Raw genomic sequence first — 72,089 nt, 5'->3', positions numbered from 1 at the left:
TTTGTGATCTGCTATGGAGTACACACTCACCACTTCTCAAACATGCCAAAGATAACCCCGGCTCACCCCCTTGGTACTTTGGCACAAGCAGTCAGGCTTATCCCAGAGGCAATGTGTAAAGCGTTTTTGCAACACACAGACACACAGCAACAACACTCTAGGCACACCACAAAAGGAACTCCACACAAGGTTATATATATAAATATCCTTTGTATTATAATAAACACATTAAATCATAATCACATAATGTACACTGTGCCAACGGGCACCAGGCAGTATTTACAGTGGACTATTTACACATGACAGGGTCAATGGGGCCACTGTCAAAACATCACAAAGCACCAATTGTAAATGTAGCACAAGTAGTAAATGTCGAGCACAACCAGTAACTACTGGTGAAATATTGAACTGAGACCTAGATCCTGTAACATAAAATATAGGATACCTAAATCATGTCAGGCGTGAATCACATTAGCATAGACCACATTAGGCAACAAATTGCAAGATGCAATGGGCATCGCAAGCCTAACCACCTTACGCAATAATTAGCATGAACACAGGGTGCCCCAATCGGGGGCACAACACACGGAAACTGGCCCCAGGCCAACTGGCCTCTCTCAGGGGCTCAAAGGCCCTATGTCCCGCAAAAGTCAGGGCTGGCTGTTCATGCAGCGAAGTAAGAGTGTGCAATTTCACAACTTAAACGTGGCATCTGCCCACGAATTGCTGGGCAACTGTGAAAATGAGCACAGGCACCGAGGTGCCCCTTGAGCCCCTCCCTTGGACTCATAACTTGAAACGGAAACTGTCCTCCAAGGTTACAGCTTCCTGCGCTGTCGCAGGGCAGCTGGCAAAATGTGCAAATAAAGTCTGGCACTCCTGGTGCCTCTTGGGCCCCCACCGGGGCTTCTGAGCAAAATCTGCCCCCACGTTGCAGTGGCCTACAACTGCGGCGCCGCTGTGAAACCAAAGGAAGAACGGGCACAACTGTGCCTGGGAGCCCCACTCGGGGGACTCTTGGAAACAAATTACTCCAACGTTGGAGTCCCGCTCTTGGACTCGGAAACACATTACTGCCAGACGTTGCAGCGGCCTGGCACGGCAGTGCCGCTGTGAAGATTCACACAACACTGGCACTACTAGTGCTGCTTGGGTTTCACTCCGGAACTCGAAACCCACTGAACAAGCCCAACCACCAACCACGTGGAGCCCCACTCACTGCGCCGACTCCGACTCTGCAGGGACTCCTGTGGTGTTCTGGGCTGCGGCAGTGATTCCACGGCAGAGATGCAAGGTGGGCACCCGCGGAATACCCAGCTATGCAGGGTGGCACCCACTCGTAAATAGGCGATGAAAACGGCAAAGATACAGGGTGGGCATCCGCGGTACATACCAGCAAAGGCGGGGTAGGCTCCTGCGCAGGTTCACTCAAAACAGCAGGGTGGGCTCCCACTTACTTAAATAATGAGGATTGCAGGAATGCGGGGGAATCTCCATGCCGGGGATTCACTTCTAAAATGATCGCAGCTCGTGCTGCAGTTAAAAATAGAAGCGCTGCTCCTCAGCTGCAGCGATCAAAGCGCTTTTTAAAAAGTGAAAGCCCAGTGCTTCCAAAGCACTAACATCAAAGTCCAGGGGGAGCCCTCCAGGAAAAAAAGGGGCAAAGGCTGGGCCCAGGGAGGACAGCTCACAGGACACTCCAACAGGGAGGCACTTCCTAGTGGCAGTTCCTCCTGGAGCCCAGCAGCAGCAAGGCCCCCCTCAAGTCAGGAACAGCACAACATTCATCATGGGGTAACAGCCCCTTCTTTTATACACCCTTTTCCTTTGTGCCACAGCACAGGGCTTGGGAAACCAGACGCAACTGTTTACCAGGCTCCTCTTCCATATTGTTAGGTGGGGGCTCAGTGATCAGACGCACCACAGGGGGCGGAGCCAGCATTATGGAGGGAAGGCACAGCCCTATTCAGGTCCCAGGTGCAACTCCTCCCTTCCATCTAGATACAGATCTCTCTATTCACCACTGGCTGACTCACCCTGTCTCCTGGAGCCACCCATACCATCCAGACCCTGTCACTCACAAGCCAGACATGCAATTCACATCAGGCAGGCAGACACTTAGCACACAGAAGTGCCAACTTCTAAATTTGGCATTTCTCCGCCAGTCACCATAAATCTGCGCACACCATTGCACAGAATTTATTCTCACGAGTTCATACATATTAAACTCGCCCCTGCACTCCTCTCATACCAGGAATTACCATGGACACACATATCCCCCATGCATTCCTATGGGAGGGCAGGTCAATCTCACCACACGCACTCAGTGCTAAAGTGCACAGAGGCCAAAAACTTCCAACATCAGGTCACAGAAAAGGCAAAAAGTTTAGGGGTGAACCTGCCAAAAGGGCCAAGTCCAACACAATTCAAATTCCTCAACAGGATCTATTAAACACCTGTGCGGTTACTCAGAGATGGGCTACGTGAGACTACTGACTGTGAGAGATGCGGGATGAGTGAGGCTGACTTTATACATCTTGCCTGGTTGTGTCCCACTATTGCGACCTTTTGGCTACCGGTCTTTGCCGAAATAAGTGCAGTCATGCAAGAAACGCTCAGTCCTGACCCGTTGCTAGCCCTGCTCGGCTATTCCAAGAAACTGCAGACGTCTAGTCGATATGGCCTTATTAATCACTAAGCACGTCCTTGCAATACATTGGTCACGTGGTCCCCCTCTCACCTTGGTGCAGTGGTCCAGAGACATGCTGTATTGTAACACTCAAACAGAAGTGTATAGTGAATTGTTGCCTCCCAGGAATCGCCCCAAAAACGTTTGGAGTCTGTACACCACCTATATGGCGTCTCGACCTCTAGCGTCTCCTCCTCCACGAGCCACCACGGGGAGGCTGGTTAGTCAGAATGGTCTCCACTGGAGTCGAAGCACCTGGGTTGGGTTTGAGTTCTGGACTTGAGATGATGTGACCTCAATATTAAAATGTTTGTATTATTTTCCCCTTTTTAATTTTTATATGTCAAAGCCACTTGAGATTGCTCATGTTTAATCTTAGATTTTATTTTCATTGCTTGTTATTAATTTTTCAGAACTGTTTAGTGTTGTAACATGGTATAATTTCACTTCTCATGTCTTGTGGAATATTGTTTGCATATATGATTTCTTTTTGTGTTGTATTCACGAAAAAGGAAAGGAAAAAAAAGGATGCATTTATTTTTGGCGTGGAGTAATTAAGTGATTTGCCTAGAATCACAGGATGCTGAGCCTGCTGAGACTCATACCCGGTTCCTCCGCTTAAAAGTCAGCCACTCTAGCTGTTACACCACATGTTCTCCCATTCCACAGTTGCAGTGGAACACTTGTGGGGTGTATAAAAGGGGAGCATTCACACTTCATGAAGAGCTAAAGCTTGTCAATACTAGACATCCAAAATATGAAAGAATGGGGTGAGTTTAAATAAAGAAATCTTGAGCTTTCCCTTTCTACACAGCAAGGGGCCCATTAGGATGACGGGCGGACTTTGCCCGCCCGTCATCCCATCGTAAATCGGGACCGCCCACCATAAGGGCGGGGGTCCCGGGGGTGCCATTAGGATGTTCCCCCGACACAGTGGCGGGCACATCCTGTATTTTGAGCATTGTGGTGGGCGGTGCTCTCAGCACCGCCCGCCACAATGCTGAAAATTGAATAGAACATTGTCATTTGCAAAGCGGCAGGCACCGCGCGGTGCCTGCCGCTTTGCAAATGACAATGAAGGGGGGTACCACAGGTACCCCCCACGTGCACCCCCCACCTGTACTTCACTCTGGGGGCCCACAGGGAGGCCCCAGAGGGAAGACCGCATGCCTTTCCATGGCGGCATCGCCGCCGCGGAAAGGCACTGAACACCACGCATCATAATATGTCTGGCGGTGTCTATTAGACACCGCCAGCATATTATTCCTTTTCCGCCCCGGCCGCAAGGCGACCGGGCGGAAAAGGGGCGGGCAGTGTTTCCCTCCGCAGCGGTCCCCCCGCCATTGTAATGTGGCAGGGGGGAAAAGGGTGGCGGGCGGGCATTTCTGTTGGGCGGATCGCCACCGCCACCATGGTGGTGGCGATCCGCCCGACATCCTAATGGGGCCCCAAGTGCGTAGAGAGGATCGTACTGGCAGAAGTGAGCCAGGCATTATTTGTCACATACTACTTTTTAAATGAGTGACATAGTTTGTTGTTTTCAGCTGGTGAGTAAATGATACGAAATGAGAGCCTGGTAGTGGCACATTGCAAGGTCTGTCTTTCTTTTCTTTTTTAATTGTCAGTTTTTAGCATCAGAATAACCCAGCCCATTAAAAATCTGCTCTAGACCCCCTTTCTCCATACCCCAGAGTGACCACACTTGCCTAATAAACTAAATGGCAACCATCCTTCAATCCCCTCTGCTGCTTGCTTCATCGATGGGGCACATGTGCCGGAGATCACGTCATGAACTGCCTGCCTCGTGTGCAACTCAAGCCTTTCCCAACTTCTCCCAGAATGGGGGGGGGGGGGCGGCATGGAGGCTTGTTCCCACCCCACCCTGGGGCAAGTTATAATAAGGGTGGGGTGCTGTGAAACAGAGTGCACCCATGCTGATTGACAACAGCCTTGGAAACCCGGGGCAGTGCTTTACAGAGTTATAGGCCACCGGAGTCCAGGGTTAAAATCAGGTAAGCCTTATAAAACCTGCAATGTACAGCACAGGCGCTCTAGCACATGGGCCTATTGAAAGTGGCTGGTTTTGTCTGACTCTTGCGCAAAGAGAGGGTCCCACAGCCTAAAAGTTCAGTGAATTAAACATTCTGAAAAAAAAATATGAGGTAACAATTCAAGCAGAAATTGAAGTGGTGGCAGAGCTCTGTTGCTCTAGTTACGTAACTGCCCCATCTTGTGGAAAGGTTCAACAGGACCCTAAAAAACATGATTATGGGCCTGCCAGAGCCCATGAGGTAAAGTGAAATGTCCTCCTGCCAAATCTTTTGTTCGGCTACAAGCAGATACTACAGAAAGGGGTTGGCTTTAGCACCTTTGAGCTTCTGTATGGGCACCCTGTGAGAGGGCCTCTCAATTTCGTGAAGGAGGGCTAGCAGCAAGCTCCTGGGAGAGCTCCTTTAGGACATGGTCAGCTACATGATTGCCCTCCAAAACTAAACAGTGTGTTTCCGGAAACTCACAAAGAAGAATCTGGAGGCCAGCCAGGATGACATGAAATGCTGGTTTGACCATAATGCCACTCTGGGTGAGTTTTAGCCTGGCAAACAGCGTGGGTAATGGGCCCCATGGAGCCCTGGGCTCTGCAGGACTGCAGGTCTGGGTGTTATGAGGTTAAGGGGTAACAGTGATGTCACCTACTCAAGACCTCAAGATTTTAGGGAATCCTTTAAGGGTCTGTCATGTCAATCGCCTCAAGCCCCACTCTGAGAGGTCTTGCTCCTGGTTCCTGATGATGATATGGAATTGGAGAGTAAACCTCTCCCTAACCTCCTTTCTTCCAAGGAGCAGGATGGGTCAGTGGAGGGTGTCAGCACTCCAGTTCACTAACCCTAGATCAACAGTGAGAGACTGCTGCCAATTGCTGGGGCAGTTTGCATGCTTGCTATGACTTACCCCTGGACTCACTACAAGGTGTATCCATGATATTGATCCCAGGGAACAGAGGTGGAACACAATAGAAAGGGAAGCCTATGCTGTAGTCTGGGCACAGAATAATCTGTTTGGTACTCATATCCGGGTTTCAGACAGACCACAGACCCCTCAGATGGTTAATGCAGATGACAGGCGAGAATCCCAAACTGTTGAGGTGATCCACCTCCCTACAGGGAATTTATGGTGGAACACCATCCTGGAACAGGCAACGGCAATGCTAATGGTCTCTCCAGGTTCTTCCACCTTAGTGAAGAGAATTACCAAGGGTTTCAGTAGCTCTCCCCACTTTCAGCTGGGGGGAACAGTTTTTGACCTGGCATCCTTGGCATGGTTTTCCCTGACTTTTTGCCTTCAGACCTCCTGTTTTTGCTGACTTCATTTTTGCTGGCTTTTGGACTCTGGGTATTTTATCTCTGCTAACCAGTGCTAAAGTGCTTGTTCTCTCTGCTTAAGACATTGTAACTTTGGTGTTAGACCTGGCATCCTTAGTGTGGTTGTGTCACGATCAAACAGGGCTTAAGGGTCAAATAGGTATGAAAGTCGGAATGAAAGGAGTGCACTACAGCTCCAATAACTCTTAGAAAAATGTTAGTCCTGTCTCTATGTCTGTCATTTCCTTTACATAATATTTCCTGCCCGAAAGCCGGTACTTGTCACCTGAGTTGCTGAGGCAGTTGTGTTGCCAGACCCGCAAGCCGCTCCTTAATCTGCTTATTTTCCTTCTTGGATATTTCGGAGCCTCTCGGTATCCCAGAAGAGCCGTCTTGCTCTATTCTTGAAAATATCGCCTTGCATTGTGAGCGCGAGCCTTCAGAGTATTTTCTTTTTTGAAGGTCCAAGTTTAATTGTTGCCGTGCAGAAAGATTCCTCAGAAAGAAAGCTATTCCAGGACACACAAGGATTTATGGTTTTGTTCACACTGGTTACAAAACATTTCATTAGCACAGGAGTGGAAATTACCGTGCAGGAAAAGATGGAGTGACCTTGCCTGAGAGAGATCATTTATTTTTCCTAAAGCCCTAGAGCTGTTGAGTGGCTCGGATTAGGCATATGACTTTTGATTCTTATGGCTTCAGGATAACACCAGTGGTCTGACTGGTAATAGATACGTTTTTACATTATCTGGTTGCTGACTATGTTTCTTTATTTTTGAGGAGATACATCTCTATTTCTTTATTGGCTGTAGTGGTGTATTTTTCTAGCCTTCAATTGTTGTTCTTTCTTTCTTTTTTCCTTTTGAGAATTTTTATGCAAGGTGAATGCAGCAGTTATTAAAAGTAAGTGACATACAAACACATATCACATTGATAGAAAACTGCTGGCATTGGGTGTATACTTATGTGTGATATGTTTTATCGTTATTCAGGAGACACTGAGTTAACGCAGGAGACAGAGGCCAACCCCACTCCTCATCCGTGTACGTCTGCAACAATTGACTGCTGCAATTTATTGTTTCCTTTGTCCCTTTTTCCCCTTCCCCAAGTGTGGTTTATCTGATGAGTGTTCTAGTACTCACAGGTGATTCCATATAGGAGAAAAGGAAAACTAGCCTCACATCGCCACGGCTGTATCCGGCATATCAGGTTAGTGTTAACCTGCATTGTGACAGGTTGTCCCTCAGGCTTTTTCCCTTTCACCTCCTGTTTTTGCTGACTGTTTTTGTTGGCCTTAGGTTTCTGAGCCTTTTACCGCTAATAACCAGTCCTATAGTGCATGTGTTTCTCCCCTAAACATGAATACTTTGGTGTATACCTGTGGCATAGTTGTTGAACTGGTAACTCCCTTGTAAAGTGGTATGCCATATATCGAGATCCTGTACTTCAATGCTACAAGTGGGCTGGAGCACTGATTGTGCCACCCACAGAAGTAGCCTTTCAAACCTGCCTCAGTCCTGCAATTGCAGTGCCTGTGGGTTCATTAGAATGCCAAATCAACTTAGCATTAAAAACTACTTGCCAAGCTTTACACACCACTTTTATTACACGTCACCCCTTAAGTAGGCCCCTAGTAATGCTTAGGGCAGGGTGCTCTGTAAGTAAAAGTTAGAATATCTACCGTTATGTTTTGCAAGTCCTGGTAGTGACCAACAGCCTATTTTGTTTTTCCCTACTGTGAGGACTACTTCCCACATAGGCTAACAATGGGAATTCCTTAATACACTTTTAAGCTGTAATTCATGATCCATACAAGGAGTAGCATTTTCATAATTCATATGTTTGGAATGATAATGATAAATCCTTCCTACTGGTAAATGTAAATGTAAATGTGTGTGTCTTGTAAAGTGCACTGCTACCCGGAGGCGTCCTGGCACTATAGACCGCTGGGGAACCCGTTCTGGCTTTCCCTGTGAGATGTTCCTGGGTATCTCCAAGGTGAAACCAGGCATCCCCAGCGTTTGTGGGGGGCCGTTGTGGAGATGAGGCAAGCTAATGCCCAGAGTTGCCGAGTGTAATCCCTGGTTAGAGTAGGCACCGAGGGGAGAATTATCGAGTCCGCTGACCCTGGTTCACGACCCTGCCGCGTCGGGAGCTGACCCTGGTTCACGACCCTGCCGCGTCGGGAATTGAACCGTGGTCCCGGGCCGTCCTCTGCTTCCGGGTCTGCCGCCTCTAACCAGTGAGCCACACCACTCCACTGGTGAAGTTTGCGTGAACATTACTCTTCTAGAAATGCCACTTTTAGAAAGTGGACATTTCTCTGCACATACTGCTCTGTGTACCTAGCAACCTGTCTCCAAGGAATGTCTGGGATGAGTGACAGCTACACTTTGTGCGTTCCCTATAGATAGCCAAAACACAAGCAGGATAGGTGTGTTGGAGTACCCATCTACATACATTTTCATTCTGATGACCTCTCCTGGGTAGAATGGAAGGGAGGGGTTACCACGTCACTTGAATAGTCAGTGTCCTGACACCACAGAAGGACTGAATACCCCCCACAGATAGCCTGTGGACAGGACTGGGTTGAAAGGGATACTTGTACACTTCAGAAAGCGGCTTTGGAATCGCCCCTACATCAAAGACATTTTTGGGTATTAGTACTGTGTCTCTGACCCCATAAAAAAGACACTACTGGACTTGTAAATTGAAGCCCTGCAGAAACTGCTGTGCTGTTTAACTAGACTACTGATCTGGAAAGCCTGCAATCCTATTTGTTGCCTGCTGCTCTCAGACTCTTCTGAAGGAGAGTTGGACTCTGTCTTCACTCCAAGTGATCTACAAGGGCTCGTTGGCTTGCTTCCTGTTGCTTCAGAGTCAGGGATAGCAAAGTCTCTACCCATGCTCCTATGCCTGACTGTTGGAAAATGAGGCAGTATCTGTGAGGCCTGCACAAATAACATGACTACATTTGTCCTTTGCTGGGAACCAAACACCCAATTGTAGCGCCTGACTCTCAGAGGGTAGCGTTGCAGAGTAGTCTAAGGCTTACTCAAGAGAGGTGGTGTGGTCTAGGGTGCAGAGTCAAAATATTGATTCCAAAATATCGACCAACATTAATATTGAGTTAAAAATATCGAAGGTGAAGACTATCGAGGTCAAGAATATCGTTGGACAGAATATCGACCTTAAGGTAAGTATTATCGATTTTTTTATGTCGATGTAAGTAATATCAAAGTTAGTAATATCAATATCAATTATATCCATGTTAATAATTTCGATGTTACTAATATCGATATTTGTTTGTTGTTATGTATTTTATTATGTATTTTATATGTATGTATTATATGTTTTTGGTTAAGTTTTTTATTTGTTTAAAATTATACGTGTACTATTTTTTATATATTAAAATTTTTATATTTAATTTAACTTTATGTTTATGTACTAGAGCGGGTTGTGGGTTTATAGGGGAATAGGGTGGGAAGCAATTTAATTATAGTAAATTAATTATTAATTTTTAGTGATTGTAAATTAATTTTTATTCATTTTTGCGTTTAAGTTCTGTAGCGGGTTGTGGGCTTATAGGGGAATTGGATTGGAAGTAATTTATTTGTAATTAAGTAATTATTTATGTTTAATTGATATTGATAATTATTTTATGTATAATTAAATATTAATTGGTAATTAATTATTTTAATTGCTAATACATTTTTGTAATTGGTAATTAAGGTTTGTTATTGGTAATTACATTGTTTAATTGGCAATTAATTTTTCTAATTGGTAATTAAGGTTTGTTGTTGGTAATTACATTTTTTAAATGGCAACTCATTTTTTTAATTGGTAATTAAGGTTTGTAATTGGTAATTATATTTTTTAATTGGTAATTACATTTTTTAATTGGTAATGAATTTTTTTAAATTGGTAATTGTTATGTTTATTTGTTAATTACTTTTTAATAATTGGAAATTCATTGTATTAATTGGTAAAAAAATGTTCATTACAAATATTTTTTATTTAAAAAAAATAATTGTTTACCATTTTTTATTTGTTAATCCATTTTTAATTATTAATATGTTTTTTGATTCGAAAAATATTTTAGTGTTCAATATTTATTATTTGCTAATTTATATTTCTTAAATAATATTTTGAAATTTATTTTTAATTTATTGTTAATTAAATATTCAATTGTAATTATGTTTTTAGTAATTATTAACAGGTATTTGCAAATGATGTAGTTATTTAAAACTTAAATGTTTTATTATTTTATTTCTAACAAATATTTATAGGTATGTCCAAAGCTTTCCCTACTGTTGCACTCTCTGGAGTTGGAATAGTGATTTTTACCCCTACGCTATCCAACGCTTTCCCTACTGTTGCACTCTCTGGAGTTGGAATAGTAATTTATACCCCTACGGTATCCAACGCTTTCCCTACTGTTGCACTCTCTGGAGTTGGAATAGTAATTTTTACCCCTACGCTATCCAACGCTTTCCCTACTGTTACACTCTCGGATTTGGAATAGTAATTTTTACCCCTACGCTATCCAACGTTTTCCCTACTGTGGCACTCTCTGGAGTGGGAATAGTAATTTTTACCCCTACGCTATCCAACATTTTCCCTACTGTTGCACTCTCTGGAGTGGGGATAGTAATTTTTACCCGTACGCTATCCAACGCTTTCCCTACTGTTGCACTCTCTGGAGTTGGAATAGTAATTTTTACCTCTACGCTATCCAACGTTTTCACCACTGTTGCCCTCTCTGGGGTGGGAATAGTAATTTTTACCCCTACGCTATCCAATGCTTTCCCTATTGTTGCACTCTCTAGAGTTGGAATAGTAATTTTTACCCCTACGCTATCAACGTTTTCTCTACTGTTGCCCTCTCTGATGTGGGAATAGTAATTTTTACCCCTACGCTATTCAACGCTTTCCCTACTGTTGCACTCACTGGAGAGGGAATAGTAATTTTTACCCAACCTCTATCCAACACTTTCCCTACTGTTGTACTCTCTTGAGTTGGAATAGTAATTTTTACCACTATGCTATCCAATCTTTTCCCTACTGTTGCACTGTTTGGAGTTGGAATAGTAATTTTTACCCCTACGCTATCCAACGTTTTCTCTACTGTTGCACTCTCTGGAGTTGGAATAGTAATTGTTACCCCTACGCTATCCAATGTTTTCCCTACTGTTGCACTGTGTGGGAGTGGGAATAGTAATTTTTACTTCTACGCTATCCAACGCTTTCCCTACTGTTGCACTCTCTGGAGTTTGAATAGTAATTTTTACCCCTATGCTATCCAACGTTTTCTCTACTGTTGCACTCTCTGGAGTTGGAATAGTAATTGTTACCCCTACGCTATCCAATTTTTCCCTACTGTTGCACTGTTTGGAGTTGGAATAGTAATTTTTACCCCTACCCTATCCAATGTTTTCCCTACTGTTGCACTCACTGGAGAGGGAATAGTAATTTTTACCCAACCGTTATCCAACACTTTCCCTACTGTTGTACTCTCTTGAGTTGGAATAGTATTTTTACCACTATGCTATCCAATGTTTTCCCTACTGTTGCACTGTTTGGAGTTGGAATAGTAATTTTTACTCCTACGCTATCCAACGTTTTCTCTACTGTTGCACTCTCTGGAGTTGGAATAGTAATTGTTACCCCTACGCTATCCAATGTTTTCCCTACTGTTGCACTGTTTGGAGTGGGAATAGTAATTTTTACTCCTACGCTATCCAACGCTTTCCCTACTGTTGCACTCTCTGGAGTTGGAATAGTAATTTTTACCCCTATGCTATCCAAAGTTTTCCCTACTGTTGCACTCTCTGGAGTGGGAATAGTAATTTTTACTCCTACGCTATCCAACGCTTTCCCTACTGTTGCACTCTCTGGAGTTGGAATAGTAATTTTTACCCCTATTCTATCCAATGTTTTCCCTACTGTTGCACTCTCTGGAGTTGGAATAGTAATGTTTAACTCTACGCTTATACAACGGTTTCTCTACTATTGTGTTCTCTGGAGTGCGAATAGTAATTTTAAGTTCTATGCTATCCAAAATTTTTATTAATGTATTTTTTTCTCTAATGGATTTTGAATAGTATTTTTATTCATTTAGTTATTGATTTTTTTTGTATAAAGTTACATAATGTAGTATATAATTTATTTTAAAGATATTAAAGGTATATTTAATTTTTTTTAATGTATTAAACAACATTCTTTACTTTTTATTTATGTTTATGTTTTATGTATGTAAATGTATTTGTAATTTATAATATTTTTTATTAATTTATAAATTATTAAAATAATTATTACAACTGATTGTTAAGAGCGTATATATGATATATTTTCTGTATAGGTTTAATTAATCTTTTATTATTATATAAGTATTATTTAACAATTTTAAACATTATTAGACATTTTTAACTATGTTTATTTTATTTATTAGTGTTATTTACTTTATTTTACATTTATATTTTTACAGAAAAAAACCAAAATTTTTAACATTGATATTTTTAACATCTATATATTTTTTTCGCTATTTTTGTTCTTAACATGTTGTAGATAGGATGTCGATATTTTTGCCTTCGATATTTCTGCATCAATATTCCTGTAGGTCGATATTTTCAACGTCGATATTTTGTCAGTGATTCGTGGGCTAGTAAACGCCATTACAGGTGCGTAGGAATAACACTCAATAATTGTTTGTCCAGTCTGTACATTGCTTTATAAAAGTAAGAGTACATTTATTAAACACGCACACTACTCAATACTATGCACCAATTTACAAATATACATAAGCTATTGGAATTACTTTGTGACATAGTATAACATCTCCACCCCTCCATCAGGGGGGTGGTGTCTAGGTCCACCACTCCCATGTATGCACATCATTTTGCCCCCAAATTACTTCAGTTGAACCTAACCTGGAGCGAGGGCCCTGCGCACTGGCATCATCCCAGCAGTGACCCACCCCGTTACCTCAACAAGCATTTAAAATAGGTACACCTGAGCTGGTGACATACAACCCTCACGGAGCTTTTCTACTGACCATGAAGTACACACCTCTACATCCTAAGGGCTACCAGTCTGGGTTCTTCACCTAAGCACAGCAGCAAGAACAAATGTTTAAGCATCACTTTAAAATGACAGCTCCCGCGGGGGAGGTTTACACGAAGGCACTCCCCCCTCCTCTGCTAAACCATCCTCATTGGGGCCTGGAGTTGGGATCCCGGTCCACTGATCTCTCTTCGAGGGGGCTGCGACGGCGCTCCCACTCCACCTATATCTTTGGAGGGCCTGTGTGGGCTCCTGGCACCCCTCACGGGCTAGTTCACGGGGAGCGCGATGGCGCGCCCCGACTTTACTTCTTCCTGGAGCAGCCCTAGGGACCTGACCCACCCTGGGGGCATATCCAAGACCTGCGGCAGAGCCCCACATGCCTACCTTCTGGGGGGCATTTATCAGCCCCCAGGGGAGTGATCTTCTTGCTCCGTGCTGCACACCCCATCCACTGGTAGCACTTTCCTTCGCCCTCCTGGTCTCAAGGAGGGAGCATTCTGTCTACACTGGCTCCCTGCACTAGCCTTTCGCCTGGCTCTCCTCCTGGGCCTCTCTTCTCCCTGTGCAGAGGCCCCTGCTTCTGCGCACTGGTCCCGGTCTCTTCTCCTGGCGCTGTTCAGGATCCTGGGACAGTCAGGGGGTTCCTCCTTCCAACTGCCCATTGCGCCAGGTTCCAGCACCCTCTGCCTCAGCACACCACACCCCAGAGAGAGCGTCTCTTTCTTTTTAAAGTTTGGGGAGGGGGCTGGCAGTAAGTCTCTGTTTGTCTTATCAAACAGTGACACATCCCTTCACTGCCCCTGATCCCTCGTTCCTGCCCAGGCCTCTGGGTTGGTTCAAGATGGCGTCAGCCAGGAGTCTCCTGCCACATTGTCTCTGAAAGTCCCTTCCCCCGCGCTGCCTTCTTCCTTGTGCAGCCTGGTGCCTGGCACCCAGTGACGGCTGCTGATGGATGAGCTTTTAGCTCCACCCATCTTCTCTGTGGAGAGGAGGCCTTTGCTCTTGGAAGGAAGATGATTAACCCAGCCTGCTGGGGTAAGCCCCCAGCCAGGCCCTGGTTATGGCTGACTCAGAGAAATATAACATTTCTGGATGACCCAAAAGCAGTAAAAATATGATTTACGTACTCTGCAGAATACTTTTTCTCACACCAGTTACAGTGGACTTTAGTGCATGTCTGGAATTGGTAGACTTTAGGAGAGTGAAACTAGCACATGGACTCCCCATCCCCATAGGAGAATAATGAAGTGAAACCAGTAAAACACACTTACTTTACCTGGCACGTTTCTTTCCAGTGTATAAAGCCTATTCCATGTCACCAACCAATTCTACATAAGTCCTGCCCCACCATTCTCTTTGTATCTGGGCACACCAGGAATCACCCCTGTGCAGCCCGCACACGTGTGCACACGCATGTACACTTGTGTCTACATGTAACCAGCCCGGTGCCCCTTACTCCATCTGCTGCGCAGCAGCCTGGTCAAGCTAGGGGGACACCCTTAAAATCCACTTGCAGTCTCTCTCCTCATGAGTTTACTGTGGGTGAGTCCCAACTTATGAGGCTCTCCCACAATAAAAGCTCAACAAATAGGTGCTCAAAAGCGAAAAATCCAGACAGCCCAGAGTGTCAGAACCACCTTCAAACACTGACTCATTTCAAGTGGTCCTATACCGTCTCCAGGATGCTTGTTTTCAGTCCAGGGAAGACCTGGCCTGGCAGTTCGGGCTGGACTGTTCCCATGGGAACAGGGTCAATACTGATTTGCATATGGATGGGTTCAAATTGGAATGGCCTGGGGAGCAAAACAACGATGGATTTAGACCCAGATCCCTGTACTGGTTTGAATGTTTGACATTATGTAGCATTCTGTCCATCAATTATTCTTTTTGCATCTGACCTGTGTGTGGCAGTTCAAATGGCAGGGTCCCCGAGTAGACCTAAGATAGCGTACGTGTATTGAGCCAGGATTCATGCCCAGTGCCGCTTCCTGCAACAACACGGAAGAGTGGGGGCCTTAAAGTATGGCGCCTGTTGAGAAGCGGACCGGAGAGAACCCGACCATGATGAGCAGACCGGGTGAGTGTGGCAGCCCCACCAGGGGTCAGATGCGAGCTCCAGTTCATCCTATGTTGGAGCTGTGTGGGTTTGGGTGCGGGTGCTGCTCCCTCAGTGGCAGATGCTGTGAAGGCAGCAGGCTCTGCAGCTTCTTCCAGCACCCCTACCCCTCCCTTGCCTTTCACTGTGGCCTCAGGGTGGGCTGCGAATGCTCTGGGCTTTGGAGCTGTTGCCTCAATTGGACCAAAAAGGGCCCACAGCCTTTAAAATTGGAAATTACAGCAACTTGGGGGTCTGTCGTGGACTGACTTCGGACCCACTGCCTTGCGTGGTGGTGCCCACAGCAGCTGGACTCCTGCACATAGTGAATGAAGGACTCAGATTGGCTCCTGCAATTTCCTGGTTTGGGTGGCTGATGTGGTGCAGGGTCCACTCGAGATCAACTGTAGGGGGCCTCTCTTGTTGAGCAAGAACCACATCACATAACAGACCACTAGTGGTATTGGCCCCTGTTGTGTGCATCAGTGGAAAGAGATCTAGATTGTGGGTGGTCTGACGGGGTGGTGGTCTACCTGATTTGCTGCTGCCTTCACTCCCAGGGGCCAAGTTTCTCCTTTCACTACTGCTCATACTCTGATTGGTACTGGTGACCAGTCCTCCACCCGGCTGCTCGTGCTACTGTGGCGTTGCCGTGAGCGGGCCAAGCTTCTACAAGTGAGGACCATCCTGTTGTGCAGAAACTATGGGGAAAGACAAGACTCAGAAACCACCCCCTCATAGTGATGCAGTGGCCAATTCACTACTCCTACTGGAGCAGCAGCGGGGAAACAATCGACAAAGAAGCAACATTTGAAGGTGGCCATACAATCTTCCCTAACCGCTGTTGATGCCGAGGTGCGTGTGAATGTGGCAATCCTCCATCAGGACCTGCAAAATACCATGGGACATATCACTGACGTGGAGGGACCTATCTCAATTCGGGGGGGATGCAGTCGCTGACCTCAAAGCCAAGGAGGCTCGGCACTTTACTCGCACAAACAAACTTCATCACTACATGAGGATGCCAAAAACCATTCCAGATGCAATAGTCTGCATTTTATAGGTTTCCCGGAAGATGTGGAGTGCTACAAACAGGCGGAATTCCTGGAGGAATGGCTTACAGCTTGGATGCCTGCTAACAAACTCTCTCATGGGTTTTTGTGGAGAGGGCTCATAGGTCGCTCACCCTTCAAACCTCCTCAGAGTTCACAAAGATGGCCCATGATAGCAAGAATTAAATTTTAAAGATCGTGACTATATCCTGCAGGAGGCCAGGGCTCATTCAGACTTCCAATATCAAAATTCCGAAATATTTATCACTCTGGATTACACCCACGAGGTCCAGGCTCAACACAAATCATAAGAAACTGTTAAACAAAAACTTGAGAATCTCCCATTAACCCACATGCTGTTGTTCTCAGCACCACTCAAAGTCTTATATGAGGACAAATCATACTTCTCTGAAACACTAGAGTCTACTTGGGAGTGGCTAACAGAAAAAAAACAACTATGCCATTCATGTCATGCCTCCCCCTTCTTCTTGACAGATACCGACTTGCGGTCTGCCAGCTGTCAAAAAAGATTACACACCAGCTCTCAACCAAGACGGTGCACCACCAGAGATAGATCACCTTCCCATAGCTCTGGGTCCTCGGCACAATCAACTATCTGGAGGTCAGAGTCACCGTTGGACGCTGAGGGAGACTCTCAGATCCAGCTCAAAACAGCTGACCAACTCAGACGGACTCCATTGCCCATCTGACTATATCATAGTTGGCCTGTGACAGGGTCTTGATGGGATGCTGACCCAGCGAATTACGGTTGAGGCACTCAAGTTTGGCTGTTCAGGTGCTGACTTGGCATTATATTCATCCTACTTCCCGGGGGGGTCCAAAACTCCACGCCAATCCAAGACACACTGAATTTGAGTTGGGGTTTACATTTCGAGTAACAGATGCTTCTTGGAGTGAAGTATGGGGTGGTAAGGAGTTGATGAATTGGGGTTCTAGTGACAGGTTGCTTGCATTGTTTTTTGCATATGTTCTTCTCTTTCCTTAGGTCACCACATTAATTCGGAAATTTCTAATTGCCAAGGGTCTCCTGCGCTCACCTGTCCTCATGGGGTGCTTAATACTTAGTTGCCCACAAAATGCCAAATGCTCCTTCACTCCCGTTCATACAAACACTGCGCTCACCCCCATGACCCCCTACAATGTTGTGTTGTGGAACATTAATAGTCTTTTAGATAGGGTCAAGTGTTCTGCGGTATTGCGCTAAGCTCAAGGCTTCACACAATCCATATTGTTGTTACAAGAGACCCACTTACTGGCTCTAGTTGTCTATTCCTTGCTCGGCAAGGTTTTGATGGAGTTCACCATCCTGGATTTGCCAGAGGGTCCCAGGGAGAGGCGATCCTCCTGCACAGCACCTATCCCTTCATAGTGACTCAGTTCTGGTCAGATTCTCAGGGCCAGTACAACTAAGCATGGGCGGAAAATCCGTTCCGCTCGCGGATTTTGCGGATTTTCGGTAAATTCGCAATCCGCGAACGCTCGCGAATTTACCGTAAATCCGCAAATTCGCACGCAGCGGATTTTTTTTTCTTGGTGATACAATTTTGCGGCGTGCAGTGTAAGTTCGCAATTGCGAACATGTAGGTGCGGCGGGCAGCAACAATCTCGCACTCGCGAAATTACAAAAATTGCAACTCTGCACAAGAAATCCACGAGCAAGCAGCATAGACCTTCTGAAAATGATGATTTTTATGAGAATAACTCCTCATGTTGACATTTGCCTGCACTTTTTTGGATTTCACTCCTTTTGACTTTCTTTGGATCACTTTTGGATTAGAAATCAACTTTCACAAGTAAGCTTGTTTGGGGCATTACAGTTGCTGTAATGCTGTTCTGCAGAAAAACGAGTTTTGCTAAACTGAAAGCACTCAGCAGCAGGTGCAAAAGTTCAAATTCATCATTAGTAACCATTCCCTGTAGTGCTTCCTGGCTGGGGCCCCTCCAGAGTTCAGTTGCTAGTTGCAACAATTGTATGACCCTGCTCTGACCCTCACAGCCGGATCATAGAATCGCTACAAGTAGGCCACAAAGGTCCTGGAAAAAAAAATTGCACTGCAACAGAAAGCAAATTACAGATAAGGAAGCAGGTGCCAGACTGGAATTTTAAAACAGTGACACATTAATAAATCAACCCCAAATTAATTCATGTCAGTTGAAGCAGGGCAGGTGTGCTTGCTTTTTCCCCCCATAATCTGCAGTGATGATGAACCAGAGGGTGGCATTGATGTACCAGAGGGTGGCATGGGTGAAACAGAGGGTGGCAGGGGTGAAACAGAGGGTGCTGGGAACCTGTGATGATGAACCAGACGTAGAAACAACATAATCGCGACCGTTGCGAGCCAACATGTAAGTTCGCAATTGCGAACTGGTACAAAACCCTCGCGAACTGGCAGAAATCCTTGCGAACACAAAAAAAAAATCTGCAAATTCGCGAGAATTTGCGGATTTTGCGGATTGCGAGTTCACAAATTCGCAAAATTTGCGAACGCCAGATTCGCAAAATTTGCCCATGCTTAAGTACAACACCCTGGAAGGCCTGGTGGAGGACCGTCCACTGAATTTCTTGTGTATTTATGCCCCCATAGCATTGAACTCTTTCCTGACCACACTCCTTGAAGTGGTAGCACAGCTTCTGACTGGCTTCACCCTCATAAGGGGGATTTTGATGCAGTCATCAATCCCTCTATGGATTACACTGATCCCCCAACTGACATCCATTGTAGCAGAGCCAGATCGCTTTGTAAATGGGTAAACACTCTCGGCCTCTGCAATATATTGAGGATTTGGAACCCCAGACAGCAACAGTACACACATACCTCGGTGGCACACCAAACCCAATCACACATTAACATGCTTTTTCTGCCAGTCTCAGATGTCCTTTCAGTGTCTTATGAACAAATTCTCCCAAGTGGGATTTCTGATCATTCCCCGATACTGCTCTGCATTGGGGAGTTCAGCGCAACTTGCCACCTCCTTTTGGTGACTTAACACCTGGTACCTTCTAGAGAAGATCTATACCCATGCACTGCAACATGAAGTCACGCAATATTTCCAACTCAATGATGTGTCCCTGCAATCAGCAGGCACTATATGGGCTGCTTCTCAGACAACCATAACAAACGAGACACCAACTTGTCACAAAACTGGAAACCCAAGCCCTCTAACTGGAAACGCACCTTAGTGTTACAATGCAAAATGACACCAGCAGCCACTTGGCTTGAATTGTGAGGACATTAGACTCCTCTATTTAGAAGCAGAAAAACAATTCTGGCATGCATTCACAGCGTGGGCTTACAGATAGGGAGATAAAAATGGGAAACTACTGTATTGTTTGGCCTACCGACTACTCACCAGCAGGATCATTCCAGAGATGGTAGATGGTGATAGCATTGTCTACTGCACTTCCCCCGCCATTGCCTACGTTTTTGTAGACAACTATTTGTCGCTTTATGCGGCTTGCCCCTGACCCACGGTACGTCTTCTCGATGGGGTGCCACTTGCCCGCCTTTCTGACGCTAAGCACCGAAAGTTAGAAGAACCTATTATAAAGGAGGATATTGGCAAGGCCATCTCACCAACCTTCATTCCCCACTTACTGGGCCTTGACAAGTACGCGATTAAGTTCAGTTCCTTCTGCAAGACATAGATCAAGCTGCAATAGGAGTCATATCTTAAACGCTTCCATCATCGGTCTCTTGCAGCGACTATCACCCCATTTCCCTCATCAACGCAACCTTCCTGGCCTCATGCTTGTTAAGGGTCCACTAGACCCTAATCCATTCAGACCAATGCGGCTTTATGCCTGCCAGAAGCACGAGTCACTGACTGTGACGTCTTCATGTGGCACGTATCCACTGTTACTCCCTATCATCCCAGTAGAGTTATTGATAGTCTTTGAAAAGGCATCCAATACTGTGGAGTGGGGGTACCTGATTAGAGTCCTGGAGAGGGTGGGTTCGGACGGTAATTCGGAGGTCCAGTACAAGTTCTTTACTCCACCTGATGGCCAGAGTGCAGATTAACATATGACAAGGAACCCGCCAAGGCTGTCTCTTATCCCTCCTCTTTTTTCCGCTCGCTAGTGAACCCCTTGAGAGGCTTATATGATGTGACTCACAAATACAGGGTTGGGAATGCGCCAAGGGAGACAAAGACCACATAGTCTCTATAAGTATGAAGTTCTCCTGTACTTGGCAAATCCAGCCATTAGTGGCCCTCGATTCCTACTGCTCCTGCAACCTTTCACTGATTCCTCAGGACTAACAGTCAATTTCACCAAATTTGTGCTGGTCCCATTAGCTCCCTCATGGGACTGCATGAACTACAACGACTATCCCAATATTGCACCCTTAGTTTCCGGTACCTGGGTGTCTGGGCTGCCCTGATCCAGCACTGACATAGTCCCTTAACATAACCCCTCTCACTCGCAAGATCAAGGAGGACCTCAGGTAATGTCAGATGATCCCATTGAATTTTAGGGGGAGAATAGCACTGTATAAAATGACGATACTGCTGTGATTCCTTTAGCTCCTGCAAAATTTCACAAACGCAATTGACCGCCACTGTTTTCGAGAGATCGATTCAGTGGCTACTGCCTTCCTGTGGCACAACTCCAGACCGCGATTGGCATTTGGGACCTCCCAACGTGCTCCTACAAATGCGGCATAGGCATGACTAATCCGTATCTGTAAAACAATGAGGCGACATTTCACCCCATTTCCGGGCGCACTGCGATGATGTGTGCATACCAATGATGCGACAAGTTAGTCCAATCTTCTTCAATATTTATTCAGTTTCACCAAGTATTTTGCAATAATCAAGGTTTGTCCATTAGTCACATGAGAGTCCTTATACATTAATCACTGTAACCTCAAAAGCTGCAGAAATGCCAATCCAGGCCTTATTCATTAGCTAGGAGTGTATGTAAATCATCCTTTCAATAACCCAATGCATTTCGGGCCTTTTCTTGGCCCTTCATCAGGGGTACTCTACATGTTAAAAATGTTGCAACCCCTTTCCTTGTAAACTCATCATATAACTAACATCTTCCTGCTACCCGTAGTGAAAACACTACCGCTAAGTTAATGCCCAAGGTTAATCTCTACCCACCTCTCTCTTCTCACTCATATTCAATTTCACCTAATGCATCCCTGTGTAATGAACACACGCTCTTGGTAAGACAGCCATAAACTAGGAGCTCAAGGGAAACTGCAGACCTCTGACTCTGAGGAGCGTTCCTGGGTCGGATACTGGGGGTGAAATTGGCACCTGAATACCAAGGGGAAGGGTCTTGACCCTACAAAAGATATTGATCAAGCCTCCCAGGGTAGGATGGCAGACAGGACGTGCACTTCAAATGTGGCCTTTTGAACAGATCTTATCTTCTCAAGGCATTGTGGGTACAACTACTGAGGCCTGCGCTCAAGAGTTAGAGATGCTTGTGGTGTTGAAACCATACTATGTTGGTTTGACACTGACATTGACAAGAGGAACTAGTGGAGCAGGAGGGACTGCAACTGAATTATCCACAGACTTGTGATGGCCTGGGATTTGTTGTAGTCTAGGAATAGACTATCACTGGGTGGATTTTGCCTGGATGTTGCTGGCCTGCAGCTAATTGGCAAATGTTGTCGCCCAGGTCCAAAGGCTGGTTGGCTGGCCTCCTGTCCACAGGGACAGAAAGGATCTCCCCGTTTTGTGGTAGAAACGGGTGGAAGTGATCGTCCCTTGGGACAAGGACAAGGACAGTCCTGAGATACACCGTAATCACGCTGTGCAGGTCAGTGAGCTCCTAAAGATCAGCGGCCCACCTGTGGTGCTGGATCGTGAGGAGTTTGAGGAGTGTGGGAGAAGTTTGCTAAGTCTAAGGGACCTGTGCTTGCAAGGGAAACCTGAGCTAGCTTGTACTCCGTAGCGTGTGATGTCCGAGGTGTGTTGGGTGACATTTGTCAAGTCTGCAGGACCTGACCTGGAAGCCTGAACTATCTCTGACCTCCAGATCAGGAGGATGACAGTGCCTGAAATTGCGGCCTCTGTCTGAGGATACTGGTACCCTCTGCCCGGACCCATGCCACAAGGTACACTGTTGTGGAGAATATCATCACTGGACCCGAGGGGTTCATTTCTGCCTTGTGGGCACCCATGGTTGGCTGCCTAGAGCAACTGCAGCTCGTACCACTGCCGGAGGGAAAACAATTCTCCAAACTGGAAACATGCCTGCTTCTGGTGTCATAGTCTTTTGCCTACAGGTGGGATAGTGATCCCGTACGTGCTGCTGGGGGCCGGAGGACCTAATCTGGATGGACGAGAACACATGACTGTTTCCTTCTGCTTTAGATGGTCCCGACAATCTAATCAAAGTGTCGCCAGCGGTGCAACATGTATCGTTTGCTGGTGTAGTTTCAATGGCTGAGGGGCTAGGTTCGGATGTGTAATAGAAACCTGTGATTTCTCGACCATTGGAACTGTATGGGTTATGCAATATTGGGAATGTCGTGTGTTATGAGTACCTATGAACAGTGCATATATGTTCAAGCTGTTCTGCTGCTAATGGGAAAGGTCTACATTGCATATACCTGTAAAGTATATATCTAATATGTATGTTGTTTTGATTTTAATGTGTGTAATACGAAGACCAGTGTTTTATATGGTGTGTAGTATTTTTGTAGCATATACAGTGTGATGTGAGGGTGCTGTTTTGCCAGCACTTTACACTTTGACCCTGAGGATAAGCCTGACTGCTCTGTGCAAAACTACCCAAGGGTGAGCACAGGTTATTGGACAAGTGTGTGGTACTCATACTATCTAGGATGGTGGATTCTGCCTGGCTTTGATGAGTACCAGTCAGCCAGAAACAAGGGGCTCTAACAGGGGGCTGGAAGACCGTGTGAAAGGTAAAATGGTAGAAGCCGTAATGTAACATACGGTTGTTGGTGAAGACCTCAAAATGGAACCTTGGTACTGGAGAACGTTAACCCAATAGTGAGAATCACACACACCAAATGCCTGCGAACATTCTGAAATTGTCTATGTGGAGGATTTTGTACGAAAGGATTTACCTCCTGTACAAATCCTACTCTAGATAGCGCACACTTACTTTCTATGACACCAGGCTATGCTTATCAAAAGGCAGCCTTGTTTGAGCATTAGCACAGGACAGGGTAAACACAAACTGCAGGCCAGTGTTTCTAGATATGCTGCTGCGCTGTGTTTTCCCACCTGTGCAACATATTGCAGAGCAGCAACCTTGTTTGATGTGCTACATTGCATGAAACTGCAATAAATCTGGATCAGAATTTCTTAGGATGTTATTTAAACACTGCTGCACAACTGTATGCCTATTGTGAGAAATTTGTATATCTAATGTTACTAGAAATTTGCACAAACGTGTTCATCAGATTTGCAGAGCCAAGTCATGGTAAAGAAAAGAAAAAGGAAACTGTGGCATCAAAATAACTAAACAAAAAATAATGTGAGCAAGAGCATTCCTTTTTCAGCAGAGAAGGCAGCAGTTTTAGAGCTAGTGTAATGTGGTTCAACGTATTCATACCAGAGATGAGTCCACCTGCATGGTTTGGACCTACGAGCTGTGTGATGGCTGCTTTGGCAGGAAGCTGTTGCTCCAATGGGACACTGCCTCCCTGAGGATGAAGGGAATCCAGTGTGCACACAGGAAGGATCGACCCCAAGAGACCTGACTGTATGACACGCTTTTTTGTGAGTTGGGAAATGCAGGAATGAGTGGAGCTCTTTGTACTACATTGGCATATTGGTGGAGGTAGACCCCTGGTGGGGCCTATTACTGTAGAAAGTAAACAAAGGGCTTCATTACTATGCAGTACGCACACACGAAGGCAAGCACGAGCATCTTCATAACATGTGGAAAATTAATACGGTTTGGTAAACATTATCTGCGCCATCTTGCCATTTCCCTCGATGCCACACTTTTTCGTGCACACCCGCCATTTTAGGTGCCTTGGCCAGAACCACACTCTGCACGCCACTGACCCCTAGCACGGCTCTTCGCCCTCACAAACACATCCCCCGCACGCTGACAGCCCCCGCTCGCGGTTAAGATTCCTGGTTTTTCACCGCCGGCCCAGGCCACGAGTAGGGAGGGGGCGGTTGCAGATGACCCCCTCCCTCGTATCTTCTGGTCCGGTCATCACGAATACCTCCGCTGAAAAATTGGTGCAGGGTGGGCTGGGAGAGGGAGGCGGCGCGAACGAGCCCCCCTCGCCTCCCCAGGTGGAGGTTTCCCAGCCCTGGCCCGGCGCAGAAGTCCTCCAGCCGGGCGACCACCCTATTTGCGCAGCACCGGACACAGAATGGCCAGCCACCATATTTGCGCAGCACAAGACATACGATGGCCCTCAATTATACTGGTGGAGGCACCACAGCTGCACCCTAGCGCCTCGAGCAGAATGTCCTGCCCCCACGGCACAGTTCCGTCTTTTTTTCGCCCCAAAAAGTCTATGTAACTTGGACGCTTGCCCACCTGGGCACGAGTCCCCACCTCTGACAGCATCTCCTCGACCTTGAAGATTCTACAAGAGTCCCAGGAGCCCTCGGCCCCTACAGGCTTCCGGTGGGGAACGACTGCTTTGATCACTAACGACGTAGCCACAAGATGGTGGTGCTCTCGTGTCGGCGCCAGCTTCAGTCTGAACCATCCAGAAAGACTGTGGGCTAACGAATTCGAGCAAGCTCCGGCTGAACCTCAACGTGACCCGGTAGGGGAAATTTTGCTTCCCTCCCCCTTTTTTGACTGATGGTCCACATTGCCTGCCCCTTCTGTTAGCACAAGTCTTTTTGAACTGCCGCAAGGGACTCTGGTCCAACCGCCGGTTGTTGGAGAAATTTTGTCCCTGATGCTGTTTCCGGACTAACCCGGCCTCGCCCAAAATGGCGCCGGTGTCAACAGGAACTCGCGAATGCCTCGTGGTGTTTTTTTAGCTAATAAGACTTGATGTTCTGAAATATGTGTATGATCCTTTGTACACTTGACGAAAAAGAGGGAGGGTTCACTTGGCGAACATGTAAAGGGATCCCGTTAAAATGTTGTTTTCAATGTACGATTTATTATGATATTATTGTAACTGATACATAGCGTCGCTTATGACACACGCCCACGGTATGTATATAGGAAATTTGATTACAACTAGTCTGACTACGCTTCCAATAATGAAATGAATGCCCCCTGATCCCTCAACTATTGATAGATGTTTTTAGTTTCCTGCAAATAACTAATAAAAGCTTTTAAAAAGGAAATTTGATTACAACTAGTCTGACTACGCTTCCAATAATGAAATGAATGCCCCCTGATCCCTCAACTATTGATAGATGTTTTTAGTTTCCTGCAAATAACTAATAAAAGCTTTTAAAATGTTTTTAATACTGCAAAATAGCTCCCCCGCCCCTACTGTACGCGCTTCAGCCAACGCCGTGTCCGGCCGAATACGATTACACTCTCATATATACATGCTGAATAATTGTGCAAATAAAGGTTTTTCAAACTATGAACAGGTATCGTATACTTTTGTAAATGTGGGATCAGCGGGAGGGTTTTCTGTGCGATCTGTTTTGTTCTCTTTTTTAGATTACTAGAAAATGGTTGCTCAGCCCCGGATTGATGATCGAATCTAAGGCACGATACGCTGCCACCAAGTGTGCGACTGGCTCAGGAACAAATGCATGGGGAAGGACCTCGACTTCTGAGAACGGGTAAAGTAAAGCGGTATGAATGATAAAATGTTATAAAGGTATGGTACTCGAAGGTACTAGGGAACAGGGTTGGCCGCAGAGCTGGTATGCCTTAGGACATCACAGCATTGGAAATGATTAAAGGATCCCAATAGTTAGATACATCTACAAGCCAGGTACCTCACACTAAATGCCTCTGATCTCTAACGTTTCCTTACACACGACCTATAATGCCACACTCGGACCGCCTCCCCCATGATCAACTTATCGCTCGCCATCCTTACCACACTGCCCGCCCCCACCCTGGCTTCAGAAACCAAGGCCCCAGGGATTACATCCCGAGGAGATAAGACGAGTATGTGGTAAGTAAAGGACTTTCGTGCCCGTACATTTGATATGCGTGAATGCTGTTCCCCTCTCCCTTCCCCTCTTTTCCTTCCCCTACAGGTTACATTGGAATCACGACGGGGGTATAATGAAGATCTGAAGCCGCGCCATGTCTGATACATGAAGCGGACTAACGCTGCAAGGTGGCACCTAAGGACACCTACGAACAACCCTTGTAACGAAAAAGCCAATAGTTGTATGATCTGATGGGACGTGATCACCTCTAATCCGTGTTGCGTGAATGAGCACATGTCACGTATGTCTGTAACTATGAGAAAATGCTTTCTATGCGACTGAAACATCGACTTAACTAGGCAAAAGACCGAGAGTGTGAGAAGTACAACACAATGGTGCCTTTTACTCAATACATGTCCCTTTGTACCCGGCCTAATGCTCGTCCGTCCCAAATTGCATGCTTTCTAAATTCTAACACAGACCTGTAAATGTCTCATGTTGTGTGATGCGCTGAATAGCCTACCCTAGTACACGGCCACTCTCCATGTCTCACGTGTACTGTTTAGCCTATTGTTGCATCTCTCTCTCTCTCTCTCTCTCTCTCTCTCTCTCTCTCTCTCTCTCTCTCTCTCTCTCTCCCTCTCCTCCACACTCTCATTCTTCATAACGACTGGCACCTAATTGGCGAACCGCCATCCATGGTGCACCACCCAATTGGCTCCAAATACCGCAAGTATTTGCACAAAATTTGTCTTAATAAAATCACATTAATGCCATGTTACTACCTCTCCTTTCTGCTAAATATTGATAAAAAAAAAAACTAGATTGGCCAGAAGAGAAAGGACAGGTAAGACGACTGAAGTTCCCTAATCTGACCCGTAATCAGGGAACCACATGTCAGTGGCTTTTATGATAAAAATGCTTCAGGTAACGCGACCCTCCCCGTCCCGAATTGTCTCAATGCCCAAACAGTAAAAGTGATCGAAACATCCCCGTCTTCCCAGAACACCCCCCCAGTTTTGTATCAGCTGCCCCGAACGAGAGTTTGAAGAATGTGGCTCACCCCCGGCTGTAAGAAATGGGTTAGCTTACAACTGACACAGACCAGCCGTTGTTTCTAGAAATAATTTTTGATGAACAAGCTACAAAGTTTAGAAATTCGAGAAATGTCCCTGAACGCATACCAACTGAACTATAGCCTTCTGCTAGATAACACCCTTATGACACAAAGCAAGACGATAGTCCCCCCCCCAGTCTGCTATGTTCCTAGCCGTTTTCCATAAAACCCCGGTCACCCCAAGGATGAGTTGAATAGTTATCGCAAGCCCCCCCCGTTTTTAATGAAGTAGCTAGGTTGTAAAAGACTATGTAGAAATTAGAATGATGTGTGCGAAGTTAAGATTAGATCGAAATGAAGAAATTGTTGCAGTGAACCCTGTTGAAAGTGAAATGTTTAGCGGAAAAATAGGATGCATCGACATAATGGAGAATTGTTTAGCCTATGTTCATCCCCCAGAAAGATATCTATCAGGCCATGGTGATAGCACGTTGCACTTTTTCGTAAAAATGCAGAGCCCTGAAGAGCGGTATAGTTTTGCAAGACTCGTACTAGAAAAGCAGGTCTCAGCCAGAGGAACTGATGTGACTGTAATAAACAAATGCAATAAAAGAGTATCAGACCTCGTACCACGACAATGAATGTAATACCAACAAACGCCAAAGAAATAGTTACGATGGAAAGTTGTAGGGAATCCAGCAAACCTATCATCGATTATTTATACGTTGGCTGTGAACCCCAATGTAACGGATGTTTCCCCAGTTGCTTGGAGTTGGGAGAGAAATAGACTTATGTGATTACCTTCCTCTACCAGTTCTCTAAAGACTGTCTTTTCAAACTCATTTAAGGATACCACTGTCGGAGGAGAGAGAGACCGGATGTGGGAGCACGCGGCCTGACTGCAGATCGTGGAACACCAGCGACATTGACCAAGGCGGGACCGCAACAGTAAGGAGTCGCAGGACGAGGCACTGTTTCCGACAAAATGAAAGGAAAGGGCTGACCTGATGCCCCTGCTCGATGATCAACATGTGCCGAAACGTCCCCGCCCTCTGAGCCCGGCCATGGGCCCACCTACCTGAAATTTTCCGTCCCCTTGGTCTGTTCCCGATCTGGCCCTGCTCCATCCCCTCTTCCCCCGACTTACCACAAGGACCACCCACACACCCCCTTCTTCCACCTGAACTCTTTGACAATCGACTCGAAAAGGAGCAACGACTGCAGTCCGTTGGAATAGGGTTTCTGATGCAAACTACAATGAAACTTGGGTGCCCTGTCTAAGGTACCCATGAAAAGAACACTTAGGCCCAGAATGGAGCTGAACGCATAGCTCCACCGCCGGTGCTCAACAGTGCCAACAGAAGACGACAAAGAACGCTGAGGACTCACTAATAATGGTCCACGACAATAAGACACTGGAAAAAGCAACACCCCTCCTCTTCGAACAGTAACACCTCTGATTATCGTTTTACTATGTCTCATTTCTCTCCCAGCCACCATTGTATTGATTATGCTCCATCCAAATATGAAATGAACTTCCATACGTAATAACCTGTCAGTTCATATTCCGAATGACTATAAGCATCTATGAAATGTACCCAATGCTATCACTACAGAATCATTTTTATCCGATATTGCATTACTATGACTTTCCTGCAATGAGCTTAACGAGGGACTCGCCTCCTAAGATGAAAGATTTAAAATGTAATGTTTATGCATAGTTCCTTCGCCTAGGTTCCTACTTCTTTACTTATGACTGCCACAGTAGACGTGAATAGGAAATAGGCCAGCAAGATGTCTTGTGAATGTTAAAGGGAGGACTGTGGAAAATTAATACGGTTTGGTAAACATTATCTGCGCCATCTTGCCATTTCCCTCGATGCCACACTTTTTCGTGCACACCCGCCATTTTAGGTGCCTTGGCCAGAACCACACTCTGCACGCCACTTACCCCTAGCACGGCTCTTCGCCCTCACAAACACATCCCCCGCACGCTGACAGCCCCCGCTCTCACATGCCTTGGGTCATAAACCTCTCTTCCACGCAGCTCTGCCTCGGAACCCCATCCTGTTCCCAGCGCGACACTTCCCTCCGTCCCTTTCATGGTCCCGGATCCCTTGATAACACCCCTCTTTCCTTTGTGCCCGTTTGTCTCACTCGTTCCCAAGCCACCACCTGGCCCTGCGGATACTGTCATTGCCCCCTTCCTCCTGTACAGTAAGAAACCCCCCCCATCAAAGGATCCTTGAGCTGATCAAAGCCCCCACCCCATGAGATCCAATCAACCTCACACATTCCGTGAATCGGCGGAATGTCCAGCTGCGCGATAACCATCATCTGTTGTGACCGGGGTGGGGACTTCAACTGTAAATGTGTGTGGGAACGGGCCTGAAGCGGGGATTCCGAGGATGTCTTTCCGTACATCAAAGAGTTGACAGAGATGTGTTTTATGAAATAAAGTAATAAACTCATGTATAAGAGGCCAGGCCTCAGAGATGCAGTTAGAGCACCTCGTGACGATACTTGCTGTCTGAACTGATGTGTTCTCCTCCGGAGAGAATAAACCCTTGTTTCCAGCCTTCCAGTCTCCAGCGCCTGCCTCTTCATTGATTAATATTTTGTGGGTTAAAGAGGCGACACCGCCGGGAAACACTTAAGGATCTTTCGTTTACTGGTTGCTTCCTACCTTTTAACATACATAGCTGCCAAATTTCCCAGGTCTGTGAGTGATGTGCTGTTCCAGTCCTGTTTTTCCCTGTGACTTCTGGACTTGAAGTTCTGTTTTATGGTTTAAATCTTTTATTGAGTTTTATCAACGACAATACGTTCCACAGGGTAAGGGTGAGACACAGCCCTCCTTTAGTTTAATGCAAGCATAATTGAAGGGCTGTAGCAGGTAAGGAACGTGTAGAGAAAAACAGAACAAAACACATATCGTGTGGAAAATTTATCCCACCCTTCCGCCCCTCCCCCTACCCCGTCCCTAGTCCACCAAAGAAAGAACAAATGTTCAGTGTTAGGAATTCGTATTTAAAACTCGGGCCTCACCCCCTGTCTCCCTGGGATTCAGATATCCATAAAAGGCAAAGATACCTTGGGCAGGTTACTTCCCTGAACTCTGAGGAAAGACGTGACAAAAAGGGTCGCCACAACTCTGCAAATGAGGAGCCCTTTCCCGCCATTGTCAACGCCAGCTTCTCTATCCCCAGGTCATACCATAGCTGGTGCAGCCAGCCTGTGAAGGCAGGGGTCTGGGAGGTGCGCCACAGTGCTAGAACATTTTGCACTGCCGAACCCAGCGCTATTGCCATCAGCCGACCCCGGCGGGATTTGATTGGGAAGGTCACCGGATTTGGGAGGCCCAAAAGAACATAAGCCGGGAAGCGTGGTATCTGCTTGTCTGTCTACTTCATCCAGAATTTGAGTTCAGTATTCCTGGATGTGCGTGCAGTCCAATAGCGAATGTACCAACATGCCAACCTCTCCGCAACCCCGCCAACAGGTGGCGTCTTGAGAGGGATCCATAGAGTGAAGTCTTTCGGGGGGTATAGTACCAATATGTAACGAGTTTGGTGAGGTTTCCGTCAATCCCATGTGATATGCCAAGTGGCGGACTCAGTAATATACCCCTTCCCATTCTTTGTGGGTGAGTGTTCTGCCCAGGTCCCTTTACCACCTCGCGAAGCTAGTGCTATACATGTGTGTATTCCGGGCTAATAGCATTTTATAGAGGTCTGCGCCCGGAGCTTGGTCTCCACTGTGCTGAGGCAAACAGGAACCCCATTGCTGGTGAGTTAACTGCGGCGGGGGCGTTGAGGTGGGCTGGGGGCATTGGGAACCCTTTCCGTCTCTCACCCCCTGCGGTCTCTAGGCTGGTAACCTGGTCCTGAGCTTCTCTGTGGGGGCCCCATGTCCTCGGTGGCCGACCGCCACCCGACTTTGCATTCCCCTTCTCCGCTGTCTCGCTCTGCGTGTCACTTCCCTGGGGTAGACACTGGCCTGCAGTTGCTGGGGTGGAAGGGCCCCGGCAGGACCGCAGGACCCTCAACCAGCCCTTGACTCACCGATTCTGCGCCAGGCCACCCCAACATGGCGGGTGGGCGCCATTCCTCTCCAGCCTCCGCTGCTCCAGGAGCTCGGTCTCCTCTGTGCTGGGGCGGACAGGGACCTCGGTGTCTTCGGAAAATTAGGGTCAATGTGTCCGGTCGCGTCCACAGCAGGCCTCTCCCGGACCTCTGTCTCCTCAGTCCGGCCCCAGGTCTCCGCCGCTAGTCGCTGCTGCTCCGTGCCGCACCTCCTTGTGGTCTGGCTGCATTTCCGCCGGCTCACCACTCTCCGCGGGAAAACAAGCCCCAGCTGCACACTGGGATGCAACTCCCTTGGTTTCCGCCTCTCGAACCAGTTCAAAAACATGCTCGTCTTTGTCGCGTCCACGTCGTGGCCACCAGGCAGTACAATCACGAGCAGGACACAGGTCGGTTTATTTACTATTCTTTATTTATATTCTCTGTGCAGCTGGTTACACACACGTCCATCACCGTGCTCGTCCTGGTCAATCTGTCCTCTTCCTGCCCCCTGACCGGATGTGGTGTCCGGTCACCTCCCTCATGACCCACAGGGTCCTAGTGTCCTCGGTCCCTACTTGTCAGGTCACTACATCTCCCCCTTTGTTGCAAACAAATGTTCTTGATACTGTTCTTCTGATCATTTTGTTCTTCTGATCATTTCCGCCCCTTTAACCCTTGACAGCATTTGCTTATTGTTGTGGTGAGAAAAGAAAAAAGAGAGATGGGGAGAGAGAGAGAGAGAGAGAGAGAGAGAGAGAGAGAGAGAGAGAGAGAGAGAGAGAGAGAGATAGAGTGTCCGTAAATCTCGTCGACCCTTCTCCCCAGTCTCTGTCTCCTACGTTTTTCTACGTAGTCTCTTTGTCCCCTTGCATCCCCTCCTTGGTCGTTGTTTTCTGCCATCAGCTTTGCTTCTGCTTTTCAGTTGTCCTCCGTCTGCTCTCCTTTTGCCAGCCTCTCTTCGTCTTGATCGTTGTTCTCTGCCCTCCGTTTTGCTTCTGGCTCCTCTCTTTCTACGGCCACCCTTTGTTGTGTTTGTTCCATCAATGATTCTTTTTTGTTCTCTTCCTCTTTCTCTGGTCCCTGCGTCTTCTCTTCGCTTGCTCTCAGTATGTCTTTTGTCTTTTTCCTATGTCATCGTTATAAGGCCCATCGTTTGAGCGGTGCTGTTGCTCATCAGGCATGGTCCTGGGACATCGCCTTTTAGAACATGGATGTCCTCCTTGTTTATTTTTTCCTTGTATCTCAGTTCCTCTGTGAACTTTCCCAAGTTGGTTACTTGCTTCTTTGACCCCCAGGTAAAAACCTTTACCTTGGATGCTCTCAGTGTCGGCTTTAATTCCATTTTCTCGTACTCTGATACACACATGAAGTTGCATGTTGCACCACTGTCCAGTACAAAGTCTGCTTCATGCGCTCCTACTCTTATCTTTGCCGAGTCCGTCTTTCCTAGGGTGCTTCTGTCTGCTGGGTGTGTTGTTTCTCCTGCTTTGTCCTCCTTGCTCCGCTCTGTATGCACCTCCGACATGTGGTATAGTCTTTCCACTTTCTCTTCTTCCTCTTCTTCGCCTGACCCTCGTGATGAACTTCTCCTTTCGTTGTCGACATACCTGACGTATCTTGTTGTCGACTCTTGTTCTTCCCCTGTCGTCTCTGAATTGTGCACCTTGGCACATACTGGCGTAGTGATTTCTTCCACCACATCTTCTGCACGTCTGGCCAAACGCTGGGCATGGGCCTCTGTGTGGAAATTCCATTCCGCACTTGTAGCATGTTCCTTCAGGTTGTCTCCTCTCTTTTTGTTCCCTCCAGTCATTCTTCCATCGGCCTGTGCGATATCTGTTTGTCGTAAAGTGTGCGTTCTCGATTTCAACGTTCTTCCCTCTTTCCATTTCCTTGGCATGTTCCATTGCTCTCGCCTCTGCTCTCGCTAGTGACAGGACGTTCTCCAATGAGGTAGGTTCCTTTAGTATTCTCGCCCTGAATCCTGTGTTGCGACAGCCTTCTATGATCCGTAACCTTATTGCTTGCTCGTTATCGAATTTTTCGAACTCACAATGTGTCACTAATTTTCTCAGCCTTGTCGCGAAGTCATCTAGTGTTTCGCCGACTTGTTGACACGCAATGGTAAATGTATATCGTTCGAAGTCAATGTTTCGTTGTGGGTCGAATTTGGCTGTTAGGCATTTTTTTAATTGTTCATATGTCTTTGTTTCTTCGGTAGGCAGTGTCACCAGAAGTTCTTCGACGTCATCCCCTGCTAAGTTCAGCAGTAACCCTAGTCTCTTTCCGTCTGTTACATTTGTCGCTTCCATATATCTTTCAAACCGTCTGATCCACTTCTCCCACCTTATTCCTGTTTGTGGCTCCGATAAGTTGAATGGTAGTGGTCTCCTGTATTGTGCGCTGGGCTTTGGATCTGCCACTCTTGCCTTCTTCCCTTTATCTGCTCTTTCTTCTTTTGTTCACCTTTTTCTTCTTTCCTCTTTTGTCTCTTTTATTTCCCTTTTTCTTCTTCTTGTTCTTTTGTTTTTACTTTATTTGAACCTTTTCTAATTTCTTTTCTCTTTTGTCTCTTTTATTTCCCTTTTTTCTTCTTCTTCTTCTATTATTTTACTCTGTTTTAGCCTTTTCTAGGCTTTCCTTTTCCTTTTTTCATTGTTCTTGTCCTTTTCTTAAGTTTTTCTGCTTCTTTTCTTCTTTGCCTGACTCTGAAATGGCCGCTCTGTTGATTCCTATGGCCCTTCTTTCTATTGTCCTTTTTTTTAAAATGGCCGCTGCTCTTCTCGCGAGATTTTGCGATCGATATCTCGCTCGCCTGACTCAAAGATGGCCGCTTCCCCGATCTCGCCTCTGATTGGCCCAGCCGCCTGATCCCAAAATGGGCGACGAGACTCTCGCGAGAGCTCGCGCCTCTATTTCGAGATCGCGCGCGTTCCTTCGTGCTTACCGCAGTTTGCCGGTGATTCCTCAGAGGCGGTCGGGTGGGCTTCGATGTCGCTTCTTTTCTCTCTTCTTTCCTATTCATCCAGGGTGGGCACCTGGTTCTTCCTGATGGCGCAGTCTTTTTCTCGTCGAAATGCACGTCGGCTCGTGTCTCACCCTTCGTCGCCAGTTGTCGTGTCCACGTCGTGGGCACCAGGCAGTACAATCACGAGCAGGACACAGGTCGGTTTATTTACTATTCTTTATTTATATTCTCTGTGCAGCTGGTTACACACACACGTCCATCACTGTGCTCGTCCTGGTCAATCTGTCCTCTTCCTGTCCCCTGACCGGATGTGGTGTCCGGTGACCTGGTCACCTCCCTCATGACCCACAGGGTCCTAGTGTCCGCGGTCCCTACTTGGCAGTTCACTACATCCTTGTGGCTAAATACGGCGAAAAGCCGGTGCTATATTGGGCAATCGGCGGGAGCGACAGAGCAACACGTCTGCTCACGCCACCATCTTGGCCACACCCCCCTGAAGTTCTGTTTTATAATAGAATAAACAAGACTACGTTTCCTGGAGCAGCACATCACGAATGAAGCTGGGATAATTAGAAGGGTTGCTTATAAAGACACTACAATAAACTGCATATAACACTTTGCATTTTTTAAAGTTTGGATACTAAGCACACTTTTTGTGTACATTCAACATATATTGATAAAAATTACACTGTAGCATGAGATGTAACAAATGTAGCACATATTTGACTCACGCGTTGATTTCTCCCTCGGATTCATGCGCAGAATGGAGCTTTTGACGACAGTGTTGTGGTTCAGACCCAAGTGCTAAAAAATAATGTAAAAATATTTTGTCATTCTGCAACGCATTTAACTAATTATGCTGTTGAATTATGCTTGCTTATTCAGCAAACCTATCTAGTAGGCAGGGAAAACAGTTCATGTTGATCGTTCATATAAAAAAACATTTGCTTATGATTAAGCCTGAATTGCAACATAATGATTTAAAAGTGGTTTATGTTTCTGGGACGTATTTACCTTATTATATTATTGATTTATGCTTGCTCTGTGATTCATTGCAACTATCTGGTGGGTAGTGAAACTAGTCAATGCTGATTATTTATCTAAAATTAGTCTATAGCAGCACCGGCAGGTGCCGGCTCAGCATTTGATAATACATTTATGAGAAAATGTATACTGGTAATTTCCCAAGCTATAGTCCATCTTTCATGCAGAGGCAGCTCAGTATGCAGATTTATGGTAAGTCTCTCCAGGTTGCTGCACCACATATCTTCTCCCACCCCCATTCTGAGCAATGACCAGAGATGTGTATCTCCTCGTCTCCTGGAAATATGTATGTACAACAATTGTTCCAGAGGAGTGGGGTCTCCTGCAATGAATTTAGAAGGACTCTATTGTTATTCATGTGTGATTGTTGAGGGTACAGCCTCTTAGCATGTCACCATTTTTATGATAAGCTCAGCATTTGATAATACATTTATGAGAAAATGTATACTGGTAATTTCCCAAGCTATAGTCCATCTTTCATGCAGAGGCAGCTCAGTATGCAGATTTATGGTAAGTCTCTCCAGGTTGCTGCACCACATATCTTCTCCCACCCCCATTCTGAGCAATGACCAGAGATGTGTATCTCCTCGTCTCCTGGAAATATGTATGTACAACAATTGTTCCAGAGGAGTGGGGTCTCCTGCAATGAATTTAGAAGGACTCTATTGTTATTCATGTGTGATTGTTGAGGGTACAGCCTCTTAGCATGTCACCATTTTTATGATAAGCACTATTATAGTCTATGTATTTTTTGCTCCGTTGATATCTTTTTCATTCACAATATTCAGTCCAGTGGGTGTATGTAAATGGGATAAAACATATATTTTACTAGATTAAAAAATCACTTAGCCACATATATAAGTACACCGAAATAAGTGTTTATCCCTGTTACCCTTGCAGCAGCCTTAACCCATTGCAAGTGCTCTGAACTGTAAACAAAATAAATCTCCTTTCAGTGTTAGGGAACAGTTGGCATTGCTCATTTTGAGCATCAACACGTTTCGGTGTATACCAATACGACGCTGAGACTATTGAACTCAATACGATTCTCCGCACTAAACACAGACACTCTAGGGCACTTTTTGCTAGACATTTATATTCCAGAGTCATTCTGGCTTTACTAGAATGACGTATACGTACATTAAGCTCCAAGAGATGCATATGAGCAACAGACAGTGTACATGAGAGTGATGTTTGCTGGGGGATCAATGATGCTTGATATTTCCTAGGCTACTTCCAGTGATGCTCCCAGATCCCATAGTCTCTGGGTGGAAGAGCTACAAGGAGCATATCAATGTGGGAATCTGATGCATCACTTACCAAGAAGAACTCAAAAAGATATGATAATGGTGAGCATACACAAATGCATACATACATGCATGCATTCCTTTCATTATAATGAAGGCTTCCATTGTTTCATTTTTAGGTCTCGCTGATCCAGCGGGCATGCGCTGTCAGCGAGACATTTTGTATGTGGGCTTTTAAAAGTCCTACCAAAAGCTGGCTGGCCATGGGCGTGTGGTTACGTGCACAATGACGAGCAGAGGCGCCATAAGGCTTTCCTTTCTCATCATGGTGCGGGCACATCGCACACCACTCGCCAGCCAGCATGCTTTCACTTTTGCTCCTCCGTCTAGCCTGCTTGGCTTCAATTCTCCCCCCTCCCCACCACAGAGGGCGGCCGCGCGTCTTTTTGTTGCTTGTCATTTTACAGATGTTCATGTCCAGTTGGAGCAACACTTCAGCTGAGGCATTCTTCACCTGCACGTGAGGCGCCCATGTTATTATTACCTACTTGACAGCTATTGTGTCTGCTCAGCAACAAAACAGTATCCACTTTTCACCCTATTAACGTGCAGAAGTTGTAATGGACACAATTAGGTGAATGGATCCGAAACAGATCACTTGAGCAGTACACCAGGACAGCTTTGGCTGAACTAAAGGGAAGGCAACAGGGCCGTCACATGGGAAGAGGGAGGCATGAATGTTTGCCTAAGCCCCACACTTTTAGTCCCTAAACCATTCCCCTTAGTAAAACATGCTCATGCATTGTAAAAGCAGAGCGTGTCAGGTTTTCTTACACACTATATTGGGATGTATGACGTTACAACGCATACATTTACAACGCGGTACATTACATTGCGGTTTTTACAACGCAAGTCGTTACAACGACTTGTGTTGGAGGACTTTGGACTTAGGAGTAGTATAATTTACTGTTCCAACTCCAGTCTACGTACAGTAGGGAAGGTGTTGGATAGTAAATTATACTATTCCTTGTCCTAGAGCGCCATCTAGTGCAAGTCATTGTAACGAATGACGTTGTGAAAACCGCAATGTAATAGCATTGCGATGTAATCCCTGCTTGTAAACGATGTTTCCCACTATATTGATGATGAGGCAAGAAAGGACAAGGTGACGCCGTGTGCTGAAGCTGTCAATATATGGTTATCCTGTACAGGGTCTCTTTTGAGAGTGTGTTAGCACTCCCCTGAGTTCAACTTGTCTGTTGCCAGATGGCAGTTTTTAGGTGCGATATGCTTAAAACTAGGATCTATAAATCACATTTTAAATCAAAGGAATAAGGAAATACTGCTTACGACAGGGGGTTTACAATCCCGCAGTTGATCAATGCAAATTGTAAACAGCTGCCACACACAGTCCACAGGTCGGTGCTTTTTAAGGTATATATGTGCCTTTGTAGAATGAGGTCATTTCTCATTTTCTGCTTCTAAAATAGATCTAGTTCTCTGTTTTGAGAGGATTAAAAGGAAGCTTCCCTTCAGTTTAGGCCAGACAGAAACTGAACTCGCAGCAAATCCTTAGAGCAGAAATGGACAGGAGGAGAGAGGTGATCTCTGCCCTACTGGCTCTGCTGTTCCTCAGCCAGGCAATGCTTGGGGAGTACTCCTGTTTCACACCACCACCCGGAGCTCCCGCCAGCTGTTCCCCCAGGAATTCCATCCACAACCTCGTGGAGCTATCCACTGCTGAATGGCTGCACAGCAACCTATACACATTTTATGAAAATGCCTTCTTATTTTGTCTTTAAAATGTTCATTGGTTATTTCACCATCCTTTTTTTAAATTGTCAATCTTCAAACTTAAATTGTTAAGAAGGTTCTAACTGAAAGGTGGTTGGTACATTTATTCGGGGTGGTGTTTTAGTATGTCTTTACTAACAATCCCAAATAAAAACTAGGATTTTATTTAAAAAGTAATAGTTGATGGATGTTTAAGAATATTAGTTCCCATTTGTGTTTTTGCATTAGAAGCCATTATTTATAGCTCCACTGCCAATCCCAGTTGTATTATTATGGGCAAACTAACGGTGTTGAATGTAACGGATTTAAGCCACTACCAATGAATGGGCATTATCTCACTTTATGATACGTTTACTCTCATTTGAGTATTTCTTTACCATTATTGCCTCACTGAGATAGTTTAATCGTCCACCCACCAAATGCCTTTATTCGAACCTTACACTGTGAAGGATATTCACAGTGTATGTGTGTACACTGACATCCTTCAAATAGGTAATAATGTAATTGCACTATTATTGTTTTCCAGCACACCAAATCGATGTATCCACGGTAGCTCCAGTGTACACACATACACTGCGAATATATAGTAGGTAAATCCTCTATATTGTGATATTGCAATAAATTAGTCTAGTGCAATCAGTAGATGAAATCTACATTTCTTCTCTTCTCTCACCGAAGGTTAAATCTCCTGAGAGGTGACCATCTGCCTCTCATTTCATGTTTTTAATTTCGTCATTTTTAATCAACAGAAGTGGTAGACAAATTGAAGTATATCATCACCTCTGATGTGTTTAGGTATTTAGACTGTACTGTACAATATTTCCTATGGAATACAGTTGAATATTACCTGTAAAGTATAATTGTTTTTATTGGTAGTGATATGTTGTATCCAACGCTGACTGTTTAAATCATCTGGAGTTTGTGCTGGTGGTCATGTTAAGTATCGGAGACACTCAATGAGAAGGGACAAAAAAAAGAAATGTTTGTTAATAATAAGCTTAATGTCAGTATTTCTAAGATGTTTAATGTGGTTTTTACTTCTTTTAAAAAAAAGATATTAATTGTATGTTTCTCACTATTTAGAAAAACTGTCCTGAAGAAGGTGTTAATCAAATACCGAAACGCTGCGTCGAGAACTGTTTTTCCACAATGATAAATATTTTTAATGTAATGTTTTCATGAAATTTGTATACATTTGTATTGAATACATTTATTTTTGCAATATATGATTTGGTATTGTTAATTTTCGAATTGCATTTCTATTGTGATGTGAGAGAGAGTAATACTTTTATTTGATTTATATTAAAATCATAAAAGGGGGAGCTTACCACCATTTGGTCAATATTTACATATTTAAAACAACACAAAATCAGCTTCAGGTCCAGATAAAACAAAAAGGATAGGAAAAGCAAAGAGAATATAAAATTACACAAGCTTTTCAGGAAGGTGGTCTAAGGTGAAGATTAAAACTTAGAAAGGTGTTATGAGTTGGATCAGGGGACACTTTTGTGACATGAAATTACACAGACTTTTCAAAAAGTGGTGCAAGGGGGATAGTAAAACTTGGGGAAGCAAAGTGGGTTGGATCAGGGTACACTTTTATGACATGAAATGAAGTGCTATGGGATGGAAACAAGAGAGTCCATTGGGAAAATAAAAGTGAGTCTATGGCCGGCTATGTCCAGGCCTGTTATCCTGAGTTCTCTTTGGTTGCTGCCTTGTTTCCCAGCTCTTGAGCAGCATGCTCCAGAAATGTTATAGTGTTGCAAGATAGTTTTATCCAAGTCCCACTGAGGCATATGATGACAGCCGCCCTGCAGGTTCTCACCTGGGCGACTCTTAAGAGTGGTAGCAGAAGCACTTTTCTTAGTTTCTGAAGTGCAGGGCATATACATATTAGATGCAGTAATGACTCTGCGCCGTTGTTACAAAGGCGGCAGTCTGAAGTTGACCACGACTGTAGCCATTTGGGAATGAGATCTTTACTCACAAAGCAGCCCAACCTTAACGAGCTTAATTCCCTTTTGTAATGGTCCCTGAAGCAGTCTTGCAAATATGGATGGGGCTTCATGTGGATGTATGATGGCAGACCAATCAAGGCGTGGCTTTTACCTGCCACTGCAGCTTTGTCCATTAATAGTGACGCTTGTTTGATTGCATTGTTAGTTCACAGTTTTGAAAGCAGTGTAAGTCATGGGTGCAAGCCAGGATTCTTCCAGTGCTAATGATTGAAGCGCTTGCCTGAGGGACTTATATATAGACTTGGGAAGTCCTGCCTGTTTTTCTACTTCCAGCCAGCACAGATGAGCCAGGGAGTGATCTTCTGCATCCCTCATTCGCCAGTAGTATTTGACGAGGGCTCCTTGTCTTGCCGGGAGCTGATTTGTGAGACCGTGTTCCAAACGTATTTGAGATTGCAAAATATAGCGCAGGATTGAAAAAAGATTTTTAAAGAGGCGAGATTGGGCGAGGTTTAGCGCTGTGGAGTCCCGGGTTTCCATCATCTCAGAACCATATGTGAGGGATGGCAAGAATTTGGCGGCTACGATCTTTAAAATGTGGGCAGTGGAATTTCCGCATAGATGTTTTTGGACTGTTTTAAAGGCGAATTGGAGCTGTTTGACTCTTGATTTCTCCTATTCCAAGTGCTGTTTATATTTTAATTGGTGGTCCAGTGAGATGCCCAGGTATTTGTATTGGTCTACCTGAGTTAGTATTCTGGAGTTTATCTTCCAGACAAATTTTTTTCTTTTCTTGCGAGAGCCCGAGAAACATAAAACATTTGTTTTTTTAAGGTTTATTGTCAGTTGTGCATTCGAGAGGTATGACGCAAGCTTAGAGATCATACGTTGTAGGCCGAGAGGAGTTTGTGACTATTGTGATGTGGATCTCTTGAAATTGGAGCAAGATTAGTTTCTTTCTTTTGGTTATTTTCTTGATTGGTTTTTGTATTGTGCGTTCTCTTGACTATCAGCTTCGTTGAATAGCTTGTCTTAAATTCTGATAGAATGTTTTTGTAATTAAGGACTTTTTTCATTACCAGTACTTGTCAACACCAGCGCTAGTGCAGTCTGCCACAAGGTAGCGCTGTCTGGCTAATTTAGATATGACCACAAAAACAGAGAAATTACTAATTCGATATACATTAAAAATGAATATTACCTCCTGCCCAAGCAATTCTTATAGTTTACGGGGTCGTGAATGGTCCAAAATGTAGGAGTGTGATGGTTAGTAGTTGTATTGGTACCATCATTGGCAGCATAGCAGGGGCAATGTGTGATACAAACTGCAGTGGCCTCCTGACGCGTGCCCTGGCACTTCTTTTTTTTTTTTTACAAATTAAGTACTGGTGGTAATATACCAATTTACGGCTTCATTTATTCTCAAAACACCAAATAAATATGGATACATACCAATAAATTTAAAAAAATATGGATAAAAAATATAGATAAATACAGCCGGAAATGTTAAAAACAATAATAGCATAAAACTGGGAGCTTCAATTATAAAATAGTTTTCCTGTTTTTGATTTTTCTTTGTTTTAGGCTTTTCGGTTCAACCAGAATGCTTTTAAAACAGTTTGCTTTCACTGGCGCACTGAGTGTACTAGGTTATTTCCACCCCTGCTGTGCACACATGTTTGGGTACTGTAGCAATTACAAGTGAATCTCTTTCATTTATTTATACGTCAGTGGAAACTCATATGGCCTGTTTCCTTTGTACACATAAATGGCACTTATGAGAGCAAATACCATCACTGGTGAGTGCATATTCATATACGTGATTACAGATTATTCAGACTTTATTTTTCTCCAGTAGGATGCCATTTTCCCATGAACATATGTTCAAAGGAAGAGATTATGGGGCTCCCTAAAAAGGCGGTGAGCTCCCACAAAATTCCAGGACCACAGGTACTCAAAAACCTTTGTACGCAGTGTAGCCCTCTGAAAATGTTCAGCAGTTTATTCCTTTACTGGCAGGATAAATATATTCTCATGGTGAGAAATGAGAGGAAGCATCTCCGAAAGTTGGGGGAAGAGATTTCAGCGGGGAGAGAAAACATTTCCCTTATTTGGAAGCAAAGGCCGAATGTATGAAAGTCTTGTGGGTGGCAAACCAGTCGAAAGAGACTGAAAACACCAATATGTCATGCCGTGGCGTCGTGAACCCTTCCCCTCCCCGCTTTCACCTCAGCTTAAGGGGTTTGTTGTTGACATTTATGGTTATTTATGAGCCTGTCTTGTCTGAAGCACTGCAGACAAAAGCTTTAAAAAAATCAAAAGTAAAGAAAAACGATAACAGAGATCAGGGGTCATCCACAACAAAGGAAGTAAGAGTAAAAGAGAGGGAATGAAAGAGAGGGATGGAAAGAAGGAAGAGTGAAAGGAAAGACATGTAAAAATAAGGAAAAAACTTTGAATGAACGTATGGATGGAAAGGTAAAAGGACTTCTGGATGGAAGGGTAAAACAAGATTTACATTGGTGGGGGAAAGAAAGTGGCTGGAATGATAAATGGCTCGATGAATGGGTGGATGGATGGATGGATGGCTGAATGGGCGAACGGATAGATTGGTGGATTGATGAAAGGACAGTGACTTGATGGATTGATGGGAAAAGTATGGATGGATGACTGAACATACGAACGGAAGGGTGGAAGGATGGGTGCAAGACTGTGATGAAAGAGTAGATGGATGGCATAGTGAAATGATTGGTGGAAACATTAAAAGATGGATGGATGCATGAAAGGATTAAAGGATGGAGAGATAGATGGACGAAAGGCAGGATGAAGGGACCTCATCTAGAGTGGGTAGAGTTTGCTCGCTTCACTCACTTCATGGCTTCAGAGGGATGATTCAAAGTAGAGGGTATTTTAATTTTCTGGCTACTCCCTTGATGCCAGGAGTGAAGAGCACTAAGCCCTGTTTGCAAATTAAAAAAAGAAATGTATTACAATCTAACTTATGCTCTACGTTTGTGACTACCTGCCCCAGGGAATTAAAAAAACCTGACACTCAAATTGCGAATTGCAATGGTTAGGTACAAAATATTTGCAAATTCTGAATTACAATGAGCAAGTGGTTACCGGATACAAAATATAAAAGGAGGCCCGGAATGGTTTTTTTTAATCCAAAATTGCAGCACTTTGCATAAATTGCGAGTATGAGGCTGTTGGCAATGCAACAGCGGCGAGAAGGCCACAAGAGAGTACAGTTAAGGTCAGCATAACCATTTTTTAACAAGCAGAGGGGGAAACATATAACAAGTGGAGGCTATGCAGACAGGCGATACACACCCTAATTGATGAGCAGGACCCACTATCAGAAACGCCCAAGGGATGCAGGCAGGGAAGCAGCGACAGGCATCATTTTCTTAAATATAGCTTCACTTGATCAGGCACAGACTCATACCATGGGGTCAGCCATCGCATGTCAACCGCATATTAAAATGCCTCATTTACACGGTCACAAGTCGACAGATAGAACATACAGAGCTACAAGAGAAATACAAGGTTTGACACAAATGTCTCTCCGACAAGGGCCACCAGCAGCCTGCCAGGACTCAGTTGCAAGCTGCAGTGTACGGATCTCAGCTTTGACCTCTAGTGACCCCTGGATGATGTCCATGGCTGAGATCAATAACCTGTTCTCATGAGGAATTAAATAAAACATTGCGCAAGTTGCTGTTTGGCCACTATTAGCATGATTCTGCACCAACACTAAAATTCAGAGTTCATGCAGATATATGCGCATTCCGATTGTTATATAGAGAAGTATATTGACTACAAGTTGACACTGTCAACAATGTGGTTGGTCTTTTAGGTTGTGCATGGTGGGGTGACTAAGATTGCTAAATGGACCCCTGCCTTTCAGAAGGGCACTCAAGAACTGACTGCATACGATTTAGGCAGCCCCTACGAACGCAGACATGTTGAATGACCATTGGCTGGTGACCGACTGTATAACTTTAGCGCCTTGATGCCTGTGTGTAATTGTCCCGTTTTACAAATATCAATCAAATCACATGCAGACATTGGTCAACTCAAGCATTTTACTAATTAGATTAGTTTTAGTGTAGCACTTTACCTAAGCTTTGTTGTTTACAAGGTCTTTTAAATCATGGCCCCATGATTGATTAATTTACCTTTGATAAATTGCTTGTCAATACCCCAGCAAATTTCTAAATGCACTGAATGGGGTATTCCAAACTAGGCACTTTGTTGTGACATGCTGTTAGGCGGCGAATGTGCCAATGAAAGCGCTCCAAAGGTGTTTGCAAGCATCTTTGTTAAAAACGAAATAGCAAGAAACAAGCTATCATCTGATTATATTGTTTAACAGAACCCCCTTTCCATACCAATAACTTCTGCAGGCGTTCGCCCCATTAAATGTAATGGCCACCAGAGAACTTCTGGCCAGCCATTTGCAGTCTGTGCATTAGTGCCCACAACTGTGTTTTCCCTAATGCGACCACTGCAATAGGACAAGAGATAACACAAATTGTCTGAAGGAGGTTCAACCTTGCATGATGCCTGTGTAACACCTTTGTTTCTCCTGCAGAGACAGGCTGATCTCCCGTCAGGGCCTTCTAGACCCACGCTGTACGGAGAAGCTGAGCTCCGGTATCCAGTGAGGATATGGCCTCTCTCCTCTTGTGTACATAAATGTTTAACCTGAATCCACGAGATCATTTTAGTCGTCAGTCTAAAAATAGCAAGGAGAAAAGCTGATAGGTCTGGCTCTGACTAAGTTGCTTGAATGCACCTTTGGCAATGGGAGTGCTAGAGTGATCACATGTGCTTGTCTGCTGGTGTGTACTTGTCGGCATTATATGAGTGTGACAACGCAACGACTTTTACTCAGTCCCTACACTGCCACATCCTCTGCCCGACTCTGTAAAGAGCAGGCCTGCGCCACTGAAAGCAAGAATCGCAGATAAACCACTCCTAGGCGGGAGGCAACTTAAGTACTGGGACAAGGAAATGAGAATAAGAGTAGTGAAGATTTTTGGTAAATGATCCTACCATTAATTTGGAGATTTCATTCTCCCATTGTAGAACCCAGTGATGCCATAGTATGACATCACTGGGAGATTCTGAAAGAATGGTCAGTTGATGAAGCTGGAGGTTGCTGTACACTTGTGTAGCTGTACTTATATGAATAAAGACATTTTATTCATATAAGTACAGCTACACACAGGAAACAGGAAAATTACATGTTATAGATGTGGATGTCCTGGGCACATTGCTTCCAGTCTCTCGTGCGGAGCTAGAAATGCAATGTGTAGATCGTGTGGAAGAAAGGGTCATCTAGCTAAGATGTGTAGATTTAAAAATCAAAGTTCTACTGTAATGACTATAGAAAATTTAGGAGAGATAAAAGAAGAATTAATGCTTTCTATAGATGAATGTGGAATAAGCATGGGCGGAAAATCCGTTACGCTCGTGGATTTTGCGGATTTTCGGTAAATTTGCAATCCGCGAGATTCGCGAATTTCCCGCAAAATCCGCAAATTCGCACGCAGCGGATTTTTTTTCTTTGCGGTGTAAGTTCGCAATTGCAAACATGTAGGTGCGGCGGGCAGCAACAATCTCGCACTCGCGAAATTACAAAAATTGCAATTCTGCACAAGAAATCTACTAGCAAGCAGCATAGACCTTCTGAAAATGATGATTTTTATCAGAATAACTCCTCAGGTTGACATTTGCCTGCACTTTTTTGGATTTGAGGCCTTTTGATTTTCTTTGGATAACTTTTGGATTAGAAATCAACTTTCTCATATAAGCTTGGTGGGGCATTACAGTTGCTGTAATGCTGTTCTGCAGAAAAACGAGTTTTGCAAAAGTGAAAGCAGGTTCAAAAGTTCAAACTCATCATTTGTAACCGTTCCCTGTAGTGCTTCCTGACAAGGGCCCCTCCAGAGTTCAGTTGCTAGTTGCAACAATTGTATGACCCTGCTCTGACCCTCACAGCAGGCTCATAGAATAGCTACAAGTAGGCCACAAAGGTCCTGGAAAAAAAATTGCACTGCAACAGAAAGCAAATTACAGATAAGGAAGCAGGTGCCAGACTGGAATTTTAAAACAGTGACACATTAATAAATCAACCCCAAATTAATTCATGTCAGTTGAAGCAGGCAGGTGTGCTTGCTTTTTCCCCCCATAATCTACAGTGATGATGAACCAGAGGGTGGCATAAGGCATTGATGTACCAGAGGGTGGCATGGGTGAAACAGAGGGTGGCAGGGGTGAAACAGAGGGTGCTGGGAACCTGTGATGATGAACCAGATGTAGAAACAACATAATCGTGACCGTTGCGAGCCGACATGTAAGTTCGCAATTGCAAACTGTTACAAAACCCTCGCGAACTGTCAGAAATCCTTGCCAACTGACAGAAATCCTTGCGAACACAAAAAAAAAATCTGCAAATTCGCGGATTTTGCGGATTGCGAGTTCGCAAATTCGCAAAATTCGCGAACACCAGATTCGCAAAATTCGCCCATGCTTATTGTGGAAAGCCAAAAAAAGAAATAATTGTTCATGAAAACAAAGGTATAAAGATGGAAAGTACAGAGAAATTAGAGAAACCTCATTGTAAAATTATTTTTGGTGGGAGTTGGGGAGAAACGTAATGGATATATATACAATTGAAAATGTTTGACAAATGGCCTATCACTAATGCCTTGTAACAACCAAGAGACATATGCTGAATACTGTTATTGGAACTGACGTAACTGTTCTTACCTACTTGCTAATAAAACACATTTTTCAAAAAATATATATATATTTTTGGTGAAATTGGAATTAAAGTGTTAGCAGATTCAGGTAGTTTATTCACGCTGATATCTAAATAAGAGTACGTGAAAGAATTAAAAAGGAATCTGAAGAATTTACAACATTCCGATATAAGTGCTGTGGGTTATGGTGGAAAAAAAATAAACATCGTGGGGATGGAATGGATGGACATGTTCTTTAAAAATAACAGTGTCCATGGTAGAGTATATATAACTGAAGAGGGGTCAAATCTCTTAGGAGGGCGTCACCAAAAAGATCTGAATATCATTCCTAATCCTAATGCTAAGGAACCAGTAATGGTGATAGAATCAACACATATATGTAATTTACCTGTTTCAGAAGATGATTCAGATTGGGGGAAATAATTAATGTCATCATTTCCCCATGTGTTTACAGATGATCTGGGTATGCCTAAAACATTTACTCACCGGATAATTTTGAAAAAGAATGCTCGCCCAGTTGTGCATAAGGTTAAGCCTATACCATTGTTAATGAGAGAACCATTGCTGAAGCAGCTTGATAAACTGCTGAAATGTAAGATTATTGAACTGATTGAATCATTGGAATGGGTTGCTCCGATAGTCGTCGCACCCAAAGAAGGAAATAAAATTTGTCTATGCATAGACTTAAGAGACTTAAATCAAAATATATGGATTGACAGACAACCACTACCAAATATTACAGAGATGTTGAGTGTGATGGGTGGCGGAATAGTTTTTAGTGTACTGGACATGTCCGCTGCTTATCACCAAATAAATCTGCATCCAGAGTCACGGCCATTAACTTCCTTTGTCACACCATTAGGGGATTATCGCTATCGGCGCATGCCATTCGGATTAGCTTCAGCCTCTGCCGTGTTTCAAAGAGTTATGCAAAATATATTTCAAGGGATGCATAGCGTTTTGTGTTTTCAGGATGACATGATTGTAGGCAAGTCTTTTGAAGATCATGATGAGTTAATGAATGAAGTTTTGGGAAGGATTTCCGATCACGGTCTAACGATAAAGAAAGAAAAGTGTCAACTGAGAAAAGACCGAGTGAACTACCTTGGTCATGAGATATCTGCTGGTGGTATAAACCAAAGAAAAGTATAGCAAAAGCAATTATAAATGCTCCTCAACCATCAGATAAAGACTTGTTGAAATAATTTCTTGGTCTAGCAGAGTACTGTTCAAAATTTGTAGCTAACTTCTCAAATATTGTAGAGCCTAGGAGGATGTTATTGAAAAAGGGAGTGTTATTTGAATGGGATGCTTCATGTGAGGCGGCATTTAAAAATGTCAAAATGTCATTGGTTACTGCACCTACTTTAGCCCATTTTGATGTCTCGAAGAAAACTATATTAACAACTGACGCCAGTAATGTTGGATTAGGTGCGGTTTTAACCCAAAGAACAGCTGAAGGAGAAAGTGTGATTGGGTTTGCGTCACGACGCCTACAGGGAGCAGAGCGGTCTTACTCAACCATTGAGAAGGAAGCTTTGGGTTGTTGTTGGGGGATAAATCATTTTAAATGTTATTTATGGGGACTGCCTTTTGTTTTGAGAACTGATCATAAGCCCTTAGAACACATCTTCAAAGGAGGAAGGGGTCTTGAAGGAAATGTGACTCCTAGGATTTCTAGATGGTTGATATCAGTGATGGATTACAATTTTTCAATTGATTTTGTTAGAGGGAACAAGAATGTTATATCTGATTGTTTGTCACGGATGCCAATTGAGGAGGAAGAAGAGGATTTTTCTTTGGTATCTGAGGTGGAATCTCCGTGTGTTGTCAGTGAAGTAGACTTAGCCTTAAAACAAGAAGAGTGTAATGAAGCCTTAAGTTGTGATAAGGAATATGCTGAGCTCAAGGACGTCATACGTGATGGTTGGGGATATGTGAAGAACTTGAATGAGGAATTAAAAAAATATTTAAAAGTAAAAGACCAGTTAAGTATTCAAGCTAATAAAGTCTTGAGATACAATCGTGTAGTGCCACCTAGGTTGCTGAGAAGTAAATTAATCAAATTGGTACACGAGGGACATTTAGTGAGAAACATGTGTAAAAGGGGATTGAGACAGATTTTTTGGTGGCCGGAAATGGATAGGGAAGTAGAACAGGTAGTAAAAGATTGTCAAACGTGCAGTAATAGTGACAAGTCTAGAGTAATTCGGCAACCACCATTGGGTTGTGTAGGTGTTCCTAATCGACACTGGGAAAAATTAGCGTTGGATTTTCTAGGGCCAATTGAGAGACTGGGTTTGAGGAGCAGATTTTTAAATGTATTGGTTGATTACCACAGTAAATGTTTTTTGGTGAAACCTGTAGAACATATTACACCTGAAGTAGTGATTGAGTTTCTGAAGAGTGCATTTTTAGAAGAAGGTATACCAAAGTGTCTGGTTATGGACAATGGAGTTCAATTGGTTTCAGGTATGATGGCAAGGTTTCATACAGGATTGGGTATAAAGCATGAAAGAGTGGCATTGTTCAGACCACAAGCGAATGGATTAGTTGAGCGAGTTAATCGCATCATAGTGGACAATATTCAATTGTCTTTGAGCAATGGTTTAAAGTGGAGAGAGGAACTAGACAAGATGATCTGGGTTCACAGGGTGACTCCTCATTCTATTACAGGTATATCACCTTTTGTGGCTTTAAAGGGAAGGGAACCAGCAACCAAAGAATCTCCTGTGTGGTTACAAAAGAAAGATCAGGTCTGGGTGGATCGAGAATTAATGGCAGAAAGAGTTAGAGAGTCTCAAGAAAGGAACAAAAATGACTATGACAGAAGGAAAGGAGTGAAAGATGTGAAAATTGTTATTGGTGATTGGGTGGTTACAAAGAATATGGGATTTGTGAGAAAAGGTGAGAGCAAATTTTCCAGACCTCAAAGAGTAATAAAAGTGTTGAACTCAGTAGTTACCCTGGATGATGGAAAATGTGGAGTATGGGAAATTTATGCAAAGTCGATGCTCCTAATTCTGTTGAACAATAGTGCAAATGTAAATAAAATAAAAATTCTTATTGAGTTTTATGTTATTGTTACTGGGTATTTTCATTTCTTGTTATTGATGTTTAATATGTATTCATCTTTATGTTTCATTGTAATTCATTGTAAGGGGGGAGAAATGTGGAGATTTCATTCTCCCATTGTAGAACCCAGTGAGGCCATAGTATGACATCACTGGGAGATTCTGAAAGAATGGTCAGTTGATGAAGCTGGAGGTTGCTGTACACTTGTGTAGCTGTACTTATATGAATAAAGACATTTTATTAATTTACCACTGCCTCTGTGGTTACTATATTTCACTCCTCATCTTCTTCCTAACTATATGAGGATATACCAAAGGGGTCCAGGGGAACAAAGAGTAAAAAACACAACCCTTGAATCAATGCAACACCAAATACCTCTGGTGACTTTCAAATATTGCAAAGATATAACATACATTGTTGAACCTGGAAAAAACAGCAAAATGGTTAAACGAAGTGGTTAGAGAAACAAGTAAATTCATTCTTAACTAGGAGCAGGGAGACATCAAGCACCGTCCTGCCAACATACAGGGAGCCCATTCAGTACAGAAACAGTTCGAAGAGTGAAGAGTGAAACAGAACTATAGCCAGACACTTTATACAGATGAGCCTAAGAATAGCCCAACCAAATAGAAGGACAGCAGAGGAAACAAAGTACGCCCTCTCCTGGAATAGGTGAAGTGATGGACTGAAGTTCTTTGTTTCCCAAGCAACAAAAGGTCATGGCTGTCAGTATGCAAGCTCACTTAATTTAACAGGTGGTCCAGCCAACCCTCAACACAGCTGAGAGTACTGAAGTTGATTAACACCCAGCAGGCCCAGTGCGCCGCCTTTGCGTAAATTTACTGCACAGAGCTGTGTCTTGTTCTGCAGGAACCTTAGAGGAACTACACCTCACAACCCACCGACTTGTGAGGTGAGTTTATAACAGAGGCAACAACCAGCTGAGAGTAAACACAACTTCCCATTATCGCACTTCACACCACTTCCAAGCGCTGAGCCAAACAGGATGAATATTCGCTCACTTTTAGAGGACTTTAGTTTCCAGAAGATAGAAAGCTACATCAGCTCTGCCAAAACTCGCATCTTTGATCCATACACCACTCCATAGAGAAGGGGCCCCCCAGGAGGATTCCGAATTGTCCAAGATTTTACCAGACAGGACTGGTGCCCCCTTACAATGCCCCATGAAGGCATAAGAAGGAGTACCCTGGCTGTCTCAGGTCGCCCAGTCAACCCACTGCAGGGACCCCAAGAATACCTGTAAGTCCAGAGATGGAGGCAAGTGCACCAACAAGCCCCTCGCACTGCTTATGAAGTGATTCACAACCAGAACTGCATTCAGCAGGAGAGGAGGAGGAGGTTGCTGTGGTGAGACTGTCATCACAACTGCAAGGTCTCCCTTCTCTTGTGTACATTCATATTGGAGCTCTGGCCTCATCTGAGCCCAGAGTGGCTGTCCATGAATGGACACACATAAAAAAAGACAGGATGACCTAAGGGCACACCTGTCCTTTACCGAGTCACGTAGAAGAAGAGGCCTGTATATGGAGTGAGAAAAATCTTTGTGTTTTCAAGGTTTTAGGGAGCTTGTCAAGGGATGCCTGCCCTGAGGGGGAGGACTGTTCACCTCATAGAGTATGGAATGGTACGAGAAATGAGATAAGGAGGTAATAGGAGAGTGTAGAACAGCTGTTCTTATGATGCACAAGGGACTTTGAGTGTATTATTCTCCTCTTTCCGCCTCACATTACAAGCAGTGAGAAGGGAAACAATAGGACTGAGCAGCACTATGGCAGTACTAAGAATAGATACAAGCACTTCATGCAAGTTGTCTAATAGTCATAGATGCCTTGTTAACCAAAGGTAATACTCCTATAGACAGAGCAAAAGCCCAGGCTCTCTGTATGTTTAGGTATTGGTAACAATATATGCCTTACTGACATTTGCGGAATCAAGTCACACCTAGAAACATACGTGTGATGTGTTTATATAGTGTGAACATAGCTGGAAAGGCAGCAGAGATCTTAGAAGGCAAGATAGAAAGAAGGTAGGAAGAAAGAAAGAAAGAAAATGAGAGAAAGAAAGGAAGAAGGAGAGAGAGGGAAAGAAGAAAGAAAAGAAAAGAAAGAAAGAAAGACAGAAAGAAATACAGAGAAAGAAAAAGAGAGAAAAAAATGAAGAAGTAAAAATAGGAAAAGAAGGAAGGCAAGAGAGAGAAAAAGAAAGAGGGAAAGAGAAAGAAACAAACAAAGAGAGAAGGAAGAATGAAAGAAAGAGAGAGTGGAAAAGGAAGGAAAGACAGCAAGAAAAAGAGAATGAAAGAACTAAAAAGAAAGAAAGTGCACAAAAGGAAGAGAGAGAGAAAGAAAGAACAAAAGACCAAAAGAGAGAAGAAAAGAAAAAAGAAATAAAGAATTAAAAAAGAAGAAAGGAAGGCAAGAATGAAGTAAAGGTTGTAAGAAATGAAGGAAGAACGATAAAGACATAAAAGTATAGAAGAACTAGAGAAAGAGAAAGAACGAAATAGAGAGAAAAAGAGAAGGAAAGAGAGAAAGTAAAAAGAATGAAAGAATAAAAAAGGCAAGAAGGACGAAAGGAAAGAGAAAAAACAAGAAAAGAGAAGGAAGAAAGAAGAGGATAAAGAAAAAAGTAAAAAGAGGACAAGCGCCACAAAGACTGCCACTGAAGGGAACTACCTTGTATGCAATATGCTTGTTGTGAGAGAGCAAAATGAACTGGGGCTTATTTATGAGCCCTTGCATCGCGTTTGCACCACCGGTGCGTCACTTTCACCAGCAGGGTAAAAAATGCACCTTGTTGCGTCATATCTACTAAGTGAGGCATCTAGGTAGATGCTTCACTTAGTAAACCCCTGCGCCACATTATACCTGTGCCAGGTATAATGTATGTAGGGTGGGTTTTCTGACACAAGTAAGGCTCGTAGAAGTGACGCAGCAAAATCTATGAGATTTCACTGAGTCACTTCTAGAATGCAAATGAGTCAATATCTTACGCCTGCCTCACAGCAGGGGTACGACTGATACAGGTACATTTGAAATGGGACTTGCCCATGTGAAATGACTCATTGATGGAGTTGCGTCACTTTTGTGACACACTCCAGCAATGCATCATTTTTGCACCTAGGGATACCTCAGAAATACTGACATATCTGTAACTCCTTGCGACATGATGCATCATACTGTAAATACGACGCATCTAGCATGTCGCAAGGAGGGCGCAATGAAAAGTGATGCATCACTATTTTCACTCAGCAATGCGTCACTTTTCAAAAATGAGGCCCACTGACTCAAAGTGAAGTTAACCAGTGGCTTAAGTAGACTGACCTACTGCCCCATGCTATATGCCGGAGAGGGAGGAAGCAAAATGTGAGTGATACAACAGACAAATCCATGAAAAGAGGTGGTTGAAAGCCCCCATAGGTAAGTATATTATGCATATTTTAGTAATATCATTAGATCTTGGTTAACACCTAAGAACGATGGTCTACAACGTGTTATATGAACAAAGTGACGGAACTAGGACTAGAGTACATTTGTACTAACCCTATATCAGAAATTCAATACACAGCTGAAAAGATAAAGGAGAAGTATTAGCACTTTAACAAGTGAAAAGCCTTCGAGCGACTAGGGGTGGTTATCTGACTCTTAAATACTTTTTAAGCATAATATAGGCTGTGAATCTTATTTAAAGATCATCCAACCTCGAGCCATTGAGCCCTCGAGCTCCGTCTTAAATTTAGACTTGGTACACTGCTTCCACAAGATTACATATCTGGGTGGCACACAGCGGACTGTAATATTTAACATTGCAATTGTACATTTGGGAGTAGAGAATCTAACCTACACTTTATGATTTTCTTCACTAAGACACCGTTTATTAAGAAGAAGTGTTTGATTTCCCTTTTTAAGATGTATGGTGTCAGTCGATGTGAGACGGCCTAGTTCTTTGTTACAGGACTAATGTGGATTTACAATTCTATGATTCAGCCTCCTATGTACACGTGAAAGACTACAGTTAAAAGCATTTGGTACAATTTCTGATACCACTTTGCATCCAGATGGCTTAGTTGTTCACTTCTAGGTTCTAATATAATGCAGTTGGGCACAACTGAGAGATATGTTTTAGCAAAATATATTTGTTTTATAGTATTAAATGTAATCATTATCATCATCATCATCTTCACAAAAATACTTTATTCGATTTGACACACTAAATTATAAAAGTCATACAACACAACAGATCAATAAAATTGCCTTAAAACAGTACATCATATAATACAAAGTGGTGTGAAAAACCCCTGCCAATAACCATGAAACATAAAACCAAGCATTATAACTAGATACAAATTGAATATATAGTAAGGCAGGCTATAATTGTGCAAAATTCATAGCCAAGAGAAGAGAACGTATGTAATTGTGATGTAAATTAGCAAATTTAGGGCAAATAACTATATGCAGCAGCTATTTCACATGTGCAAATTGGTGGTTCCGAATTTCTTTGCCACCCTACTAAAAAACTGAGAGAACAAATTCGAACGAAAATAGGACAGTAGTCATATGTGCACCGCTGGCATCTTCAGTATCAAATACAACTCTATTTTGCTAATTGATTTTACCATAGCATAATGGGTATAAAACTTTTTAGACAACATATATTCAGGCCTTTTTTCATTCACATTAGTGCAAAATGCCGCCTTGGGCCACAGAACATCTGATTTAGTAATTTGCTTAGGGTCAGAAAAAAGTTTCAGATCACATAAAATACTTTTGACATAATACAACAACGGAATATGGTGACTAAAATTCTGTCCCAAACAGTCTTTCAGGATCTTGCTACTAAATTCACTTTTTAGCCCGACATAAACCCACAGTAATATGTGGCGAATTTGTATCTAAATCAGAAATAAATCCTGCACCAAATTCTTTGTGCACAATCTCCTTTGGTACACTCTGCAGTATTCTCAAAATCCTCTTAAAACATTTATTTTCCATAAGTTGAATAGGAGGACAAGGATTGCACCCCCTCCGCTCCAAATGATATTGTCGGAACACACTTTGCTCTATAAAGATCCAATATGTATTTGATGTAATCATTTTCAACACATTCCATATATTATCGTTTCAATGATGTATTTTATCTGAAGCTGAATAGTATTAATTATATATTATTCTGTGCAATGAGTGCTACAGTTTCATTTACTTTTTAATATTGAAGCATTACTTGTGTATTGGATATATGTTTGTTATGGTTTAGCTAATAACAAATAGAGATTGATCGACATAAAAAGACACACTTTGACATAAAAAAAATATATTACCAGTTGTAATTTGCCTTTTTTATGAATTCCCGACTTTAATGGTTGGAATTCAGCTGCAAAACAAATTCTATGAAGTTAATGGTGCCCTATGCCTGTCCCTGCATTGCGACTCCTACAAATGTTGAACTAGTACTTTACAGTGGCGGCTCCTCCGCTATGGCAGATGATTCCCCTCCACCCATGCCAGCTCCCTCAAATACTTGAAAAATAAAAAGATAACACAATTAGTTTTAAACCTGTTTCATTATCATTTGATTTTTCTTCTAAATGTGCAGATTTGCATCTTGGTGGCGGTGCCAGGGGATGACAGGCACTGAGGGGAGTGGTAGGTGCACTGTCTTCAGTGCGCATGTGGGTTTAGCCGGCCGTCTCAGGACAGCCAAACCCACATGCTCACTGAAGCTGTCTCCAACCCGAGCTGCGTTGCCTGGTTGGAGACAGCAGGCACAGGCTCCCAATCTTCATAGGAGTGCAAGTTGAGGGTTCAGCCAATTCTGACCCAGCTCTCATGCTGTGAGAGCAGAGTCAGGATTGGCCGCAGGGGATTCTGCGACCCTGTCTGCAGAGGAGCACAATGCGGTTGAAGGTACGTTTTTTTTTTATTTATCCCAGTCCGGTGCCCTGTCACCCTGCCCTGCAACCAGCTGCCACTGGTAGTTTAATGTGAAGGTTCAGAAATTATAGCATATTTGAGACTGCAAGTTAATCACAAAGTCCCTCATTACAGTTTTTTTGTTACTCTAAACAGCTACTGTATCCTTCGTATCACAGCGAGGCTAGCCTTTGTTAAGTTTGATAGAACAGGAGTTTTATTTTGCAGCACCTGCTAATTATCAATTGCTCTGGAGTTGAGGTCGAGGTTTAGAGGAACCAATGGGAAATTCATTCATCTTTGTTTTTTAATGGTCGCACTTCTCTAATTCTTTTCTGTCCAAGTTATCACACTGCAACACTTTTGAATTTTACTTTCATTTAAATAGTCAGTGAGTGTGATTTAAATAGAGTACATGTTTAGGTTTGGCCTTGAGACAGCATTAGCTGTCAGCAGTCTCATGTAACTAAAGTAGTTCACTGTAATGACACACACATATATGACATAGAGAGCTTTGAGTCAGGCCTTTTCAGCTGCTGGCTAATTAAAATGTCCTTCACGATTTGCTTCACTCACCAAAGCATACAGCATGATGCAATGGGCCAGCCCACTTCTGCCACTGGCTCTTTGCACTGTGAGTGACTGCATTTTGCCTGATCACATGTACACATTTGATTTCGTGCAAAGGTGGGGTGATAGAGTAAAATTAGAGGTCTTCAAGGAATATCCATGTTTTTAGTGATTTCCTAAATGATTTAAGATTCGGGCTGTTTTTAATTGTTAGTGGTAGAAGATTCCAAAATTTAGCAGATCCTAGCAGGAAGCTCTTTCTTCCCCAGCGTGCCTGCTTGAACCAGGGAACTTGCAGCAGATCTAGTTGTGCAGATCTAAGGTTCCTAGACTGCACATAGTATTTTATCTGTGACGTCAAGTAAGAAGGGCCCCTTCCTTGGAGCGCCTTAAACGTGATGCACAGTGACTTAAAGATTATTTTTTTCCGAACCGGCAGCCAGTGAAGATCTACTAGCTGCTGAGATACTGATTCGTGTTTGGGAATGTCCAAGATCAGTCTTGCTGCTGGGTTCTGCAGACTGAGCTTTTTAGACGTTGTGTTTGGATCCCAAGTAAAGTGCATTTCCATAATCTAGCCTAGAAATGGCGAGTGCAGTCACTAACGTTTTTAAGGCCTCAGGGGAATGAAGGAACAGATCTTTCTAATCATTTTTAAGATGGCCCAGAAACTGGCTGTAAGACATTTGATCTGGCTTTCGAAAGTTAGCCGACAATCAAAGATGACCCCTAGTTTTTTTGCCTTTGAAACAGGTGTCGGGCACTTACCCTGCTCTGTGGGCCACCACCATTTCAGAGACCAGACTGGAGGATTGGCTCCCAACAACAGAACTTCGGTCTTGCCACCATTTAGTTTTAAACAGTTGGATTGCATCCAGGTGTTAACATGGGACATGCAGTTGTTAAAACGGTCGGCAACCTCATCCTCATTGTTGGTTATTGATACGATCACTTGTGTATCGTCTGCATAGATGATTACAGAAAACCCAAACTTTCTGATCAATGCAGCCAGAGGGCCACATAAACATTAAAAAGCGTAGGGCTCATGGACGAGCCCTGCCGCACTCCACAATGCAGAAAGTTTGAGAGCTGGTTCCGCCTAATTCAACTCGGAAGGATCTCTCCGAGAGATATGATGTCAGTAAAGTCGTGGCAGATTCATGAACGCCCATCTCAGACAGTCTCACAATTAATAATTTGTGGTTGACGGTCTCAAAGGCCGCCGATAGGTCTAATAATATCAATGCGGCCTTCCCGCCTAGTGATTAAGGCAGTATCTGTTCCGTGGCCCTCTCTGAACCCATTTTGCGAGGCGTTAAATGGTTAAATGAAGTACAATTCAATGCTAAAGCTAGTGGGTGATTCTTGTGTTTCAATGCCTATAGCACCTTTTCTTTGTGTCAATAGGAATCACATTTTCCAGTGTTGTTCATTAAAACTAAAGGGTGCCTATACCAGTTCTAAGTACAGCTACCTGTTTGGAAGCACTCATATTGTTCTCGTAGAACTACATGCATAAATGAGGCCCAAAGTATATAGGCAACAATTTACAGGGCCGAGGAGCTAAGTAAGTTGGTCACATTCCAAATCAGAAATACATCTGGCGGGCTTATGGATTTGACTAAAGTAAAGGCAACACTTGTGCTATATTCATGCAATTTCAGGCAGCTGTCTAATGGCATCACCAGAAAGAGGGCCTGAGCCAGGACTGTCATCCCCTTGTATGACAAACTCCCGGGTGCATTTGTGCCAATCATTCGCATTTCCCCCTTGCTTTTTGTGTCAAAATGGGAGTCAATGGAGGAGAAGGCTACAATAGTGGGATTATGGTTGGGCTTTTGTGGTTTTCATAGGATCCTCTCCATACGTAACTCTTCTGTTTGGTTATCTCAGCCATATTGACATACTTGTCTGCCCATATCAATTATTTTGTGGCAATCGGGATATGTTGTACCACCCTCTCCCGTCTTGAGGGTAATGAGCCCTCCCCCGCCAGCCTCAAAGCGAGCTTACCCGGTTCGGTCGTTGTTCCCGCCGTTTTCTCGCGACCAGCCGCCGGCCCTTCCGGTATCACCTGTGGGGAAACAAGAGGAAGATTCGCCTTCGCGGCATCTCTCGACTGCCGCAACTGCTGGATTAGTAACTTGGCCTCTTCGGCCGTGTCTCCGGGCGCCGTAGCACCCCCTGCCTTCTTATTGAGCCATGCGGCCAACTGGGTGGCCAATTCAGGAGGCATCTCCTCATCGTTAGCGGGCGTAATCACAACCGGGATCGGTTGACCCGCGTCTGGGATTGGTACCGGGTCATTAGCTGGTGTGACAGGGGTGACCGGGGGCACCTCAGGGACCGGAACCTCCCCTGCAACTGCCCTCCTCTTGACCCGTTTCCCTCTACCCTCGGGGACAATTCCCGGCAAGGCCGGGCCTATTACCTTCTTAGGGTTACCAGGCTTGTTCATTGCGGCCAGTTGCTTCTTAACGACCGCCAAATCTTGACCAAGCGCTTGGACTTGTCCGACTTTTCGTTCCATGCCCGCTATTCTGTTCACCAACATGCGTAGCACCTTGTCTGTCTCGGAACCCTTTCCTGCCTTTTTGCCAGACATGGTTTCGATTATCCGCTCTGAGTCGATCAACACGGTCCTGGATCGTTCGCTTTAAAGTCACTGAAAGAGAAACACAAGAATTACAAGTTCTCAAAATTGCTCCTTGTTCCGTCGAGGGCTCACGAGCAACGAGTGGGTGCAGCCTTCAGAGCACAGGAACAAGAGGACACTTCTTCGGATTCCCGCTCTATTTATTCTTCTTCGGGAGGGCGGGTACCCTCCTCCGGTACGCCTACTGGGCGTGGCCATCGGTGTAGGTGTCTAGGACAACCCCTCTTGGGCGGGAAAAGGCGCGCCCCGGCTACGCCGCTTCGGGCATACCAGCCGAGACACGCCCCCCGCCCAAAATGGTTTCCCGGGAGCATCGGGGCACCCAACCATACGTTCGGGAGGACCTAATGGTCGCCCCTTTCCATTCCACACTATCATGAAGCATATCTCTTACCAATGTCCTTCCTTCCTGCTTTAGTCGAAGGGGGGCTGAATCCTTTCTTTATTCCTTTCAAGGTTAGATTCAAGCAAGTTTGGGCCCCAGCTTTTTCATCCCCTCTTCAATTTTTCTTCTGTTTTCCTTCTCTCTTTTCTCCACTCTGTTATGTCATGTAATATTATCAGCGGTTCATGCTGATTGTGTGATATCCCTCCTTAGACTCGTGTGCCTCATGGTCCTCCCTTTGGAGGTTCCCTCACATACCCACCTCACATGTGGCTTCTCCTGCATTATGCTGCAAATGTGCTCCTCTAATGTGAGGCGCCTACAGGTAACAGCAGCAGACAGGCATGTGGCCATGACAAAAGTCCGTCCGCAGCTGTTCCTGGTAACAGGCCTAATAATGGTGCATTCTGGCAGTGTCAGGCAGGAGGATAGGAAATGGCACAGGTTCCTTCCATGAAACCTCAAAAGGTGGCGGTAGAGCTCAGCAAACCAGATCTCGAGAGTGCATGCGTGTTGCTGTTGCTGCTTGCTCAGATGTTCCTGTGGTGCCTCATATTAGCTGTTTCCTATGAATCTTTATTTTAGAAGGCAAAGTATAGGATTATCCACCTTCTGCACACACTGCAGTTACGTCTATGTATGCATGGATTTCCGAGAAGATGATATTAACATCATCTTTTCAAGGGACAGAGGCGACCAAAATCCATTCTTTCCAGTGGCATGCTAGGCGCAGGAATATATGTCAAATTGGCCATATGTCCACTGGCAGAAAAGCTGATGATTTGGCAAAGGGCAGGGCTATTTTCTCTTACGACGTCTAAGTGTTGAGTTACAGGAGATGGGATGAGACAGTAGTCCGAGTAGATTTGTCAAAAGAGGGTTTCTACTGGGTAGGGTACTGCCAGCAAGATCTTGGTATTTGTTGGATTCTGTTCAACAAAAGAGATCCACATCGCTCACTGTTTGCATCAAGCTGCTAATGTGGTTAGAGATCTCAGAAGATGGTGACACCTTGGCAATTGGTTGCATTTCTCCAAACGTGTAGCCAAATGAGCTAATGAGATGAACTCGAGTAAGAATAAGATGAGTAAAGTGAATACCTTTGAGGCATACACAGTAAACTGTTCAATAGGAGCAGTAGTGGCTGGCATCTACGGGGAGAGTGGTCAGGCGCATGCGCAAAATAATACACAAAAATAAATAAATAAAAAACGTACCTAACGTGACGTCCTCACTCTGGACCTATTCTTTGCAGGAATCGGAACTGGATATTTGAACTCTGTAGCCCAACGCTGGCATTGATCAAATGCAGCATGTGAGCAGGGCCCTGACTGGAGGGAATATGGTAGTTAGTGATATTTGGAAGCGCTCCATATTTGCATAAATTCATTGTTGGACTTGGCCCTCTCTGTGTGGTCATCCACCATCTTTTTTACCTTCACCCCTCATGTTTTCAGAACTCGTTTCTGTTGGCTTTTAGGGCTCTGTTCACTCTACCACTGATAACCAGTGCTAATACTTGTGCACTCTTTTTTAAACATTAGAAAATTGGTATGCACCCAATTGACACATTTAATTTACTTGTAAGTCCCTAGTAAAGTGGTACTACATGTACCAAGGGTCTGTAAATTAAATGCTACTAGTGGGTCTGCACCATTTATTGTGCCACCCACCTAAGTAACCCTTAAAAAGTACTTGTCAGGACTGTTATTGCAGTCTGTGTGTGCAGTTTCTAAAGTGCCAATTCGACTTGGAAATTAACCCCCTTTCCAAGTCTTAAACTCCCTTCTTATTATATATGTCACCCCTAAAGTAGGCCCTAGACAGCCAATAGGGCAGCGTGCATTGTTATTTAAAAGATGGACACGTACTTTTAAGTTTTACATCTCCTGGTAGTGAAAGACTCACAAATCTGTTTTTGCACTGCTGTGCCGCCTACCTCCCCTATAGGATAACATTGGGCTCCCTTATTACATTTAATAAGTGGCAATTTGTGGTTGGGAGCAGTTATGAAAGTTATGTTTGGTGTCTGAGGAATTGTCATTTAAAAGCCTCTTTAATGGTAAAGTCAGATTTTAAGTCACTAGTCTGAAAATGCCAATATTAGAAAGCTGTCATTTTCCTGTCCTAACGATTTGGTGCTCGCAGCCTGTTTCCTGGCCACATGACTAGACATAGTTGTCAGTTGACTTTTGTGTATTCCTCCCAGATGTCATCACAATAGATGGACTGGATGTGGGCAATATGGGCAACCTCTGGCAGGATGAGGGGTGGAGCTGTCACCTACCACACTTGCATTTCAAAGGCACTGGTCCAGCTCAAAAGCCAAGGGTTTTACACTAGCCAAATTTTGCCTCCAAACAGACTGGGACCAGGGAAGGGAGACAGGATATTCCAGACACTTCTGTAGAGGGAAGGTTCCAGAAGTTTCTTCCACTTCAAAGTGGGCACAAGGTATGAAAAGAGGACTCGCAGACCCACTCTTGAGTACACTCCTGGACATGTGGATACTATAGAAGGCTGCCATGCTGCTTGAGGCGGGCTCTACTTGCAGAGAAGGAAGACTGGACCTGCACCATTTATCCCAGTTTGAAGTGAATCTAAGGGTCAGCTGGCTGACTTCCTATTCTGAGCTACAAGGACACAACAAGCTCCAGATGCTTCTCTGCAGCAACTCAGTTGATCGGCTGCCACTGGACCTGCCTGAGCTCTGCTGGCCTCTTCTGGAGTGAGTTCCTGCCTCCAAGGTCCTGGACTCTTAGTGTGGCATTAGTTGAGCTCCTCCACGATAAGGAGAAGAAATCCTGAAGTTTTGGCTTTATGTGACTGCAAACAGGCCTGTTCACACCAAGATCTTGCCACTTGTGCCAACTGTCAATGCATAGCTTCAGTGAACCAGACACTCCACGCTACAGCAACTGCCAGTGGTGACCGACCATGTGAGATCTGCACTTTGCACTACAGCATCGACAGCCCACTGTGACCGCCAATGCGAAGCACCAGCAAAGACTGTTCATGAAGCCTGAAAGGATCTTTGAGCGACAAGGACGACAGTTTGCAATGCCTGGCCTGCTCTTTGCGCTACAGCAATATCCATACATGACTCTCTCCCTACTCCTTGCGGCCTCCTCCACAGCAAATTGGACTCTTTGCACTGGACTCTAGAAGGTAACTTTTTCATCTGGACCAGCCTGGTCCCTGTATCCAACCCACAATTCATTATGGTTAGCCTGAACTTGTGGCTTTTACCGACTCTCGCATGACCAGATAACCGCAAGTGGCACTTTGTACTTTTAGGTGTTATACTTACTTTAAATCTTTGAAATATCATATCTCGAGTTCTACTGAGTGGATTTTTATAATTTTGGTGTCAAATATTTGAATACATTGTACTATATTTTTCTAAATTGATGCTGCATTTACTGTGTTGTATTTTCACGTTATTACTGTTTGTGTGCTGCATAAATACTTTACACAATGGCTCTAAGTTAAGCCTGATTGATCTTGTGCCAAGCTATCAGAGGTTTAAACACAGGTTAATATAGTGACTTTTGTGGTTCAACCTGACAAGGATTGTGGCTGCTGCTTGAGAATGGCTCACACTCCCCTCAGCCAACAAACAAATATCTCACAGGCATGCTTCATTCCCTTGAGGGCAAAATAACTGTTAGCTACTTAGAGATGACAGTAAGTTTTAGGTCTCCACTTTTCCAGAGATTATGCAGGGAAATGGTAGAAATTATGAAACAGGCATAACTCTCAAAGATGACCTGAAAAAATGATTAGACTGTATTATCAGTTGTAGGGAAATGTGTCTTTTTTGATTTTATGGGACTGGATTTACTGCCATATTTAGACTCTGGCTCCTGAAGGTTGCCAGAAATCCACCAGTGCATGCCATCTGAACTTTACAACAAGACATTAAGTGGCTCATGTCATTTGGCATATCATACACGTTAATATGGTAAAGAAAGTGCACCAGTTGCAAAAAAGTCAGATGTGTGCTGCACTTTAGATTCAATAGATTCACACCACTCGCATGAGTGACTCCAGAAACAGGTCAAGGGGTCTGCTCTGTGCCACTGAACTGCTGCAGACACATGCTTTGGACAGCATAAGTCAAATTAAACCTATTCAAATATTTGAAAGACGATTTTTAACATTTGCAAAGTAATCCGTAAGTAGGATCTTGGAACCCATAAAAAAGTCATAGGGGCCCATTACTATGTCGGGCGGATTGCCCCCGCCAGGCTGGCGGTAGCCACCGCCAGCCTGGCAGGGGCAATCCGCCCGACATCCACACTTGTTCTCCCCCACGCCATATTAGTATGGTGGGGGGGACCTCAGCGGACGGAAAGATTTCCGCCGCTTTTTCACCCCGGTCGCAAGGCTACCGGAGCGGTAAAGGGTTTCTATGGTGGCGGTGTCTGTCAGACACCGCCTGCCATATTAGGATGCCTTTTTACTAATGCCTTTCAGTGGCGGCAATGCCGCCACGAAAAGGCATGCGGTCTTCACTCGGGGGGGCCCCCTGCGGGCTCCCAGAGTGAAGGAGGGGTGGGGGTTGCACAAGGGGGGGTACCTGTGTTACCCCCCTTCATTTGCATATACAAAGCGGCAGGCACCATGCGGTGCCTGCCACTTTGTTTATGCAAATGCATTTATGCATTTATAGCATTGTGGCGGGCGGTGCAGAGAGCACCGCCCGCCACAATGCTATAAATGCAGGATGTGCCCGCCACTGTGGCTTTTTGGTAAGTATGTCCTAAATGTAACTTTTACAAAATGTATTCATGTTTTCAAGATTCTTGAATAGTGCCAAACTAGTGGCGCCAGCCATCCTTTGATAGTGGCAGGAATTAGATATCCCCAGCTTAGCTAAAGGTGTGAACAGCACCAATCACATTACAAAAAAACCTTTGGAACATATTGCCTGCGTTTTATTTTCGAGCAGGAAGGCAGAGAGAGGAACATTTACCGAACATCCATACATAATTTATTTATTTCATTAGTTACTTATAGAGCTTCCTTTCATTAGGAACATAGCAGGAAGGGGCAGATAATGAAACAAGAAGGGGCAGTCAGGAGAGGATAAGAGGAAAGGGCCCAGGTAAGAAGCAACACTCTAAGAGGAACAGGTACAACAATCAGGAACCCAGATAGGAACATCTTTATTCTCAACTGGGCTTTGCTGAATGCCTGCCTTTTAATGATGACCTTCCTCATAACAAAGCTGGTTCCTGTCACCCCCTGAGGCACATTTTGAACCAGAATTGGTCTGAGTGGGTTTTCTACTGTCTGGAAAGAAAAAGGTCCTCATTTTATTTTTAGAGCCCCTGTAAGCATTGTCAGCACTGCATCCAGTGCCCCCTGGGGCCCTGGTACATTAGAAATTCATCTCAGTAACATTTTCTACAGTTGTTTTTCACTAAACCCCCAGGGAGTGCTGTTAAGGAGGATTGATCTAAGCATGGGCACTAATTAGAATATATTTAGGTTCCATCAACAATCACTAACCATCTAACCAAGATACTACCTTAGCAAGCAAGATTTTATGGTACATCCAGCTAAGTTTCACCTGTTCCAAGTCATGTCAATATCACACCCAAAGGCTATATGTATTCAAGAAACAAAGGAGTGCTTCTCATGCTGCAGGCCTGCAGGTTACTTGAACAGTGTGCTCAGTGAACAAGGATCATTTGCGTTGGTGAGGCTGCTTTGGCATCTCAAAGCTTGCGGTCATCCAGAAAGGATCTTTGCAAGTTGCCTAGATTGCCAGGCATGAAATCTGCTGTCAGGGTCCTGGAATGTAGCATACAAAAGAGGATGTAAAACATGGGCGTCTTCTTCAATCTTTAAAATTCTGCCCTGACTCTCCGACAAGTGGCATGTCCAAGTCTCATAACTAGACGTTCCCAAGATGAGAGATTGACAGTAGAACCTTATTCGAGATTCCCAATGTAAGGTTTGGTTGGAGTCTTTTTCAATGTTGACAATTTCTATTTGATCATTGTATGGGAAACTGTCTTAAGAGGAAGAAGCGTTGCAGTGCATTTGTTCCCTTATTTTTCATTGTGTTCTTTGCTCATTGCTACTATTTCTGTCCCTGAGCTTTGCTTTCAGCAGTTTGATTTTCTTCTGGATTTCTTCACCTGGATTCTTCCTGGCTATTTTATAGCTCTCCTGATGTAAGGAGTAGTTCAGAGCTTTGCTGATTTCTTCAATTGCAATTTTAAATCAAATTTTTTCTCTTGTATGTACTTTTCATTCTGTCTGGGACCCTATTACTGAGACTCTTGACAACTTTCTGATATTCTATTCTATGCAAGATGGCACCATGACTAATAGGAGGAGTTTCCATTTCTTTGAACAATATGGAAGGGGACTCAATAGGCATTCCCAATTTATAGTGCTTGATAGACTGTGACATCAGTGACAGTTTAGGCTTGGTAACACCATGCTCCTTCCGTAAACATAGCTTAAGAATTACAACAATTGAGCCTGGAGAATTCAGAGCTAAAGCAGACCTTCTTGGCATGGTCTACAGACGTCCTAGGAGTCCCTTCAAGTGTCCAATGTTTCTCAGGGATCCAATTAATTTAAAAGAATGTTTGGATTCTTATAGAGTGCATTTTGCTTTTCATTCTGTTCATTTTATTCAGGATCAAGTCAAAGTGAGTTTCCTGATTAATTACCTTACTGGATGAACATTGGCTTGGGCAGCTCTATTATTAACTAACTCAGATCCTTATTTACATTTTTTGAAACCTTTCTATTAACATTTAAAAATGTGTTTGACTATCCAGAATAGGATGAATTAACATATGTGATTTATTTTTGTCAGTTGGCAGCTGAAATATCCTAGGTCAGAGGTCTTCAAACTTTTGTAGGTTTGAGGTTCTGTAATTTCCAAGTACACTAGATTGCACAACTCCATTTTAAAATATGGGTTCCATTTTGTACTTTGCCACCAAATTGTGTTGCCCTCACGTAGGCTCATGAAGGCAGCCGACGAACAAAGTGACCTGGCCTTCTTGGTTCATGTACACATTAACTAGGGTTCCTTCTGACACTGGAGTGAACTGTAAGAAACTGACCTCTTCACCTGAAACTGATCTCGCAAAGCCAATTTCCCTGATCGATCTTTGTCTAAGATTGCCAATCAATGTTCAGGACATCGCTAACTTTTAGTTTCCTTGCACATGCCTTATCTTGTTCATCATCTGTTACTATTTCTTTTTATGTTTCTTCATTACATGGGTTATGCTTTCAATTATAGGTTTGTCCGTCTTTTGGAGGTTGAATTAGGGACATTCTTAATGATTGACTTTTGGGTTGGGATACTGTACATGTAATCATGCCATGCACTGCAGTGCCATCTAAATCAGATTACCCTTTATGAACTATGTAATTATAATGTTTGCCCATATCCTGCTAAAACCCTAAAGGCTACTCACCTGCTGACACTCCAGATTTTGCATTTGTTTAGAAATGTAATAAAAAGTTAACTGATACAACTCTCTTACATGCCTGGGGCAGGAATAAGAGTATATAATATGTGAAGTAAGACCATTCTAGCAGACTGCCTCATTCAGTTGCTAAGGTTTCAGTGTGACGTAGTCTCACTCATTTGAGTTTAATAAAAATGTTCTTATATATTTCCAGCTTCTGTGCCAAATTCTTTATTATTGGTTTGAATGGACTAAGTATCAGTGGAGCCCCTGAGAAGTGGATTTTTTAATTTCTACAGGTTGAGCCCCCCCCCCGAGCTCAATTTTTTTAGTTGTTGGGCCCACCCAACACCTGACAGGAATTTCTGGAATCTGGTACACTACATAATTGACCGTCGCACGCATAACCTGGGCCATATCCAGCATATAATGTTCAACATAATAAGAGTGTTCAGTTAAGTGCAGGTTTGTGAGTGGGTGTGCTGAAGTGACAGATTATTACATAGCTCAAACCACCATTTTCCTAGATAAAATGTGCGCAAAATGTTTTTACTAGGATGGTTTGTTTTACACATGACATTGATTGATAACACCACCAACATAAATGTGAAGGGTGTGCCTGTTTTTCACCACAGAATGTCAACCTGTGGATGGATTTTTGCTACTGCCATCCTCAGGTTGTGCTCCACATCAAGGGGCAGATTTACAAGGAAGTGCAGCCCTTTGGCTGCGCCAACTGTGGCACTTTCAGAGCACAGGAATGTGACATATTTACAAGAATATGACACATCTCTGTGCTTCCCCCGCGCTGGCGCACAAACTGCAGCCATGCGCTGGTGTAGGCATCCTTGCACCATGGTGCAAGCACGCCTGCGTCGTGGGGAGATTGTTTTTGTTCAGGAAGGGGCACCTTCCTGCACATAAGCAATCACTACAGGCATTTCACTCTTTCTATGCAGGCTGTAGAATGCAGCACGCATTGAAAGAGGGAAAAACGAGGAAAAGTGAAAATATTTTCCTCGTTGCGCCTCGCTAAGCCACCTCTAGGGTGGCGTAGCATTCAGACGCATTTCCAGATTTACGATTCCTCATAAATCTAGAGATGTGTCTTGTTCCATGGGTGTTGCGTGGGAACACCCACATCAATACCCATGGAACAACCCTTCAACACAAAGTGCTGTGTGTGAAGGGGCCGTATTTACAAGGAGAGGAAAAGTCACTCAGGGTGGCTTTTCCCGTCCTTGTAAATATGGAGGAACCCCCTGCGCCACCAGAACATCATGAAAAGAAATGCACTGGTGGCGCAGGGCGCTTGTAAATCTGCCCCCTAGTCTCTAATACCACAAGTGCTGAGAACCCAATCTCACATAAATAGGACGAGCTGAAAGGCAAGGCTGAGGTACAGGGTGAACAGTGCACATGCACTGTGAGTGCAGAGTGATCACAGAGTGCAGGGTAAGTGGGTGAATGGTGTGAATGCATGGGGATCAGTGTTAGTGCAGGGTGAGCGTGAAAGTGAAGGGCGAGAATGAGAAGCGAGTTGTCTAAATGCAAGGTGCATTTCCAGACACTTGAAGTAACTCAGAATGTTATTGAGGACAGTGTAGGGTTTCAAATATGTTAAACTATTGCTAATATGGCAGTAACCAGAGATCAGGGTGTAGGAAATAAATAATGTGGTGATCCTGCAACAAACTCCCAGTCTTGTGATTAAGGTTGCCAGTTCATTATTTTGATGTCAAAGGCGTACAAAAATAAGCAATCACCTAAAGCTGTTTTGTTAGTACTTGTCCATGCATACTTTGAACAGCAAATATAAGTTAAAATAACTTTTACTTGTGTTCTAGGGCTGCCTGGATAACCTATGGCTGATAATAAAAGGGAACATGCTTCTTTATTTATGGACAAACAATTTGCAGTCTGTTTAAAAGAACACATGGCTTGCTGGCTGGCATTTTTCTGTGTAGTTTTTTTCCCCACCTACTCAGTGTTTAGTCAAAAACTTAACAAGTAATAAGAGATTTTAGCTTGCTTACTGCAGTGGCAACACAGCAACGCCGCAAAATATCACTTGTGAGAAGTCCAAATACAATTTTTTTACAGTGTTTTTTGTAGTTTAGCAACTATATAAAAATAGCCTCATTAAAACACACATAAAACATAAAAAATATACCACAGTGCTTGCTTGACATTCCAAGTGCATTCTGTATAAGCTTTAACAATACTTTTTGTACAGTGATAAAACTACGCACCATTTTAATTAACTACTCTCGATTTTTAGTGTTGCATTTTTGACCAGCTTTAAAAGTGTAGACTCCTGATTCACTCCTTTCTTAAAACTCTCAGATTTTCCTTCATTGTTTGCATCTGCTACTGTTATTTTAAAACAATTCATACAGGGAGTGCAATTATAAATGAAAAACAATCTTTTTATTGTTTCATTCAATGCATATATGTCACCATTAAACACAAGATTTAACATTTGCAACAGAAGCAGTACCCTGAATTGTTTACCTGCAAACAATAAATGAAACTTTGTCTCCCTTCTGGGAAGCGCTAACCCTCCCAGGAGGGGGTTAATTCATAGAGCTGAAATGCTTCAGCTGCAGTGAGAGGCAGGATGTCTCCTCTACTATAATATTGAATGCCAAGGAACAGGCCTGTCTGTTCGTTTACCTTCGGATTTAGCAGAGGAGACTTCCTGCCTCCTCACTGCAGCTGAAGCTGAATGAATTAACCCCCTCCTGGGACGGCAAACATAATAAAAGCAGGGCACTTCGTGCCCTGTCGATTTCCCCTCCCTCCTCCCTTGACTTGCAACAGGGAACAAAGGTAAAATTATAGTGGAGTGCGCGCCCCCCCAGGATGGTGTCCTGGGGGGGCGCGCCCCATAGTTTGAAGAACTCTTAAAAAACGGTCAGCCCTTTTCTGTCAACTTAGGACCTAAGTTGACAGAAAAGGGATGACCGTTTTTTAAGGTGGATCGAAAGAAGAATTTTAGGATGAATTGATTTATTCACATTGTCCATCTTCATTTTGTCAACTCATTGATTTAGTGTTGTGGACAAAAAACACATTATAGCAGAGAAGAATAGAAATAAGGAAGCTATTTTAATTCCTCTCAAGTATCTTCAACTAGTCAGTCAGAAATCTCGAAGGCTCCATTATCTAAAAAAAAGCCTGTTTACAAGCTGTGTGAGTGTGGAAGAGGAGGGAATGGGTGAAAGGCATCCTCTGAATGAAAATTAAAGGGAGCACCAACTCAAAGCTGGCCTTTACATTGTAGTGAAGTGGGACACATAATTCAGGCGTCAATAACTCAATCATCTCCAGAAAAAGATAACTGGAGCATGTTGAATCCCTCATGTTGAGTCTTCACTGAATAATGCTGACAACTTCTACTTATTGTTGTAAGAAAAGAATACAGAAAATATGGTAATACAGCTCCATTGTTGAATGGTGGTGCATAGAGATTGGTTATTGATCATGAATGGGCCATTAAAAATATTTTATCTTTCACAAGTCTCATTTGAAGATCATCAAGAAGTGTATTGTTTGACATTATTGCCTCCATGCAGTAAACTTTGTAATTCTTTTGCTAAAGAGACCTAGTCCATATGTCGGTCAGTCTTCTCGCACAATATCTTTGTCATCATAGTTTTGTCATGAACAATGCTTTGCCTCTGCAATTATTGGTCAGCAAGTGATGAGAAAAAGGACTCTAAATAGAATTGTCGGTGGCTAATCTTTCTTCTGTACCACTGGTATGCCATGCTCTGTTGTTAGTTTGTTCACTGCTTCCTCTTTGGAAATATGATTGTGCCATACCAATTGAACCTGGCACTATTGTTCCTTTTGTACATATGTATTCCCTGAGAAAGAGAAGGATAATAAAGACTTATTTCCAGAAGAGGTTGCAGATGGTGTTGAGTGGTGCTTATCACCTGGGTAAAATAAAGGCAGCCGATAAATGGAAAATGACATTGTGCACACCATTTTCATTTTAAATATTGTGCATGGGCATTTGGTTGGTCAACTCTTGCCATTTTTCTTGGATGTCTGGCATTTGTGTTGATGCTTCTGTATGACAGTCTAGTGTTTTCAACGACTCGCAGAGACCTCCAAAAACTAGAGTTTAATACAATCAAGATTTCAGAAAAATAATTTGTCTTATAAAGTAGAGTAGTGTAAATTTGAGAAGGAAGAACTTTAATACCTAGGATTTTGAAAGAAGGCCTCTTGTCTCGCAAGGTATCCAAAGAAACAGATGGCTAATCAGGATAGGATTTCACCTACTAATGTTAAAGAAACTCACCGTTTTCTTGGATTCACATTTTTTTTGTATTCCATTAAAAATGCTGCTGATGTTCATCATGACACTATCCATATTTTGAAACAAAATTATATGGAGAAAAGATTTTGCTAAGATCTTTAAGCTTATAAAACTGTTGCTTCTGAAAAAGCATCTAGGGCAGTCTTGGTGCAAAATCATGAAGTTAATGGACAAGAATATCCTGTGTTTTATCTGTACGAATTTAAAAAGTACTCTTCATTATTTGAAAGAGTACTTTAAGTCATGAAAATGGTTTCTACTGAGTGCAAATATTTGTTGATGGGAACTAAAGAACCTTTTGAGGCACAACTGATCATTGAAATCTGCAGTGATTGCTAAATCTTCAATGTAGAAATAGTAGTCAAGCCAGGTTGGCATTTTTCTTTGCCTCCTTGATTTGACTGTCACCTTTGTTCCTGGTTCAAATAATTTGTTGAAGGATGCTTTATG

Source organism: Lissotriton vulgaris, chromosome 8 (genome assembly GCF_964263255.1).
Source record: "Lissotriton vulgaris chromosome 8, aLisVul1.2, whole genome shotgun sequence".
Lineage (NCBI taxonomy): Eukaryota > Metazoa > Chordata > Amphibia > Caudata > Salamandridae > Lissotriton > Lissotriton vulgaris.
This window is presented reverse-complemented; position numbering follows the sequence as displayed.